The sequence below is a fragment of the Hordeum vulgare genome, chromosome 2H (assembly GCF_904849725.1).
Source record: "Hordeum vulgare subsp. vulgare chromosome 2H, MorexV3_pseudomolecules_assembly, whole genome shotgun sequence".
Taxonomy (NCBI): Eukaryota; Viridiplantae; Streptophyta; class Magnoliopsida; order Poales; family Poaceae; genus Hordeum; species Hordeum vulgare.
Genome location: NC_058519.1, coordinates 434,864,760 through 434,935,798, shown reverse-complemented (window position 1 = coordinate 434,935,798; position 71,039 = coordinate 434,864,760). Strand labels below are relative to the sequence as shown.

At 45.1% G+C, this 71,039-nt stretch overlaps 3 protein-coding genes and 1 pseudogene across 15 annotated transcripts; 3 read left to right on the top strand and 1 right to left on the bottom strand.

The window, feature by feature from the left end:
* Positions 1–18,160: 18,160 nt before the first annotated feature.
* LOC123427970 lies at positions 18,161–20,563 on the top strand (annotated as a pseudogene).
* Positions 20,564–27,740: 7,177 nt separating this feature from the next.
* LOC123426549 (2-oxoglutarate dehydrogenase, mitochondrial-like) lies at positions 27,741–35,954 on the bottom strand. Of its 2 annotated transcripts, none has more exons than XM_045110408.1 (9): positions 35,714–35,954; positions 34,044–35,626; positions 33,474–33,700; positions 33,047–33,379; positions 29,882–30,128; positions 29,075–29,203; positions 28,763–28,978; positions 28,550–28,673; positions 27,741–28,149 (listed from the first exon to the last, which is right to left on the bottom strand). In XM_045110408.1, the coding sequence occupies exons 2-9, from the start codon at positions 35,577–35,579 to the stop codon at positions 27,911–27,913; spliced, it is 3,051 nt and encodes a 1,016-aa protein (XP_044966343.1). In that variant the 5' UTR covers positions 35,580–35,626; positions 35,714–35,954; the 3' UTR covers positions 27,741–27,910. The 2 variants fall into 2 exon arrangements, with proteins under 2 accessions (XP_044966343.1, XP_044966344.1); XM_045110409.1 differs by having other exon boundaries at positions 35,710–35,907.
* LOC123427969 lies at positions 35,675–40,243 on the top strand. The gene is made up of 11 exons (XM_045112115.1): positions 35,675–35,871; positions 36,379–36,940; positions 37,020–37,156; positions 37,650–37,723; positions 37,814–37,924; positions 38,014–38,144; positions 38,237–38,274; positions 38,387–38,524; positions 39,537–39,668; positions 40,014–40,080; positions 40,181–40,243. Exons 1-8 carry the CDS (start codon positions 35,675–35,677, stop codon positions 38,406–38,408), a joined length of 1,272 nt encoding a protein of 423 aa, XP_044968050.1. The 3' UTR covers positions 38,409–38,524; positions 39,537–39,668; positions 40,014–40,080; positions 40,181–40,243.
* A 1,459-nt stretch (positions 40,244–41,702) lies between these two features.
* On the top strand, positions 41,703–46,591 carry LOC123426548 (L10-interacting MYB domain-containing protein-like). 12 transcript variants are annotated; one of them, XM_045110396.1, is made up of 10 exons: positions 41,703–42,280; positions 42,485–42,642; positions 42,882–43,073; positions 43,189–43,341; positions 43,566–43,687; positions 44,271–44,346; positions 44,431–44,581; positions 44,684–45,097; positions 45,477–45,787; positions 45,874–46,591. In XM_045110396.1, the coding sequence occupies exons 9-10, from the start codon at positions 45,482–45,484 to the stop codon at positions 46,435–46,437; spliced, it is 870 nt and encodes a 289-aa protein (XP_044966331.1). In that variant the 5' UTR covers positions 41,703–42,280; positions 42,485–42,642; positions 42,882–43,073; positions 43,189–43,341; positions 43,566–43,687; positions 44,271–44,346; positions 44,431–44,581; positions 44,684–45,097; positions 45,477–45,481; the 3' UTR covers positions 46,438–46,591. The 12 variants fall into 12 exon arrangements, with proteins under 12 accessions (XP_044966331.1, XP_044966336.1, XP_044966341.1 ...); XM_045110401.1 differs by having other exon boundaries at positions 42,753–43,073; XM_045110406.1 differs by having other exon boundaries at positions 42,485–43,073; positions 44,684–44,829; positions 44,963–45,097.
* Positions 46,592–71,039: the final 24,448 nt, after the last annotated feature.

Sequence of the window (71,039 nt, the reverse complement as noted above, 5' to 3'; positions counted from 1 at the left end):
GATATCAGTGCTAAATTGGAAGACACCAGTCTCGGTGACCGAAGTTCGCAGCTTCCTGGGATTGGCAGGCTATTACCGACGATTCATAGAAGGCTTTTCCAAGATAGCCAAACCATTGACGGAATTGCTCTAGAAAAACCAGAGATTCGTATGGACGACAGCATGTGAAAGCAGTTTCCTGGAGTTGAAAACAAGGCTAACGACCGCACCTGTTTTAATCCTCCCAGATATTCACAAGAGTTTTGACATTTATTGTGACGCTTCCCGACGAGGAATTGGTTGTGTGCTGATGCAAGAAGGGAAGGTTGTAGCATACGCATCCTGACAGCTACGACCGCATGAAGAGAACTGTCCCACTCATGACTTGGAGCTAGCAGCCGTGGTTCATGCCCTAAAAATTTGGAGGCATTACCTCATTGGGCAACGGTGTGAGATATATACGGACCACAAAAGTCTTAAGTATATTTTCACCCAACCCGATCTGAACCTTAGGCAATGACGATGGCTTGAACTCGTCAAGGACTATGACCTTGGGATCAACTATCATCCGGGTAAAGCCAATGTGGTTGCAGACGCTCTTAGTCGGAATCCAATCACGGTAAATGCATTACTGGAAAATATGCATCCAAGACTACAAGAAGAGTTCATTAGTCTCAGTATGATATTATGTGGTCCCGTTTCCCCAAAGACCCTGGAAATTACCCCCACCCTCACAGATGAAATCAAGATAGCTCAAGAATCAGACGAGGGAATCGAGAAGATCAAAGGGTCACTGCCAAAAGGGAAGGACAAATCTTTCCAAGTAGATGACCAAGGCATCCAATGGTTCGAAAAACGGATATGCGTCCCCAATCAATACAGACTGAGGCAGCAAATACTCAGAGAGGCGCATGATTCCGCATATTCTATTCATCCAGGAGGTACGAAGATGTACCAAGATCTGAGAAAGACATTTTGGTGGTCAGGGATGCGAAAGGATATAGCATACTATGTCGCTTGCTGTAATATATGCAACAAGGTTAAGGCGGAACACCAAAAGCTCGCGTGGTTACTACGGCCTTTACCGGTTCCCCAATGGAAGTGGGACGACATATCCATGGATTTCATTGTCGGACTACCCAAGTCAATAAGAGGCAATGATGCTATCTGGGTCATGGTGGATATGCTCACGAAAGTAGCTCACTTTATTCCGGTAAAGACTACGTTCAACGCCAATCAACTGGCATAGTTATACATGTCCCGGATAGTAAGCCTACATGGGGTACCCAAGTCAATCACATCAGATAGAGGCTCTCTATTCACCTCGGCATTCTGGCTACGACTTCACCGGGCCTTGGGCACCATGCTAAAGCACAGTACCGCATACCACCTTCGGACGGATGGACAAACAGAAAGAGTAAATCAAATACTAGAGGACATGCTTCGCTCATGTGCCCTCACCTATGGGCCCAAATGGGAAGATAGCCTACCCTATGCAGAATTTTCCTACAACAACAGCTATCACACAAGCCTGAAGATGTCACCCTTTGAAGCATTGTATGGCACGAAGTGCCGAACCCCGTTAAATTGGTCACAAACAGGAGACAGTCGCATATTTGGAACTGACTTGATGCTGGAGGCCGAGAAATAGGTCAAGGATATTCAGGAATGCCTTCAAGCAGCCAAGTCCCGCCAGAAAAGTTACTTTGATCCAAAACACCGAAAAGTGACCTTTGAACCAGGAGAATATGCCTATCTCCGAGTAACCCCTATGAAAGGAGTAAGAAGCTTTCGCACACGGGGAAAGCTCGCACCAAGGTATATCAGTCCCTTTCCAGTGATGGCAAGAAGAGGCAGAGTTGCCTATTAGTTTGTCACGCCCAAGATGTGACCCTATCCTCAATCTGGCACGAAGGCCTCGTCGGGGATAGAAGTGCATCTCGTCGCGTCGCAAGAATGGATATCGTTACAAGTACATGTACTGAAAAGAAGAGATATATAGAGAGAGTTGGCTTACACTTGCCACAAGCTACATCAGAATCACATCAGTACATTACATAATCATCAAGAGTAAGAGCAGGGTCCGACTACGGACGAAAACAAACGAGAAAAGAAGAACGACGTCCATCCTTGCTATCCCAGGCTGCCGGCCTGGAACCCATCCTAGATCGATGAAGAAGAAGAAGAAGAAGCAACTCCAAATGAACAATCAACGCGCTCGCGTCAAGTAATCTTTACCTGTACCTGCAACTGGTGTTGTAGTAATCTGTGAGCCACAGGGGACTCAGCAATCTCATTTCCAAAGGTATCAAGACTAGCAAAGCTTAATGGGTGAGATCAAGTTAAGTGGTGAGGTTGCAGCAGCGGCTAAGCATTTATTTGGTGGCTAACTTACGAGTACAAGAAATAAGAGGGGGAAGATCTACGCATACGGACGTGAACTACTGATGATCAAATGAATGATCTTGAACACCTACCTACGTCAGACATAACCCCACCGTGTCCTCGATCGGAGAAGGAACTCACAAAAGAGACAGTCACGGTTACGCACACAGTTGGCAAGTTTTAATTAAGTTAACTTCAAGTTATCTAGAACCAGTGTTAAACAAAGCTTCCACATTGCCACATAACCGCGGGCACGGCTTTCTGAAAAGATTTAACCCTGCAGGGGTGCTCCAACTAGTCCATCATAAATTACCACAAGCCGCATAGAAATCCTCGATCATGAAGATCGCGATCTCGTCGGACTCCTTAGTGGAAAATCTCAACTCTGAGATTACCCAAAGCATCACCGGAATCCCGATGCACAAGATATCTCGTCGAAGGTAAAACTAATCCAGCAAGGCCGCCCGACGTGTCGACGATCCCGATAGGAGTCGCGTATCTCGTTCTCGGGACACGACGGATGGAACTAGCTACGGGTGCCAAACCTCGAGTTTCCCCGTGGTGGCCCCGCAGGCAGACCGTTTGGGACCAACACCATCAGCACTGCCCCCCCTGTTTATGTAAAATTACTCCTTGGGTTCATGACGCCCTATGCATTTCAGTGTTAACAAAATTATTATGTTGGGCAAATGTAAAACCAATGTTGGGCCTTGCCGGACCAGCTTTAATCTAAAAGGAATTATCAAGGGGGTCCCCATAACAACCCCGATCGTGTTAGGAGCGCTCATTTATGGAACATAACACCGGTAGCCGAAAACTAAGGGGGCAAAGGTGGAACAAAACACCAGGCTAGAAAGGCCGAGCCTTCCACCTTTTACCAAGTATATAGGTGCATTAAATTAAATAGCTTTTAATAGGGTGATATAACAAGGAACCCATGTAATCACATGGAAGCAACTGCACCTACAACTAGCAACGCTAACACAGGGTTAAGCAAGCGGTAACATAGCCAATCGGTGGTTTGCTAGGTTGAACAGTTGAAGGTTATCATGGCATTGTTGAGAGGCTCGTGTATAACAAGTGGTAGGCAACGAGACGTAAACGGTATAAACAATAAAACTAGCATGGCAATGATAGTAATGGTATCTGGGGAAATGGTCATCTTGCCTGAGATCCCGCTTGGAAGAAGAATGACTCCGTGAAGCAGACGAACCGACATGGTCGAACGGATCCTCAGTTCCGACACGCTTGCGGAACTCTATCGAGGCGAAGCAAACAGGAAACACAAATCAACACACGATATTCACCACACGATGCATACACATATGATGCATGAATGGTCTAATGCAAGGCATGACAATCACAACAATCAAACACTACACATTAAGTGAAGCTCGATATGCAACGGGTTGCATATCGACGAAACTCCACATTTAATCGTTTAGTTCACTCCCGTTAATTTACACGGCAATACTTAAAATGTTGTTAACGTGGCAAGGGAGTGAAGCACAAATTAATCTACCTAGCTAGACATTTTAAATGAGGTCGGAAACGACATATAGCATCTCTAAAATGACCCCACGTGTTAAATCTTAATTCTGTCCAGATTTGTCCTAATCACATTTTAGGTTTGTTAAACGGCAAAAAAAAGTGGTTCACGTGATTCTACTCGTCGTTCTGGTCCATTTACATATATGGCACATCTGCAACGGAGCTACGGCAAATAGTTATGACCTAAACCGTTTTCGACACGTTGACATGTAAACCGATGCAAACAGCACACTAAACAGCCTTAAACATGCATGAGAGTTGGAAATTATTAACCTACGCGAAATTCTAGTCAAGTTACATATCTAACTCGTCGAAATCCAACACACGGAATAGAATCTACGGGCGTTGAAAATATACCTATATCCTGATATAGCAAAAATCCTAGCGTAGATAAAAAAAACGAACTGGGCCGAATTCGAAGACACGGCGCAACCCAGCTACAGATCAGGCCCAAACTTGTGACAACAAATAAAAAAATAACATGGGGAAGCTGGGATTTGAACCTAGGACCCCTGGGTCTCAATACAAGGCACATACCAGTGTGCTAGCGGTATGATTGTGGCAAACATAGCAACACGCTCTAGATAACTGAGTCATGGGCGAACATAAATCATCAAAAAAAAAAGGAAAAATAGGGGTGCATGGGATTCGAACCCCAGACCTCTGGGTATGTGCTAGCGCGGCTGACCAGTTGGGCTACGAACTAACTGTGGTATAAACTGAATTTCTACTCAAATGAACATATCCTGTGACGAACCTGACGAAACTGAAACATGAAACGGAGAAAGCACCATTGACAAGTTCGGATGCAGGTCGGGGATGCAGGTCGGGGCATCTAGATCCAGCAGGCACCAGCGGGATGGGCGGATCCCGGAGCACCTACTCCATTTCCGGTGGCTATGGGGCTCGATCCGCAGAGATGGAGCTCGCAGGGCGCATTCATGGCTGCACCTGCAGTTGTTGTTCAGAGAAACAGAGAAAGGGGGAGCATGAGAGAGAGGGAGAGCAGAAGAAGAAATGGGGAAGGAGAGGAAGTAGATGCCCGGGGCGACGGAGAGGAAGGCACAGGCGACCTGCTGGCTGGTGCTAGCTTCCTTCAAGCACGGCCATGGCGTGATGTTCCTGAAGAAAAGGAAAAGAGAGTGGGGTGAGGGAGAGAGAGGGAACCAGTGGGAGGAGAAGGGAGAGGAGGACATGGCCGACCTGGAGGTGGTCGCTGGCGACGGCCGGTCCGGCGAGGCCACTGAGCGGAAGCTGGCAGAGGAGCTTGGGTGCTCCCGCACCACATCACAAGCTGCACGCAGCTACTGGGGTCGAGCGGGCATGGGACTCCGGCGGCTGGAGGCAAAGGGACGGCGGCGACCTGGGAGGCTGGCTGCGGCTTGCTGCTGCTCACGACGCCTGCGGGGAAGCTGCTGCTGCGGGTGAGGCTCTGATTGGATGCAAACGCACAACAAGGAGGAGGGGTTTGGTCGGGAGGAGATCCCGAGGGAGAGGGTGGCGGCGACGCTGGATACGGGAGGATTGATTGATGGGATAGGGGTCTTAGGTTTTAGGGTTTGACTGCTTAAATAGGTAGGTGGGTTTGGATAGGGCTGATCTGGACCCTCCGATTCAATCGGACGGCCGAGAAATAAAGGTTAGGGTATCCAATGGACAAACCGATGATGATTTGCGGTAAAACGGGGTTGATCCGGATCCAACGGTCACGACCAACCGGTTCGGGTTTTCGGGAAGTTTTCCGACTGGGCTGCGCGTAGGGTCGATGCACTGTGCAGAGGGGCTAGGCGGAGATGAGAGGGAAAACGGGCACCCGGCAACGATTTTTTAAACACCGGAAAAACGTCCGACGATAGACCGAATACGGTGCCGCTACGGTCGACCGTTCGGGTACGAGACGGACTCCGATTACGACAAAATTTGACAGGCGGCCTAGCTATATTAAAATAAGACCGCACGTCAAATTCCAACCCAATCAGAGAATGTTTTAAACACACTTTTGAAAAATAGGTTTTGACGATGCCGCAGGCGCATGCGTGTGTGGTCGGGCTCAGAACGGGCAACGACAACCGGTAACTAAAAACGGATGCAAGTTTTGAAAACTGGCGGCATCGGAGTGTTGATGCGATGCAGATGATGCACATGATGCGATGATGATGCGACAAATAAAATAAGTCACACGACGAAAACAGAATAGAAGGGGAATCTTCTGGAACGTCGGCATCGGGCTGTCACAACTCTCCTACACTACAAGAGGATCTCGCCCCGAGATCCAAGAATGAAAGTGGGAGAGGATGAGAACGAACAAGAGGTAAAAATTAATTGCTTCTTTGACAAACGAGTGAAACCAACGATCCTTGAAGGTTGCAAAGCGATGAGGAATGATATGAGAAAGAAGCAAGAATTCACGGAAAATTTCGGCAGCACTTCGGTAGGAAAATGGGACAAAAAATTCGATAAGAAGAGAGAATTAGACAATATGCACAACAAACAACTAAATAGAACAAGGGAACATCATGAACTTGATAGAACAACATAATAGACCCAAAAGATCAACATCACAAAGCCTCCGGAACAAGAGAATATGAACTACCTCAAGCGGAAGAAGAGAATGAAGAAAAGAATGACAACTATCATCACAATAGAATTGAAGAGCCTCCGGACAGAGAATTGACGTAGTGGTTGGAAAACCACCAACGAAGAAGAAGACAGTAGTGGGCTTATGAAGATCATCTCAACATTTATGAGGTGACAACCAACCACTAAAAGAAACAAGGATAGATTGGGAGCAACAAGATATGAACAATTTCTTACACCAAGAGGGTGCATTTAGAACTCGGATTAATGACAAGCACCATGATAGCACAATCCATAGGAAAAGCTTTAGGTGAAATCCAAAGCAAGATAGCTCAATGAAGAAATCATGTGTTGAAATATGTCTCATGATCATAGAATTGGTGGTATTAATTATCTCATACTTGAAAGGGAATCTCTTCGAGGCTCCTACACTAACAAAAATGCTATAATACCACCTCAAAGGATAAAGGAAGAACAAATGCACTCGAGATGCAAGAGAATGAATACTTGAGGTATTCCAACAGCAATCTTGAAGAACACTTCAGAATGAATGAAATCTTGACGAACCACCAAGAAGGACCTCCGTATACAAATGAATGATGCAAAGATATGAAGGTAGAAAAGAATAAGATTATGACCTTGTCAAGATTTAGATGAAGCCTCACAAAGAGATTCTTGAGAAAACTTGGAACTCCGGAAAAGAAAAGATAATAACAGTTGAGAAAAGGAATTGATATCATGAGCCACTCCGGAAGAAGAATTGAAATCATTTAATGAAGCAAGAATAAGAATTATGTTATTCTTATCCTTCATCAAGTTTAATTGATGACCAGCAACGGATTTAGCATACAACTTATTCTTCTATAAATGATTGAGGAGAGAGATAAGCATCACTTGAGGCATGATTGAAGGACGCACCGGCAAGAATTCACAAATAAATGGGAACACCACGAATTAATGGAGATACATGAGAATGAAGAGATCATGAGCCACCGGAGAGAAAACTTGAACAAGGCACTGGATAATCGAGAGACGAACGAAGAGACAACAATGGAGAAGAATTGAGGATGAAAGTTGAAAGCTGAGAACGAAGAATCTTCTAACATGATGGCCTTCGGAGGATCGAGAATAAAAACAACTCAGAAATGCACCGGATAGCCATAAAGGGAATACTCATGATTTGAACAAATAAGATGACGACACCAAGCTGAAATGATGAATCTCGAAGAGAATGGACCAAGATTCGAGACAAACACTCCTTCGGTCTTGAAAGAAGAGAATGATGAGAAGAACACCACCAAGAATTAATGAGACACTCCGGAATAAAGAAGAATGAAATGTTGAGCCAATGTGAGAATTAATTCAAATAGAACTTGAAGAAGTACTATGATTGATGGAAATAATACTTACATCATAGTTGAAATAATTAGAGAACTCCGGGACAAGATTAAAAGAGCGAGGAAAGATCGTGGGAAAACCTGTGGGTTATGGGCCCACTCAAAGAAACCACCGTTAGAAAAGATTGCTTAGAAAGAGAGATATTGCACCGGTACAAATGAAAACTAGATGAGGTAGAGCACCTCGAAATAATTAAAGATCTGAAACAAGAAACTCTGAGATATCTTCAACACTTCGGATAGGATAGATAGAAAAGAAAACAAGATAGGCTGACAAGAAACTCCAACATAGGAAGAATTACAAGGATGAATAGGATATGATGAACACAGACAACTGAATTAAATTCACCGGAAAGATGACAAGAATGAATAAAGAGGAACATGAATCTCCTGAGAATCTTCACAATGAACCACCGGATAGGACACGGAGGAAAAGATAGCGGAAGCACAAGAAAGAAAACTCTTGGATACAGATTGAATCACTGAGAAAAAGCGCGGGAGGGTGGGGAAAAACAAAGACAACTTGGGCTAGATGAGATGAACTCCGGAATAAAATGATAGAATGATCTTGCAAAATTGGATAGGATTGAGTTCACTTGGAGAGGAACACACCGGTTGAAAAAGAATTGATACGATGACTCCGGTTGAAAAGGATTGATAAGACGATCTGATTGAGCAAAGAATTTGCTTCACATAAAAATATGAGAACACGGATTAGGAAAGATCTGAAATCACCACTTGACATCGAAGCAACACAAATTACCATAATCAACAAAACAAAGGGAGAGGCTTATGAAACAAGCCAGAACAAACTCATGAGAGAGATTTCGTCCAATATTTTCGTGGACAGGATCGCACGGGCTCGATTTTACAGTAGCCATCAAGTGCAAGGCAGTGCACCCGACATACGAAGCGTCCCCGAGTCGTAGCAAGCTACAAGGACTCTTTAAGACACAAAGTGTACCGTTGTAAGTCGACCGTGAACAAACAAATCCACTAGATGTCGAACCCCAACCTAACATCATGCATTTGTTGGAAGAATGTCCTATAAGTAACTACTTGAATTCCCACATATGAATTCCCGAAATATCTGGTCATGCAATCTGGTACACGGATACAAGGAGTAATATTCACTCAACTCCTATACTAACCCATCACCTGTATCACATCCGTCAACACACGACCAGAATCTCGGACCTTCATCTACTACAGACCCTCGTGATCACAACGATACAAAGTATGGCAGTACTCCCGAACAACCTGCACCAGTACTGGGGACATCGGGGTTATCTCGCCACTACTAGTATTGAAGCAATTACGAACATCCTTCGTTCTTAGATACTAAGAAATCTGAATGATAACGATGTGCTCAAGAATCCCCTGGAGCTCAACTCCCTGAAACTCAAAGCAGATAGGAGGCACCAAGACAGAACTCCGTCACATCGACATCATATAGATTCCAAAAATATCCGCGTGATCCTAAAATTTTTTTTGAGTGAGAAGAGGAGTAGAATAAATTATTACGTCAAGATTCCTCACCAGAGCATAGAAGAGGAGAAAAAAGAATCCTACTCACCGATATATAACTAGACTCAAAGCAGTTTTTCACTAGACTCACCTCGGCCAAGTTCGATCAATAAAGGGGGCTCCTAGGTCGGTACTGCTCTGATACCAACTTGTCACGCCCAAGATGCAACCCTATCCTCAATCTGGCACGAAGGCCTCGTCGGGGATAGAAGCGCATCTCGTCGTGTCGCAAGAATGGATATCGTTACAAGTACATGTACTGAAAAGAAGAGATATATAGAGAGAGTTGGCTTACACTTGCCACAAGCTACATCAGAGTCACATCAGTACATTACATAACCATCAAGAGTAAGAGCAGGGTCCGACTATGGACGAAAACAAACGAGAAAAGAAGAACGACGTCCATCCTTGCTATCCCAGGCTGCCGGCCTGGAACCCATCCTAGATCAATGAAGAAGAAGAAGAAGAAGAAGCAACTCCAAATGAACAATCAACGCGCTCGCGTCAAGTAATCTTTACCTGTACCTGCAACTGGTGTTGTAATAATCTATGAGCCACAGGGGACTCAGCAATCTCATTTCCAAAGGTATCAAGACTAGCAAAGCTTAATGGGTGAGATCAGGTTAAGTGGTGAGGTTGCAGCAGCGGCTAAGCATTTATTTGGTGGCTAACTTACGAGTACAAGAAATAAGAGGGGGAAGATCTACGCATACGGACGTGAACTACTGATGATCAAATGAATGATCCCAAACACCTACCTACATCAGACATAACCCCACCGTGTCCTCGATTGAAGAAGGAACTCACAAAAGAGACAGTCACGGTTACGCACACAGTTGGCAAGTTTTAATTAAGTTAACTTCAAGTTATCTAGGACCAGTGTTAAACAAACCTTCCACATTGCCACATAACCGCGGGCACGGCTTTTCGAAAAGATTTAACCCTGCAGGGGTGCTCCAACTAGTCCATCATAAATTACCACAAGCCGCATAGAAATCCTCGATCACGAAGCTCGCGATCTTGTCGGACTCCTTAGTGGAAAACCTCAACTCTGAGATTACCCAAAGCATCACCGGAATCCGGATGCACAAGATATCTCGTCGAAGGTAAAACTAATCCAACAAGGCCGCCCGACGTGTCGACGATCCCGATAGGAGCCGCGTATCTCGCTCTCAGGACACGACGGATGGAACTAGCTACGGGTGCCGAATCGAGTTTCCCCGTGGTGGCCCCGTAGGCAGACCGTTTGGGACCAACACCATCAGCACTGCCCCCCCCCCTGTTTATGTAAAATTACTCCTCGGGTTCATGACGCCCTATGCATTTCAGTGTTAACAAAATTATTATGTTGGGCAAATGTTAAACCAATGTTGGGCCTTGCCGGACCAGCTTTAATCTAAAACGAATTATCAAGGGGGTCCCCATAACAACCCCGATCGTGTTAGGAGCGCTCATTTATGCAACATAACACCGGTAGCCGAAAACTAAGGGGGCAAAGGTGGAACAAAACACCAGGCTAGAAAGGCCGAGCCTTCCACCTTTTACCAAGTATATAGGTGCATTAAATTAAATAGCATTTAATAGGGTGATATAACAAGGAACCCATGTAATCACATGGAAGAAACTGCACCTGCAACTAGCAACGCTAACACAGGGTTAAGAAAGCGGTAACATAGCCAATCGGTGGTTTGCTAGGTTGAACCGTTGAAGGTTATCATGGCATTGTTGAGAGGCTCGTGTATAACAAGTGGTGGGCAACGAGACGTAAACGGTATAAACAGTAAAACTAGCATGGCAATGATAGTAATGGTATCTGGGGAAATGGTCATCTTGCCTGAGATCCCGCTTGGAAGAAGAATGACTTCGTGAAGCAGACGAACCGACATGGTCGAACGGATCCTGAGTTCCGACACGCTTGCGGAACTCTATTGAGGCGAAGCAAACAGGAAACACAAATCAACACACGATATTCACCACACGATGCATACACATATGATGCATGAATGTTCTAATGCAAGGCATGACAATCACAACAATCAAACACTACACATTAAGTGAAGCTCGATATGCAACGGATTGCATATCGACGAAACTCCACATTTAATTGTTTAGTTCACTCCCGTTAATTTACACGGCAATATTTGAAATGTTGTTAACGTGGCAAGGGAGTGAAGCACAAATTAATCTACCTAGCTAGACATTTTAAATGAGGTCGGAAATGACATATAGCATCTCCGAAATGACCCCACGTGTTAAATCTTAATTCTGTCCAGCTTTGTCCTAATCACATTTTAGGTTTGTTAAACGGCAAAACAAAGTGGTTCACGTGATTCTACTCGTCGTTCTGGTCCATTTACATATATGGCACATCTCCAACGGAGCTACGGACAAATAGTTACGACCTAAACCATTTTCGACACGTCCACATGTAAACCGATGCAAACAGCACACTAAACAGCCTTAAACATGCATGAGAGTTGGAAATTATTAACCTACGCGAAATTCTAGTCAAATTACATATCTAACTCGTCAAAATCCGACACACGGAATAGAATCTACGGGCATTGAAAATATACCTATATCCTGATATAGCAAAAATCCTAGCGTAGATAAAAAACGAACTGGGCCGAATTCGAAGACACGGCGCAACCCAGCTACAGATCAGGCCCAAACTTGTGACAGCAAATAAAAAAATAACATGGGGAAGCTGGGATTTGAACCCAGGACCCCTGGGTCTCAATACAAGGCACATACCAGTGTGTTAGCGGTATGATTGTGGCAAACATAGCAGCACGCTCTAGATAACTGAGTCATGGGCGAACATAAATCATCAAAAAAAACAAAAAGGAAAAATAGGGGTGCATGGGATTCGAACCCCAGACCTGTGTGTATGTGCTAGCGCGGCTGACCAGTTGGGTACGAACTAACTGTGGTATAAACTGAATTTCTACTCAAATGAACATATCCTCTAACGAACCTGACGAAACTGAAACACGAAACGGAGAAAGCACCATTGACAGGTTTGGATGCAGGTCGGGGCATCCAGATCGAGCGGGCACCAGCGGGATGGGCGGATCCCAGAGCACCTACTCCATTTCCGGTGGCTATGGGGCTCGATCCGCGGAGATGGAGCTCGCAGGGGGCATTCATGGTTGCACCTGCAGTTGTTGTTCAGAGAAACAGAGAAAGGGGGAGCATGAGAGAGAGGGAGAGCAGAAGAAGAAATGGGGAAGGAGAGGAAGTAGATGCCCGGGGCAACGGAGAGGAAGGCACAGGCGACCTGCTGGCTGGTGCTAGCTTCCTTAAAGCACGGCCATGGCGTGATGTCCTGAAGAAAAGGAAAAGAGAGTGGGGTGAGGGAGAGAGAGGGAACCAGTGGGAGGAGAAGGGAGAGGAGGACATGGCCGACCTGGAGGTGGTCGCCGGCGACGGCCGGTCCGGCGAGGCCACTGAGCGGAAGCTGGCACAGGAGCTTGGGTGCTCCCGCACCACATCACAAGCTGCACGCAGCTACTGGGGTCGAGCGGGCATGGGGCTCCGGCGGCTGGAGGCAAAGGGGAGGCGGCGACCTGGGAGGCTGGCTGCGGCTTGCTGCTGCTCGCGATGCCTGCGGGGAAGCTGCTGCTGCGGGCGAGGCTCTGGTTGGATGCAAACGCACAACAAGGAGGAGGGGTTTGGTCGGGAGGAGATCCCGAGGGAGAGGGTGGCGGCGACGCTGGACACGGCAGGATTGATTGATGGGATAGGGGTCTTAGGTTTTAGGGTTTGACTGCTTAAATAGGTAGGTAGGTTTGGATAGGGCTGATCTGGACCCTCCGATTCAATCGGACGGCCGAGAAATAAAGGTTAGGGTATCCAATGGACAGACCGATGATGATTTGCGGTAAAACGGGGTTGATCCGGATCCAACGGTCACGACCAACCGGTTCGGGTTTTCGGGAAGTTTTCCGACTGGGCTGCGCGTAGGGTCGATGCACTGTGCAGAGGGGCTAGGCGGAGATGAGAGGGAAAACGGGCACCCGGCAACGATTTTTTATACACCGAAAAAACGTCCGACGATAGACCGAATACGGTGCCGCTACGGTCGACCGTTCGGGTACGAGACGGACTCCGATTACGAAGAAATTTGACAGGCGGCCTAGCTATATTAAAATAAGACCGCACGTCAAATTCCAACCCAATCAGAGAAAGTTTTAAACACACTTTTTAAAAACAGGTTTTGACGATGCCGCGGGCGCATGCGTGTGTGGTCGGGCTCAGAACGGGCAACGACGAGAACTTGTAACTAATAACGGATGCAAGTTTTGGAAACTGGCGGCATAGGAGTGTCGATGCAATGCAGATGATGCACATGATGCGATGATGATGCGAAAAATAAAATAAGTCACACAACGAAAACAGAATAGAAGGGGAATCTTCTGGAACGTCGGCATCGGGCTGTCACACAGTTAGAGCTATCACCCGAACTGTCACATGTGCACGATGTCTTTCATATCTCACAACTAAGAACGTGTATCGAACCTCCAATTAAGCAGGCATATATGAATGAGCTAGAATTGGCTAAGGATCTGACCTATGAGGAGAAACCTGTCGGAATCCTAGATGAGATGGAAAGAACTACCAGGAGTAAGGTGCTTAAGTTTTATAAAGTACTATGGAACACCATACTGAGGAAGAAGCTACATGGGAGAGAGAAGATTTCTTGAGATCCGCATATCCATACTTGTTCCCTGAGCAACCGAATCTCGAGGACGAGATTCATCCTAAGGGGGTAGGTTTGTAACACCCTGATTTTTCAAAACTTTTCTTTTCAAAATATTTTTGAAAAACACTTGCAATTTGGTGGAATTTCAAGTTCTCAAAGCAAGTTGGATTAAGAAATCTTTGAATTCTTGTCTCAAACAACCCAAAACCATTTGCTTCATACAAAAACCCTTCTGAGATTTATTTGCAACATTTTCTTTCATTGAATAATTCTCTTTTTCTATTTTGGGCATTATGCCATCACTATGGGTTGTGAAGCAACCTATAGCTTGGATGAGCTTTAAGACCCAAAACTTTTGCAACCTCTTCTCAATGCTATATGATTTCAAAATATGCAAAAATATTTCTATGTCCAATGGATAATTATGGCCATAATAATTATTTATTATCTGACCAGAATTACCCCTTTGTGAAGCAACCCTATGATTCCTGTTTTGAAAAAGTCCCAATAAATTCCTGTAGTTACTAGGGATCCTATATGGTTCCAATACGTAAAAACATCCCATGGTCCAGTACAAATTTTGAGCAAAAACACTCTGCTCAGTTTCTGCTAAAACAGGACCTTTGTGAAGGAAGTACCATCTAGGAGTGCACAATGGAGCTACAAATTTTTGGGCATGTGTGCACCACCAAATGACAATTCCCCACCAAAAGACACTGGTAGAAAAGCTTGCAATTGAGTGCTAGGAACTCATTTGTGTTCTGGACCAGAAAGGTTGTTTACAAAGGAACTATATTCATTTGATCTTCAAACCATGCCAAATTTTGCCAATTTAGAGTCTTTTCTATGATGATTCCATTAGACATCTTAGTTTGCTCTTATCCCAACCCTGTTGAGCTCCAGATCAACCCAAAGTCTGCTGCAGAACGTGTTGATGATTTTCCTAGTCACAACAGAACTTGTATGCTCACGCAAGCAGTGGATGGTGACTGATGGAAGGTCGGTCGACGCAATGGACAAGGTGTCAAGGCTTGCGTGGCACCAGGATGGCCGCAACCGTGTTGACCACGGTGCTGGCATGCCACAAAGCGCGCTCTGCGCAGCTCCAGTGACAGCCGACCCGTCAATCGCTGCCCCCCCCCCTTGTCTGAAGCGCAGACGAGGTCCCTGGTAGCCGTGTGGCACCTCCCGAACCCTCTGGTTCGCCGGGGAAGGCCGCCGACGCTCCCGGCCAAGCTTCGCCATGGGCAACACAGTGGGCTTCGGCCACTGTGGTCGTCCGCACGCCATTAATGGCTCCGGACCCGTCCCGTCGCTCCCCTGACCTCCTCCATCACCTCACCACTGCGCCGCGACAGCCAGCTCGTCGTCCTTCCCCCAGTGGCCAGCCCGAGCCTCGCCACTTTGGGAGAGCTCGGCAGCGCTCGTCGCTGGCCTATTTAAGACGCTACCCGAACCCCTCCTAGCTCCCACCCCTCTCCTCCACCTCTGGATTAGCCCTAGAGCCCGCCCCCCCCCCAGCAAGAGCCGGGAGCTCGTCTCCCTCAGCTCCGACGAGTTGCTCTACCGCCAAATCCCCCTCTGTCGCCAGCCTCCTCCGCCCCTCCCCAGTCCAATCCAAGGCCACCAGTGTGTTCCTTGGGTCCCTCTGGTGCTCCTCGAGCCGTCGGTAAGTTGAATCCCTACTGGAATCGTCGCCGTCAACGACCATCGTAGCCTCCACCCGCCGGAGAAAAAGGGGCGACGTCGGCCGTCCACCTCCGGAGGAGCTACGGGTACACGGAGGATAGCCGTCGAGCGTCCGTTCCATTCCCGTCATCTCCGAGCCTCGTCGCCGTCCCTATCGCCGGTGAGCGTCGCCGGTGAGCCGCCCTCCTCTGTTCCCCCTCCTCTCTCTCTGTTTTAAAAAAGCAGGCCCCGCCTGCCAGAGGCTGCGGCCTGCGGCCGAAGCGTTAAGTGGAGGCGCCCCTCCACTTTACGCCTTCGACGTGCCCCCCAGGTTTTCTTTTCTTTTATTTATTTCAGTTTTTAACAGAAACTTTGACCATTTAAATATTTTTATCTACAAGTCCAAATCACTTGATTCTTTTTGCATTGGGTTTGTATTGAAATTCTTTACAATCTGGTAAATTTTGGTATTTTTCCCACACTCGTAGAATTGCTGGTTAAAAAAAGGTATTTAATGCTTTTCCTTTTCTTTTGCTATTTCAAATACATTTTCAGAGGGAAACTTTGAAGACCAGGAGTGTTTGAACAACCCCACTGATCAAGGCAAGCCATCATATCCATGTGATGTAGTTTTGCATAGCATAGCTCACATCCTCATACATTAAAATTGCTTAACTTGGTAAGAAAATAATGATTTAATAAATGATCATATAGAGATATATGCTTATTATTATGAGTTACTATGGTTGCTATGATATGGTGGATGATCATGAGTCACCTGACCGGGCATAACCGTACAACCACCTCTTGCCGGTATGGGAAGGCCGTGACTTGGGTTGTCCGCGTGATCTCTCACCGATATGCCCCAAAGAGGGAGGGTTATCCATGCGTGCCACCTTGTCCCGGTGGGCGGTGATAAGTCTGTGAGCCCAGTTAAGTTGAGTTGGGCCCGTCCCCGTTTGGGACAGTTTTGTTTAACCACGACGGTGGCAGGTGTCATGAGGACATGGGGCCACCCAGGGCAGGACTCTGGAAGGGAGTGGTTGCCGGGGATATGATTAGAGAGTCACGGGTCAGGCAAGTTGCGTTGGAGCAATGCTGGTCCACCCGAATGGGATCACGAGGTCAGTGCTCCAGAGTCTGGGTAAAGTGTGCAACCTGTGCAAACTATAAAACTATTCGAGTAGCCGTGTCCACGGTAATGGACGGCCCGACCAGACCTCAGTAGATGGTCACCCGTGTGGATGTTAATATTGATGGAAGAACTCTCCAGTTGAGTGGAGATGCTTGATGAGCATTCTGGTGGTTGTGAGACAACCCCGGGCATGAGTAAGTGGTTGTTGTAAAGTCAAGTGGTATTATTCTTAATTTTTCGCCATGCTATTGTTTGTTCCATTGCTTGGGTATTATGAGCTTGCGAGTACATTCAAAGTACTCACCTGGCGTATCATGCCAGATGCAGGAGAAGCCAAGGACGGAGGTCCTGATGATGCGTACTAGGAAGTGTCCACAGCAGTGTCCCTGTGTATGGAGTTGCCGCTATATTCCGCTACGCCGTAGAAGTACTTGGGAGTTTCGAGGCCCGGCTATGTCTCATAAATAATGTAGATATTGTGCTGCACCAAGGGTGCCTTTGGCCTCGCTATCATTGTAAGATATGCTCTTGTAACATTATGCTATCAATAAAGTCAGTTATGTTCTGTGCCAAGTTGTTGAGTGTTTCCAGAAGACATGATCTCTGGGTTGGAAGCACTGTTAATCCGATTCATGGAATCGGGGTGCCACACGTGACGCCGTGAACTAGCAACTGTTGTGCCACTGCTACTCCGAGCCGGCGAGCCGGCGAGGCAAACCGCCGGATTATTGTCGGACAGGTCGGCAGGAAGATCGCAAGGCCTTTGCTATGACTCCGACGACGGCAGGCGATGGTCTAGATCGGAAGCGCAAGCGCTCGCTCCAAGGCGGCGGAGCCTCCAGTACCGGTGGAAATTCTACTCCGGCTCGTGCAGACAGTGGCTCGCCATCATCAGCACCAGCCCCACGAGAGCCGCTAGCAAAAAATCAACCTGTTCAAGGCCATGGTGAAGAGGCATCCAATAGCAGTCTACCACCAACAATTAGGGCTAGCGGCAAGTGGCAATTAGGTGAGTGAATCTCTCTATTTTACCAAGAAATTGTGCATTTAAACATTGATTGTGTCGGCTCTAGTTATGCAGTTATGTTTGTTAAAATTTCAGAGTTGAGCAGATTTTTTGTTACCACTAGAAGAAATTCACAAGTGGAACCATCAATACAAGACCCACAACCAAGTGATGTTCACCAACATGATGATGACGAAGTAGATGAAGTTCAGGACTGGATTGAGCAAGCAATGCTCGATGATGATGATGATGAGGATTGTTTTGAGGATGGGGATGATGATGAGTTCAATCCAACTGAAATTTTGTGTGATCCCGCTCAGAGGCAGCAAATTGTTGATTATCATCCAAATATTCAAGACCAGGTTAGAAGAGCATATGTATTGAAGGGTCCAACCCAACCAACCAACAAATTTGATCGCAAAAAGATTGGAAGCAAGAACCGAGCATTTTCTAAGGATGTATAAGAGATATGATTGGTTAGAATATAGTGAGTCTAAGCAAGCCGCATTTTGTTTCTACTGCTTTCTTTTTAAGGAACCAGGAAGTAGTACACATTTTGGTTATGATGTCTTCACAAAAAAAGGGTTCAAGGATTGGAAGCATGCTTATCAAGCATTGCCTGATCATGTTGGTGGGGTAAATAGTGCACACAACAAGGCAATATTGAATTATGATTATTTTTGTAATCAAAGGCAAAGTGTGTCTAGTAAGCTTGCTAGGGCATCTAAGGAGTCTGAAGTACTTTACAAAATCCGTTTGCACTCTTCTCTCGGGTGTGCAAGATATCTCATTACTCAAGGCTTGGCTTTTCGTGGCCATGATGAAAGTTCCACTTCATTGAACAAGGGAAACTTCCGTGAGATGGTAGATTGGCACAAAGCTAGAGATGAGAAAGTGAGGCATGCATTTGACCATGGTGGTAGAAATAGCAAGATGCTTGCTGCTAAAATTCAAAAAGATCTTGCAAAGTGTTGCGCAGAAGAGGTCACCGATGTGATCATGAGAGAAATTGGCGATAAGAAATTCTCTGTTCTTATCGACGCGTCACGTGATATATCCGTCAAAGAGGAAATGGCGGTAATGTTAAGGTTAGTAGTGGTTAATTATTATTTTTGCTGTTATTTTATAGTGGTTTCATACTTTTACTAAACCTTGTTACGAATTTTGTGTAGGTATGTTAATGATAAAGGGAAGGCGGTGGAACGATTTCTCTCTATATACCATGTGAGTGAGACTACATCAGAGGCACTAAAGGTAGCTCTTGTCAACCTTCTAGATCATTACAAGTTATCCATTCATAGGCTCCGAGGGCAGGGATATGATGGAGCTTCAACTATGAGAGGTGAATTCAATGGTTTGCAAAAGAAAATTCTTGATGAGAACCCTTATGCCTTTTATGTGCATTGCTTTGCCCATAGTTTACAGTTGGTGGTAGTCTTAGTTGCTAGTTGCTGCTCATCTATTCATGATTTGTTTAAGTATTTCTCCTTGATTGTGACCACAACTATTGTATCTTGCAAGAGAAGGGATTCACTGAGAGAGGACCGTCATCAAAATACTTAGAACAACTTGAGAGCGGTGAGATATTTAGTGGAATAGGTTTGAACCAAGAAACAAATTTAGCAAGACCCGGGGATACTAGATGGGGTTCACACCATACAACTTTGCTTCGTTTGAGTCAGATGTGGAAGTCAGTCATATATGTGCTTCGTGAGGTCAATGATGAAGGTCGTGGGCCGTCTCAAGCGGCGGGTTTGATAGAAATAATGGAGAGTTTTAAATTTTCTTTTGTGCTACATCTTATGATAAGGTTGCTTGCTATCACAAATGAACTCTCACAAGTCTTGCAAAGAAAAGATGTCAACATTGTGAATGCCATTAAACTAGTTGATGATGTCAAAACTCGATTGGCCTCTATGAGAGAAAGTGGTTGGGACAGCTTGTTAGATGAAGTCCAACACTTTTGTGTCGCCAAAGGTATTCTTGTGCCCGTTATGAATGAACGAATACCGGTTCGAGGTCGTTCAAGGCTTGATCGTGTGACTTACACTAATCTTCATTTCTATCGAGTTGAGATCTTCTATGTTGCCATTGACAAGATATGCACTGAGATGAATCATTGCTTTAATGAAGCATCTTTGAATATAATAGTGGCCTTCTCATGTCTTCATCCAAAAAATCCATTCTCCAAGTTTGATATTGACAAGCTTGCTAGCTTAACTGAAGTTTATCATGGAGATTTTTCTAGTGGTGATCGTGCAATTATAAGAAACCAACTTGAAACTTGCATTCTTCATGTACGAAGGCATGAGGCCTTTTCTTCTTATAAAGCTCTGGAAACTTTGGTGACAAAGATGGTCGAAACTGAGAAGCATTTGGTTTTCCCATTGGTTTACAGACTCATGGAGTTGGCTTTGTTATTGCCGGTCTCAACGGCATCGGTTGAAAGATCTTTCTCGGCAATGGAGATTATCAAGTCTCAATTGCGCAGCAAGATGAATAATACATGGTTTAATCACTTGATGATTTGCTACACCGAGCGGGAGATTTTTAAAGGACTTGATGATGACGCTATCATTAAACGGTTTCAGGCCATGAAGTCCCGGAAAGGGCAATTACCTAGGTCCAATTAGCACACTAGTGGTATGGTTCATTCTATATTTCTATCTAATGTGTTTAATCTCAGTGAAAAATGTATAATTTGGTAATGTGGTGTATCTTGTAGGTTCTCTTGTGTGCACAACGATGAACATTGGAGATTGGACTATTATCGTCAAGACAAAGGTTTGATTGTGTATCTAGTGCTTAGCAAGTTATTTGCTATTGTATCTCTTGTTTTTATTTACTTGTGCCATCTATGAAGCACATACAGTTTATTCAAATATATGATACTAGTGGTGTTTGATACATCAAAATGAATATTTATTTATGGCGTGCCCAGGCTTTGGCAATTCGCTAGCTCCGCCACTATTTCCCAGATTAGTTTTGCTGAGCCCAAAGCACTCACTCTACCATACTGGCCTTTACTCAGATGGCCACAAATGATATTCTTCGCTTGAGAATCAAGTTGCTTGAATTCTTCACATTGGCGGCAGAGACAGTAAAAGTGATGAGGGGAACACCATGTTCCACAATATACCAGAGATCATTTTCAATAGCTTGTAGATGCATCTGCATCTTGGTCTTCCAGAAGGGAAAGTCCTTTCCTTCGAAAGTAGGACATCATGCAGTAACCTTGATCATGCCTGCAGTCGACATAACTAAAACTTCAGGTGGTTAAACCAAAATCACACAGAAAAAGGAAGTACCTCGCTCTGATACCAATTGAAAGTACGTTATATCGACTAGAGGGGGGTGAATAGGAGATTTTTAGAATTTCATCACTCAGGAAATTCCTTTTGAGGAAATACCTCACTGATGAATAACTTGTAGCGGAAACAGCAAAGGATCGGGGGTGCAAAGTATCACTACAGCAGTTTTCAAGATGAGGAATATGAAAAACATTTTGCACAGTACGCACGCACAAAGTAAGAAGGTGAGGATTAACTCGCGTGAAGAATTTGAGGTTGATAAAATTCAGAGAAAGTCTTCAGCAAATTCTTCAAACAGTGACAATGAATATCTTCAACATACAATATTGAGGAATTGAAAGAGTTGAAGAAATAGAACCCGTATCACAGTGAAGACAGTGGTTGATGACCCAGTTCCAACTGATGTGACAGTTGTACGTCTGGTTTGGAGCGGCTTGGTATTGAAACCAAAGGACACACAGCCCCGAAACACACAGTCCCTACCATATTCTCCTTGAGCTAAGGACACACAGTCCTTGCCCAACACTCGTGGTAAGTCTTCAGGGCAGACTTCCAAACCCTCACAAACTTGGTCACCCCGCGATCCACAATTGACTGCTGGATTGCTCTAGACCATGACGCCTAACCGTCTGGAGGATGCACAGTCCTCAAAGGTAAAAGGCTTCAGTTCCACACAGGAATAAATTCTTCAGTGATGCTCAATCACTTGGTTTTTGGTTTGTGGTTTGGTGTTTGGGGTATTTCCTCACTGATGATTTACTCTCGAAGACTCTCAGGAATTTGGGTTGCTCTAAATGACAAGTGTCAGTTTCTTGCGGAGCAGCCAACCAGCTAATGGTTGTGGGGGCGGCTATTTATAGCCTGGGAGCATCCTAACGTGATTTGACATTAATGCCCTTAAATAATATGACCGTTGATGTGGCATGAATTACGGCAACGGTCGGGACCCTCAACTGTGAGAGTCCTCATGTCTCTCATATTCCTCACTTGAGGCTTTTGGTAGGATTAGGCTTGGGTTGAGCATCATGAGGAAATTCATTCTGAAGTGTTACCTCGACCCCCTTTAATAGTAAGGTGTTCCTATGACTAAGAGTGAAGAAAATGAAACAGAAAGAATAAATCTTCACGCTTCAAAGTCTTCGGATCGTTTTTCTTCAGGACACACCGAATTCCTCATCTTCAATATCATCATGAGGAATATCAATTTCATCGCAATTTCTTCGCGATCAAAGTCTTCAGCAGAAAACCAATTTATTCAGCCAAAGATATACATTTTTAGGGGTCGATATTCATCGAATATTTCAAACTCCTCAGCGACTTATAGATCTTGTGTACACTCATGAACACATTAGATACTTAACCTATAAATCTTCAAACCACCAAAATCACAAAGGGGCACTAGATTCACTTACACTACTATCTTCATGAGGTTTTTGATCGCACCTGGGCCACTCTGGCTCATCTGAAGACTCAAGAAGAACTTGATGAATTGGAGTTTACTCAGGACTTCGACTCGTCGTGGCCTCCCAAGAAGAAATTCAAGCCAATTCTAGTTCCAGACCTTGAGGACAGCTCCTTTTCTTCCTTCAGCACTGCAGATTTTGATGAAGAACAAGAAGACACTACCACTGTCCCAAGGAGGAAGCCCGTTACCAAGAATCCTCATGCGTCTTCTTCATCAGCCAAGAAGTGAAAGTCTTCATGGGGCGTTAGTCCTCAGTTTTGTCCCTTTTCGTCACTTGGTGACAAAGGGGGAGAAATCTTAGAGTTAGTATTCACGTGGGATATATTTTGGGGCTTATGAACTTTATTAAGTTACAAACTCTTGGTTCTTCTGAAGTGTTTTTATGTAATGAGTTGTAACTTAAGCCCGATGGTACTCTGACGCTTTTGAACGTTTTTCTTCGCTGCTTATTCCTTAAAATATTAATGCACGCATGCTGAAATTCGTCAGATACCATTTCTCATCATTCATTCTCAAATTCTTCATACTATGTGTCATATGTATTCATGATTTATAAGATACAGGGGAGATCTCCATGATATAAATCATCAATGTGCATTTGCTGTGAAAAGCAAAATCCTCAAAATATGCACATCTTTAGGGGGGGTCTCTTAGTATCTTGATTTCAAATTCCTCAAAATGAGTATTTACACTTCATATTTTTATCCCCGTTGAAGACTTAACCTAATTGTCATCAACCACCAAAAAGGGGGAGATTGTAAGTCCATCTAGTGCCCCTTAGTGATTTTGGTGATTTGAAGACTTATAGGTTAAGTATCTAATGTGTTCATGAGTGTACACAAGATCAATAAGTCGCTGAGGAGTTTGAATTATACGATAAATATCGACCCCTAAAAATGTATATCTTCGGTTGAAGAAATTGGTCTTCTGGTGAAGACTTTGATCGCAAAGAAATTGCGGTGAAATTGATATTCCTCATGAAGATATTGAAGATGAGGAATTCGATGTGTCCTGAAGAAAAACGATCTGAAGACTTTGAAGCGTGAAGATTTATTATTTCTGTTTCATTTTCTTCACTCTTGAGTCATAGGAACACCGTACTGTTAAAGGGGGTCGAGGTAACACTTTAGAATGAATTTCCTCATGATGCTCAACCCAAGCCTAATCCTACAAAAGCCTCAAGTGAGGAATATGAGAGACATGAGGACTCTCACAGTTGAGGGTCCCGACCGTTGCCGCAATTCGCGCCACATCATCGATCTTATCCACACCAATAGTCATATTATTTAAGGAAATTAATATCAAATCATGTCGGGATGCTCCCAGGCTATAAATAGCCCCCCCCCAACCATTAGCTGGTTGGCTGCTCCGCGAGAAACTGACACTTGTCATTTAGAGCAACCCAAATTTCTCAGTCTTCGAGAGTAAATCATCAGTGAGGAAATACCCCAAACACCAAACCACAAACCAAAAACCAAGTGATTGAGCATCATTGAAGAATTTGTTCCTGTGTGGAACTAAAGCCTTTTACCTTTGAGGACTGTGCATCCTCCAGACGGTTAGGCGTCATGGTCTAGAGCAATCCAGCAGTCAATTATGGATCGCCGAGTGACCAAGTTTGTGAGGGTCTGGAAGTCTGTCCTGAAGACTTACCACGAGTGTTGGGCGAGGACTGTGTGTCCTTAGCTCAAGGAGAATACGGTAGGGACTGTGTGTCTCGGGATTGTGTGTCATTTGGTTTCAACACCAAGCCGCTCCAAACCAGATGTACAACTGTCATAGTAGTTGGAACTGGATCATCAACCACTGTCTTCACTCTGATACGGGTTCTATTTCTTCAACTCTTTCAATTCCTCAATATTGTATGTTCGAGATTTTCATTGTCTCTGTTTGAAGAATTTGTTGAAGACTTTCTCTGAATTTCCTCAACCTCAAATTATTCATGTGAGTTAATCATCACCTGTTTACTTTGTGCCTGCGTACTGTGCAAACTGTTTTTCATATTCCTCATATTGAAAACTGTTGTAGTGATACTTTGCACCCCTGATCCTTTGTTGTTTCGCTGTAAGTTATTCATCAGTGAGGAATTTCCTCAAAAGGAATTTCCTCAACGATGAAATTCTAAAAATCTCCTATTCACCCCCCCTCTAGTCGATATAACGCACTTTCATCCAGCCATACGGTGCTAACAGACACACAATTATCATGGAGTTATGTTATATTACTTTTGTTTAGTAAGAAACATCTTCCCAAGAAAATAGTTGCTTTATAAGTTCCTTTCTTAGGGTTCTAGAGTATCCGTTGTGTGTAGATTGAGCGTATGCTTGGGAAATTTAACCATTGGTGATAACACCTAATTATTGTCGCCTTACTTGTGCCGGGCCAATTTTCCATTAAGAACGCTAGCTTTCGGCTTCATCCGTCTGAGGTACGTATCCGGATTACCCAGTCATAACAATCACAGAGGTTCTCCCTTTATCATCTAGCCGAACAATCGGGAACATAGAGGATAAACATAGGAGCAAGGCAACCCAGCTTTGCAAAATCTTAAGTGTAACTTACTGCATATAGAGGCTTAAGTATAGGAATAATAGAGGCATCATGAAAGAGATGCACAAATGTACTATTATCGGCTTTAGAAAGTCCAGGTGTCTACGGAAAGTACATGTTCATGGACACGGTTCAGTTTATCCGAACAGAAAGTGGGATATGTTAAACCACTTGAAAGAGGAAAAAGGATACAAAAGGAACTAAAAAGATAACAAGGGAATAAATTAGCATGACTACACCAGCTTAGCTGTTAAAACGCCGAAGACGAGCCGCGTTCCATGGGTTTGGTTCAAGATGATTATCTCACGCGTTGTGGAGATGATACGCCCCTCATGTAAGTACGTCGTCAATGATTAAGGGTCCCTCCTATTTGAGTGCAAGTTTATTCTTTTTCTTCTCAGGGAGATGCAGCACAAGCTCGCCCAAGTTTTATGTCTTCGCACGAACTTCCCTGCTCTGATAGCGCCAAGCCTGTTGTTGGTAGAAGTTCGAACTCTTCTTCTAGTGCGTCCAAGTCACCCTATCGATCTAACTTGGCTTCTTTTCCCTCGCACATGCACACTCTAGGTGCATCATGGATGATATCACAAGGGAGGACTCCTCCCCCGGCTCGTGAACACTCTTCATGGGGAAGGACGTCGTCGCCGCCAAATCCGCTCGACCTTTGTCCGGCATGAGCTATTGGCGATGACGGGAGGGGGAGAGGGAGTAGCGGGAGGGGGGCTCAGACGGGGGAAAGGGGTCGGCGCTCGAGCCGCCTCCGGATACGGTGTACGATTTGAGGATCAATGTTGGAGCCCTTAGCTAGCATAGATTTGCTCGTAGAAACCTCAAACCGTGTGAAAAATACACCATGCAAAACACACAATTAGGCTGGCCATAGTGGGGTATCTTAGCCGGTATCATGCACTTGAAAATAGCAAACAAGCTGACGTGGCAAAGAATTAAAGAAAAGAGAGTTAGAGTAACATAGATAGATATCGTATCAGGTTAAATGTTATGCTACTTTGTGTCCAATAAATATGATCATACATGATACTACTTTGTGATATTATGTACTATTAAGATAGTATCACACATTATAATATCATATGCATGATACTATTATACGATACTCCCTCCGTATCGGTTTATAAATCATCTTAGGTTGTGCACCGCAACCAAGACGAAGAGAAAAACAAGAAAAATTAATGTTAACTTGCTAATTAATATCATTGCGTGCAATGAATTGACCAATGCATATCGTGCTAGTTAGTCTCAAGTCATTAAAAACAACACGCCCCGCGTCTTTTATTGGTTGGTTCCTTTCTTCAAGTTAAAAAACAAGAAACGAGGTAAAAGTTAATGCATCGTGCCTTAGTGTTTTGGGATTATTTGGTTTTCGTAATATGACTTATAAACCGAGACGGAGGGAGTACTTTTTACTATGAATAGCCTTAAACCACTATATGCAGGCCTTGTGTAATTGAAAGAAGTCGTATTAAACTTGTTTGGGTGATAGATGGTGTCTGAATCTGAAGATGCAGCCACCGAGGCGCCGTTCAATGAATAAGTGCTCTATGCAAGGGACACAAACAAAAGCCGGGAAGAGGACCAAGTGATTATCATTGTCCGGACAGTACTGACAGAGAAATCACGCTTGGATTTGTACAGCTGGTCCTTGCCTTAAGCTGCATTAATGAGTGCACGAATACTGCATTTGCTATCTGTCTTGCTATTCTTAAAGATCAAACGTCTTTTTTTCTTTCTTTTTGTTGAGCCGAAGCGTAGGATCGTCGTCCTTTTGCTCGTTTTTTCTTTGAGGCAAGGGGTGTCCTTTTGCTCTTCTTTTTTTAGTTGAGTATCCTTTTGCTTGTTTTTTCTAAGACCGGTGTCCCCTTTTGCTTGTGTATAAGTGCGCGTTCGTCCGAGGAACTAACAGCCTGGTAGTGCTATGGCCCTCGGCCCGTTGGGACGCCCAGGCGGCCGCTATCCAGTTTCTTGTTGTTGGATGCCAATTCAATTTTTCGTGAGGGTTACTTTCCTTTTCAAAAGAAAAGAAATGGATCTACCGGGCAGTCATGGATCTTGCATCTAAAAAAGAAATGGAACGAAAGGAAACGGCAAGTTCAGACATAATAGTAACACAAGAAGCCTACTTAATGCATGTCTAGCGACGAGACGAAAGCATGTGCCACATACTCCCTCCATCCCATAATTAACGACAAGAATTATGGGAAGGATGGAGTATATAATTGGCCTGGGAGAGAGTAGCGTGCCTGCCACTTCATTGAACTGTCCTTGTGTACAGTTTCTTTCCAAGTATTTCAGAGAGACAGACTGGAATCATATGCAAGGCACAGCAGTATGGATGTACCGTCACGTAGGACATACATACATCAGTACTGGGTACAGTTCTTTATTGGCAAAGGGATGTACCGTCCCGTAGGACAGCTTGTTTTACCTTAGCACCCAGCAAAACAAAAGGATGTAGACAAAAGGCGATGACGGGAACAAAATTATGCACTGAAAAAATGGACCTCAGACCGTTTCTAACGCGCGCGGTACCACACATGCGTAACGATTATTCACCAAATGGCTGTAATTTAGACCTGTTGTTTTTCTGCATGGTAGGAGATCAGAAGCTCTCATGGCTATGCAAAGAACCTACACGTTCAGAACGGGGACTTGATGGGGTCTGGCTGCAGCGCCTTCTTCACGAGCTCGGTTTGCTCCTGCACATGGACAGTGTAGAAACCTGTAGCTGTGGCTGCAGATGGGGCCCTTCCGACGTACTTGATATCATCTATGCTGCCACGACCGAGCGCCCTCATCGCGGTCAGCAGCCGGGGATTGATGTAGGCATACGCCCCCATGTTCATCGGTTCTTCTTGGCACCAAACAATCTCAGCATCTGCACAACAGAAATACGCAGACAGTATATACTTTTAGTGCTGCTAGGCCATCATTTTTACGTGGTTATTTACTACTAGAATTCACAAGAGCAAACAATATGAAACTACTAGAATTCACAAGAGCAAACAATATGAGTATTCTCATACCCACAAGTGTACTGGATCAACAAAAGTGCTTTTTTTCTTCTTAAACTAGAAACAAGTATCCTAGTTAATAAAATCCTGCACTACTTGACCAATCACTCCCTATTGTTCATTTGTTCTATACCCCATTTCAAATAATATTGGCTTGTAAGATTTCTCTCCCTACATGCAAGCCTTGTACGAAAAGAAAAGAAAAACTACTCAAGATAGCGACATGATGGAAATATTTGAGCAAAGGTATTTTCTGCCACATACTTGGATATCTCTTCAGCTCGCGCTGAATGAGGTCGTAGGGGAATGGACAGAGCTGCTCAACTCTACATATCGCAACATCATTGCAATCTGACTTCTTTCTTTCTTCATCCAATTCATAGTAAACCTAGATCGTAGCAAAGTTAGTTGTAAAATCACTAGGTGAAGAAGCAACTTTGTTGACGTACAGCTTCCAGCAAGTATAACATAACATACCTTTCCAGAACAAAGAACTAGACGTCTGATTCCTTCCTCAAGGTCCTTATGGTCATTCCGGTCTTTAATTAGACGCTTGAAGCGTGTCCCTTGCTTATCAAATCCAGGGTGACCAGCAAGATCATCGAATTCAGATAGACTGGATTTGCAGTCCTTGTGACGAAGGAGATTCTTTGGAGACATGACAATTAAAGGCTTTCTGAAATCCCGGTGTATCTGCAAACAGAGGAAAATATAGATTAATGCACCGAAAGATGGTTGCCAAGGCTAGGAGGAAGGGAAGGGGGAGGGAGGTTGCATTATTATATTCACCTGGCGACGCAGCACATGGAAATAGTTTGCAGGAGTTGTGACATTCACGACCTGCCAGTTGCACTCCTGGATTTGCTTCCTCATTGTTGGATCCATCTCAGGTATAACATAGGGGTTATCATCACTCATCTGCAATCATGGACAATCTTAAAAAAGGAATATAATTAAACCAAAAGGCAGCAGCATTTAAGATCTCCATCACCCAGGCCTATGAAAGAAACTTATCTCTGTAAGAGCATAGTTGCAGAATTTTTTGGTTCTGCAAGTTTGTATTTATATTAACAAAATATGAAATTTAACGTAATACTTCAAAATTGTTCACCAATATTCCATGGCTTTCGGCTCTCACCTGTTGTGAAGTACAGTACAACCCATAAATTGCATGATACAGAAGTCCAATTAAGAATCAAGTCTGGTGTAGTTACAACTATCTAGTCAGAACTCAGAAGTAGAGGAAGCACAATACAAGTGTTGTGCAATTAACATGCACTCTCATGAAAGAGGTTTGCCTATGAGGTATTTAGCTTTGTCGTCTTAGGTCATGCGAACAGGCAAAACATAATAAGCAAGGAAGTGGAGGGAAAAAATACATTTTGCCAGTATATGGGAATATTTATATAAATAATGCAAAGTGTGTGGTTATGGCAGTTCCAGCACTGTGCGTGTATGTCATGATAAAATTGTGTAAGAGCTAATTTACAGTAAGAGCTCTCTTCGTATGTTCTTTTTATGTGCATATATCATACAGGTACTATAAACAGGAGAGATACATGTGTCTACATCTTTGCAACCTGAGCAAAATGCTACCTGAAGGAAGCGCTCCATTCTTGCACTAGAATGTTCAGGCCCTTGACCGTCATATCCATGAGGAAGGCAGACGACAAGCCCGGTCTGGCGGAGCCATTTTGCCTCTCCGCTACTAATGAACTGATCAAATATCACTTGAGCCCCATTTGAAAAATCACCAAACTGTGCTTCCCATAAAACCAGTGAGTTTGGGTTCTCCATTGAATAACCCAACTCAAAGCCCAGAACAGCAAATTCTGACAGGGAACTGTTCAAATTATAGCACACATCAAGAGATGACATCAAAAAAAGGAAATGCATCAAAATATGAGATCAGTATATATCTAAATAATTATTTAAGTGACAAGCTTATATTCAGATGACAAGGTTATGACTCCGTAAAGTGCACCCCAAGTAGTTCCTACCTAAAATTACTAATTTAGGCAGTTGAGAGAATATAACAATTTGTTCAGAATATCCTCTTGTTTTTCTCGCTTCAGATTTTCTTAACAGTTATGGAACAATTATAAGCATGTACAAAAATCAATCTTCCAAACCAACTAAATCTCTGAGTTGTTTTGGGTCTAACAATTATTCCAATCAGTACTGATGATGTTTATTTAGATCATCCCAGAACTTATAATCCTCCAAGATTATACAACATGTATTTAGCCATGATTCCATCCCTGAGCAACATGTCTGCTACACATGCCACTTATGCTGCTCAATTCCAACTTGTACAAACCTTGTAGCATATCTCGGCAGCTAAAAAAATCATGACAGCGGATCAGCAAAAAACGCCAATAATTTGGAGCTTTAGCATGACAAATTGCATCTTCAGTAATACTGCCCCAATTTGGTTATGTCTAACCGGTCTCCTTAGAAATGAAAAGAGAATTGTCAATTCTGATGGGCGAATAAGCCACGGCGACGAGCCGGGCACGTCCAGTGCGGGTATGGGCGCGCGCTGGACTTGCTGGGCGCGTCGGGTCCGAGGATCAGGGCGTGCGTGTGTGCGTGTGTTGGGTGCATGGGCGTGTCCGTGCACCAGGGTAGTGTGTGTGTGTTTGTTGGCGAGACGTGCGGGGCGATCGGATCGTCTGGTGCTGCTCAGCGCGAGACACGGGCGCACACGTGTGTGTAGCAGGCGCGGCGAGAGCATGCAGGACGTGGAGTAGATCGCGGGCGAGTAGAGGCGTGGGTGCGTGCCCAGTACGCTGGCTCGGGGATATAAACCCACGGGATGATCGTTGTAACGGAGGACATTGTCGAGTTCGTGCTCGAGGGAAGGAGAAAGCGTATGTGCGCCGGAAAAGTCTCTGTGTCCACCATTGTTTCTGAACTTCTCTGAATCCCTTTCCTCCTCGTCTTGCTGATCGAGCCACGACTGCTAGGAGCGAGCTGGCGAGAGTGAGAGGAGAGCTAGGGCAAGGGAGTGGCGGCTCCAACAATTGGTATCAGAGCCTCGGGTGACAGGAGAGCTCGCCGGACATGGCGCTGGTCCCGTACTCCGGCGGGACGGGGACGACGATGACGACGTCGGTCCCGATGCTGACGGGGGACAACTACACCACCTGGGCCATCAAGGTGGAGGCGGATCTCGACGCTGCAGGGCTCTGGGAGGCGGTGGCTCCGGCGGAGGACTCGGCGGCGGCGGTGATCGCCAAGAAAGATAAGCCGGCGAGGGCTTATCTGCTCCGGGCGCTCGCCGACGACCTTCTGCTGCAGGTGACTACGAAGGAAACGGCGGCGGAGATATGGGCTAGCCTGAAGGCGCGCTTCGTCGGCGCGGACCGTGTGCGCGCGGCACGGCGGGGCACACTGCGCGGGGAGTTCGAGCTCCTGCGCATGGTGAGCGACGAGTCGCTGGATGCGTTCGCGGGGAAGATCAGTGGCATGGCGGAGCGCTACGCCGGGCTGGGAGCGACTCTCGACGATGCGGCTATGGTGAAGAAGCTCCTGGACTACGTCCCGGATCGCCTGTACGCGGCGGTCGCCGGGATGGAGCAGTTCTGTGACATGTCGACATTGCTGTTCGTGGACGCGCTCGGACGCCTGAAGGCGTTCGACGAGCGGCTGCGTCGGCGCGGGCAGACGGACGGCGAACGGCTCATGTTCACCGCGGCACAGTGGCGTGCGCACGAGCGGCGTCGGGACGGTGCGCGCGGAGGGGACGACGACGACGGCACGGCAAGCACAGCATCGGGCGGCAGGGACAACCGTCGTGGGAAATGCTACAAGTGCGGCGTCAGGGGACATTTCAAGAGGGAGTGCCCTCTGCTGCGGAAGGAGCCGGCCGCGGGGCATGCACTGATGATGGACGCCGACGTCGAGGACGCCGGGCTGCTCTGAGCCGCGGCTTAGGGCGTGAATGATGGGCGAATAAGCCACGGCGACGAGCCGGGCACGTCCAGTGCGGGTATGGGCGCACGCTGGACTTGTTGGGCGCGTCGGGTCCGAGGATCAGGGCGTGTGTGTGTGCGTTGGGTGCATGGGCGTGTCCGTGCACCAGGGTAGTGTGTGTGTGTGTCTGTTGGCGAGCCGTGCGGGGTGATCGGATCGTCTGGTGCTGCTCAGCGCGAGACGCGGGCGCACGCGTGTGTGTAGCGGGCGCGGCGAGAGCATGCAGGACGTGGAGTAGATCGCGGGCGAGTAGAGGCGTGGGTGCGTGCCCAGTACGCTGGCTCGGGGATATAAACCCACGGGATGATCGTTGTAACGGAGGACATTGTCGAGTTCGTGCTCGAGGGAAGGAGAAAGCGTATGTCCGCCGGAAAAGTCTCTGTGTCCACCATTGTTTCTGAACTTCTTTGAATCCCTTTCTTCCTCGTCTTGCTGATCGAGCCACGGCTGCTAGGAGCGAGCTGGCGAGAGTGAGAGGAGAGCTAGGGCAAGGGAGTGGCGGCTCCAACAAATTCTCCATTCCAGAGTTGAGAATAATGAGCATAATTGGTCAGTATGTGTCCACTGTCAAAACTACGGTCATTGATGGATCATGCCAATCTGAAGCTTTCCTTATGTGCATGAATATAAAATCACTCACTATGTAAAACATAAAACCAACAATATAACCGAACAAGCTGATGCAGTTTTTGGTCTATCTGTTTAATCATTTTATAAGAAATCTAACTTAAGTAACCTATGTGCACCCCTAACTGGAACAAGTTAGCACAGTACAATCCTTACCTGTTGCTTACAGTAAATAGTTCCTCATTCTGGTTCATGACAAGATTATCAAGTGGGCAGTACTGCTCTCCAGTTTCTTGGTCATGGATGACAGAATGGCGGTGGCTGAATGTACCCCTCTCAACATCCTGGCCACTTAACCTGACATGGTTCCCCTCAATTATAAGAGTTGCAAAAGCAAGTGCTTCACCCACTGCCCAGTCAATGCCTTCCCCAGTCTCAATCATTTGGCGACGCAGATCAAAAATCTTCTTGACAGCCCTATGAGGTTTGAAAGTTTCTGGCAGAGTTGTCATGGCTTCCCCAACACGTTTTAGAATCTCTGGTTTGACACTGCATTGTTGCAAATGCATTACATTAAATATACTTCCACAAAATGTGGAGGGCAACACAGAAACAACCAAACTGGAAGGAAAGAATCATTTACCCGGTGTTTCGGATACGTGAAATCTGTTCTGGGGACTTAAACCCAGTCCAGTAAGCTGAAAGCCAGTCCCTCTTGTTGGGGATATCGTCTTTGCTCTTTTTGAATTCCTCATTCAGTATGGTGCTGACCTTCTTGTGTATCTTGTCAATATCTTCCTTGGAGATCTTCCCTGATTCTAACAGCTGGTTTTGATACATCTCAAGCGCACTTGGGTGGTTCCTAATCACCTGATTCAGATAGAAAGAACTTTTGAAATGTAAAAGGCAACATGTTACACGTATAACATCACTATTTGATTATGTGGAATCAGTTTTATTGCTGATTTATGGCAATCTTTCTACTTCTGTTTACCAACAGATAAGTAAAATACTTATGGCTCACAGTTCTGTCTACTAAATGATAAACTAGCCAGAGTTCCGAAGATGACATTACTCAAAAAGTAAGGAATGACCAGGACTGAAATTAAGAATAAAAAAGCAAAATGCACTTAGAATTGTGTGCCGGATCATAATCATAATGGTGTTTTCCCTTTTTCTTTCCTTTGGAGCATGGTGGGGGTGTGGATAGTACCTTGTACATTTTAGGCTGGGTGAAGGAGGGCTCATCAATCTCGTTATGCCCAAATCGACGGTAACATACAATATCCACCACTACATCAGAATGAAATGTTTGTCTCCACTCCGCAGCAAGTTCACAAGTATAAACCACAGCCTCCAAGTCGTCACCGTTCACATGGAAAATTGGAGCATCCAATGCTTTGGCTACATCTGTACAATACTGTGAAGACCTCCCTGACATCGGATCAGTAGTGAATGCAACCTGATTATTGACCACAAGATGAATTGTACCACCGGTGGTGTAGTTTGGAAGTGCACTCAGATGCAGGGTCTCATACACAACACCCTGCCCTGAGAAGCTTCCATCACCATGCAACAGCACCCCAAGATTCTTGGTCCTGTCAAGATCATTAGAATAGTACTGCTTTGCTCTGGTCTTCCCGGCAACAACAGGATCGACTGCTTCCAAATGACTTGGATTTGCAACCAATGATAGATGGATATGTTTCCCACCTCTGGTAGGCCTATCATATGAAGTTCCTAGATGGTACTTGACATCGCCTGTCCCTGTATACAAACCCTCCCCCTCGTTGACAGGCTTGGTACCACCACTAAACTCACTGAAGATCTGTCGCAAGGGCTTACGTACGACGTTTCCCAAGACATTGAGCCTGCCTCTGTGTGGCATCCCAATGACAATACTCTCTACACCAAGATCAGCTGCCCTGTCAAACATCTCCTTCATACCAGGAATCAGTGTCTCGGCACCTTCGAGGCCGAATCGCTTTGCAGTGGTCCACTTCTGTGCCAAGAAATTCTCAAACTGGGTACTCCAGATGAGCCTATCGAGCATGACCTGCCGACGATCATAGGTGTACTCCCTTGGGTTAACTGTCTCGATCCTATCCCTCAGCCAGTTGCACTTTTCGCGGTCAGGTATGTGCATGTACTCGTAACCAATGGTGCCACAGTAGGCCTGCTCCAGACGCGCCAACACGGAACGAAGTGTCTGCACAGGCCGATTCTCTGACAAGAACCCAGCCATCCTCCACACCCCGAGGAAGAACTCCCGATCCAAATCAGACTCAGAGAAGCCGTAGAACGCCGGGTCCAGGACATCCGGAACCGGCCGCTGCTCCAGCCCAAGAGGGTCGAGCTTGGCCTTCATGTGGCCGCTCACCTGGTACGCGCGCACGAGCAGCAGCAGCCTCATGCTCTCCTGGATCGTCTGCCCGGATATGCCGGGCGACGTGGCGGCCTGCCCGACAAAGTTCCGGAAGAAGTTGTCCCAGGACTCGTCGACGGAGGTCGGGTCCGCCTCCCACGCCCGCTGCAGCTCCTCGAGGTACACGCTGCTGGTCCCATCGAGGAAGCTGTCTGTGAGGCGCGAGAGCGGCACGGCGCGGGGCTCAGGCGCCGCGTACCGCCGGGGGAGCGTCGAGTGGAAGTACCGCGGCGCGGGGCCGGCGAACGGGCTCGCCGGAGCGCGCGACAGGCTCCTCCGCAGCGCCACCCGGGCTAAACCCGACGCGGCCCGGAACAGCCCCATTTTCAGATCGAATTCCCTCTCCCGACGCCAAATCTAGCCGCGGAAAACTGGACGTATCGATCGAAGAGAAACAGAGAATTAGATCAGGAGAAAAGATGGGAGCAAATCCAAACAAGTTAGGGTTCGTCACCTACAAGAGAAATCGTCCCGATCTTCGGTGGAAGAATGCCTGGAGCGGGTTCCACCCACGACGCCGCCGCGAGGGGAAGAGGAGAAAGATGGACGCGGATAAATGGGACGATGGGGATATATTCGATATTTTCTGGGATGTTTTCGCGAACAAGGCGTTGATGTTTAGAGAAAATACTATTTTGGGTCCTTGTTTGCGATTAGGCGGGGTTCCGTGCTAGTTGCTCTTCTGCACTTCAGATTGCATTTCGCACTCCTAGAAACGAGGATTCTCATATTTATGTACTACCACTAGGGCAAATTCAACTATAAATTTAAACTATTTAATTATGTTATCAACAAACTGTTTATGCTGTTAATGAAATTGCTAACGAGCCAAAACTAAATCGCTAATCTCTACTAATAAAAGCACGAAGAGGAAGATCCAACTCATCATCTCAGCCGTCTAATCACTTAATCAAGGGTCTAGATAGGTCATTAACGAAAGTATGCAGTTTTCGTTAGCGCTAAACAATCCCACGTCTCGCGAGAGGAATCAATCCTAGCGGTTTCATCTCTATCTCTACTAATAAAAGCACGAAGAGGAAGATCCAACTCATCATCTCAACCGTCTAATCACTTAATCAAGGGTCTAGATAGGTCATTAACGAAAGTATGCAGTTTTCGTTAGCGCTAAACAATCCCACGTCTCGCGAGAGGAATCAATCCTAGCGGTTTCAAAAGAAAAAAAGAACGAGGATCCTGGCTCGCACTCGACCGCCTCCTCCGCTCCCTCCTCCCCCGCTCGCACTCGGACCATACGCCGCGCCTGCTCCCCCGCTCGCCGCGCCTCCTCCCCCCGCTCGCTGCGCCGCGCCTCCTCCCGCCGCTCGTCTCGAACCCTCCCCCCACCACCGCGCCTCCTCCCGCCGCTCGCCGCGAACCCTCCCCCCGCCACCGCGCCTCCTCCCGCCGCTCGCCGCGAACCCTCCCCCCGCCACCGCGCCTCCTCCCGCCGCCCGCCGCGAACCCTCCCCGCGCCTCCTCCCGCCGCTCGCCGCGAACCCTCCCCCGTCACCGCGCCTCCTCCCGCCGCTCGCCGAAGTCTTGATTGTGACATACAGCCTGCGCCTCATACGAACGTAGCAACTGTATACCGCTGTTTCAGTTCTGGGTTTTTGACAGCCACAAGCGGGCTAAATCTTTCCTCTGCAACCAGTGAGATAATCGTAAGCACGTGCCGGATCCACAAGGTGAGCTGCTTTTGTACAGTTTCAGGCATTATGAATTACATGCATTTTCTATGTAACTTCATTGTCACTTCTGTGCTAGGCGGGGATTGGAGGCCCCCTTGTTGATTTTGATGGCAACTTTGTCGGGATGAACTCCTCTCGTACCAAAATGGAGAAGACCGCCTACGTGCGAAGGGAGGGAATTTTCCGATTCTTGTTGTTTCACAGGAAGGTCAGGTATGTACACTTTCAGTATTGATGAACTGCAATTCCCTCTTTGGTGTTTACTCATGCTTCTCTCTTACTGTATCCTATTCTACATATCCCTTCAATTTTTATTTGAGTTTGTATGCAAGGTATATCATTCTCAAAGCCAAACAGCAGGTTCCAAGGTTTACGAATTTATATCCCCAAAACTGTCCCATTAGCTATTTTTCTACTCATGTGTTTCTTTTCTTAAATTGTTTAGATCTGCACTGTACTAGATTAAGGTTGTTATTTCAATGCCGGCGCTAATACATATTTCTGCTAGACTTGAACATACATTTAACAAGATGACCCATGTGGAAATTATTTAAGATTTTCTTAAATTTCTCTGCTGTGAAATATCTGTAACTATTTGGCTCCCTTGTTCTGTTCCCTTGTTTAATACTTGCTCATTTTGTGTATGTGGTTGTGATATGTTGCCTTTGTGGATTTATCTCTTTGAGTATTCTGCGTTGCGCTGCAGTGTTAGAGTTAAGGAAGGGGCTGATGATGCTTCAAGGGCCAGAATGAACAGTGAGATGAAAGCAATTAGGCCAAGTGAGTCCATTTCTGCTTCCTTTTTCCTGACTATTCATAGTAGAACGTTTTATTAACTGTATCACACATGATTCTGTTTCAATTAACCAGGTTTGAGTGCTAAGTCCGTAGGGACATTGAGTAAATCCAGAAAAGGTGCCTTGAGTAAGCAAGTAATTTCCAGATTAAGCATGAGCGTTGTGGCGCTGACCTCATTCGATGGTTGGTGATTACATTCTTAATAATTTCTCATATTAACTTGTTTTAAGATCAGCTATTCAGTTTGCACGTATGACTCTCTCCCTCTCCAGGTGATACCAAATTACGTGAATGCACAGGCTCATGCATCGAAAGCTCATGTCCTGATGCCACGTGTTTCCTGACATCGAAAAATTTGATTCCGTATACTTACCCTAGAAGGAAGATCGCCGAAAGTTTGGCGGTAAGCTTTTCTGAATTATTAATTATGCAAAATTTATATGCTGCACCTGTAATGATTAATTCAGTACAGCCATTTCCCTGTGCTCATTTCAGATTAAAGTACGCCTTCCTGATGATCAGATTGTCACTGGGTGGGTAGAGAATCCTGAGCTATATGTTCATTTTTTCATCGTCAAAATCAAGAATGTTGATGTTATTAATCCCACCCATCTACATCATCTAAGTCTTGATCGTGCCACGCAGTTTGAGCCTTATAGGAAGGTAGCAGCTGTATGGCGCTATTATGATTCAGGAGAATTAAAGACCACAAGTGGAGTAGATCTTGCCTCTGTATTCGCTCAAACCGATGAGAAGATTTTAAGCACATGCCGAATCCATGAGGTGAGCTAGCTGCTTTAGTTTGTACGGTTCAAATAAATAACTGTTTGATGGTATGAATGGCTATATATTCTATCATTTAATGCGCTGATGCATATCCTTAGTTTCAGGAATTATGAATTGCATTTTTCATGCCTCCATCCTCATGTTTGTGGTAGGTGGGGGTTGGAGGTCCCCTTGTTGATTTTGATGGCAACGTCTTGCTTCAGAAATGTTCTCTGCCCAACCCAAAATATGAATTCGTATGTGCTGATAATTTGGAGGTTCATCAATGGTGAAAAATTGCTGGCATTGGACAGTGTCTCTCCTGTTTGGGCCATTGGGAATGGGTGTCCTGCTTGGTGAAAGTCGTCTACGCAGAGGCTGATTTCATCTTCTGAATGTGATTTTTTGCTTAAATTTGACCCCTACAATTCTCCCTCCCGCAACTCAAGCCTTGTGAACGTTCTAACAGAAACATATTATATTGATGATTTTCTCATAAGAAAATGTTGAATTCTGATACTAAACCAATTCTTTATTTACAATTAATTGTGTATCCAGATATGATTTTTTAAAGTGCAGAAATAAACTAGAGATGGTTAGTCTGAGGTATTCCTGGATGTTTTTTCTTAGTTTCTATCTATTATTTTTTGTCTTTTGAGTTCTGGCGGTAAAATCACACACACGAATCTTCGTGTAAAATCAATGGCGTATGAGTTAGATGTGACTTGGTTAAATCTCATCCAGATAAGAACTACACACTCCCTTAAAAGAACATACAGTTGCCCACTAGACATACTTTGCTAATGGTACGTAAAGAAGAGATGATCAGTTGAGCACCAATCACATGGAGAATTTATTTATTTTTTATTTTGCTTCAGCAGAGAATGCATTTATTTAATCATTTAACATAAGAAATACCTTTAGTAGTATTCCCTATCCAAAATATCTAGCCTGGCTTGTTTTTACTGTTAAATCTGCTGGCCAAATGCTGTAACTGATCTGATCTGGTTTGTCCTTTGCACGAATTCAGGAAGGTCTCGAGTCCAAATACTGTATTCTCCTCGAGATTACCGAGCTGAGGGCACTTCGGGTCATTATGTACAAATACCTCTTCACGTCATTATGTAGAGTTGGAATTGGTCATCGTGGAAATTGTTTACAAGTAAGTATTTAAACACATTCTACTTTACTTCCAAAATTGCTTAGAATAAGTATAATTAGTTTGTTGGATTTGGGAAGTGGAATTGATAGGTTAATCTGTCTTATTTTAAGTGGAGTCATATTCTTCTGACTTCTGTCAAACTCTTCCCATTTTCTGTGTGTGGAATCCCTTCATTAGGTTGTACAGATCGTGTGATACTACTAATCAAAGAGTACAATTTGATATTGAGCCCTGTGGCAAGCATCTTGCCACTGGTGGGCAGGTTTGCTTCTCATGTTTTCTGTTCATTTTCGTTCTTATTCCAAACCATTGAACCTTTCAAACATGATTTTTGTGTTTCGATAGGACGGCATGGTCCATATTTACGACCTTCAAGGTGGCCAGTGGGTGACAGGCTTCCAAGCAACTGCTGGTATGTGTTTCTAAATTTCTGTCTATAGAGCGGTTTACATAATATATATGCAATTCTTTTATGGTACATCCCATGTGATTTTTTATCTCCTTGATCTTAGATACTGTCAACGGTTTTTCCTTTCATCCATACCTTCCTCTTGCTACAACATCATCTGGGCACAGAAGATTTGGTATGCAAGATGAATTCGAAGAGGAATCGAGTTTGGCAGGTGTGTGTGAATGTTCTAGACTTCAAGCATTCAGAATATGTTTATGTTGCTTCAATGGCAGGTGCTACACACTTCTTTATGATTCATCTTTCACATTTAGGCGATGAGAACTGCTGCTCCTTCTGGAAGTTTTCTTGCTCACAAGAAGCTTGAAACAACATCAAGCCCTAAGCTATGGAGGGACATGCGAACATTTTGGACTGCAGATGCTGGAGGTACATGGTGTAATGACATCGGGCTATAGCTGTGGATGAGCAAGAACTGGATGCAGACCGCTAAAACGTGAACTGTACTGATGAGTTACTAGAGAATTTGCCGGCTTATCCTGTTCCAGGCAGACAACTTACCGTGCTGGGTAACAAGCTGGTAAAGCATGATAGTACGATTGTTTTTTGGGGGATATGAGCTGATATTTTTATCATGGCATGTAAAGATGGTATTTGTGTGCATAAACACCTTGTATGTCCGTCGATTAGGCCTCATTCAATTCGAAGTCTTATTCACCAATGTTTCGTCATTTGCAAGTTTTTGCTGGGAACTCGGTTCGCTCTAACTTTCCACATGCCCATGGCCCACCTATGATCTTGTGTATGCATTTTGAATTTGGTTTTTCTTTTAAGTTTCACAGCTGCAATATTTGTACTTTTTTTTAATTCAACGCCCACGACTCAAGCATATCTGCAAAGCATTTGCTTGTCTTTTTTAAAGGTCACTTTCGGATTTTTTTATCAACACCCAGCCATCATGTTCTCAGCCCCAAGTCTATGCTTAATTTGTAGAACGAAGATAACATTAACATTTTTGCTAAAATGGCACACCTTCAAACATCACATTTCAGGCTTAGTTGAGTGCAATTCTAGGGATCAATATTTCAAAATTATCAAGTCTATGCGCGGCATGTGTGCTTAGACTAGGGCTCAGGTAGCGTGCTGGACCGGGTCTCCAGGGCACGATCTGACGCGGGCCTCGCGCGTGCGGGGCGCGTACGCGCGTGTGGTGGCCGTGACGAGAGCGTGCGGGGCTGGATCGTGTGCACTGGAGGGAGGGGGGGGGTTGTTCCCGACGCCAGCCCTGGGTATAAAATCCGAGTGGGGTGCGTTGTAACCTGGTGTGGATGTCGAGTTCGTGCTCGGAATAGAAGCCGTGGTTGCGGCGACGGTGTACGTGCGTCGGGAGAAAATCCCCACCATGTCCTTGTGCTCTCCCTCCTCCTTTCTTCTCCGTTCGCCGTGGAGTAGCGCGGCGAGGCAGTGCGTGAGCGAGCGAGAGGTGCCAGGGCATCAACAATGACACAAACCTATCTGTACTAATGGTACTTGTATTTTTTAAAGATTTTTTGATATATAAAAAATGAATTTTGGATTTTTCAGTCCATTGTTTTCATCCCACGTTAGCCCCCAACCCACATCCGCCAGTTCCTCTCCACACGTCGCCCGCTCGTGCTTGCGAGGCGGCGGCGCCCGCTCCCCTTCGCCTCTCTAGCCGCACCGGCCTCCACCCTTTGAGGCAGCGCGCGATCCAGCGACGCGGCGGTGGCCGCTGACGAATGAGTCCGTGTGATCCAACGGCGCGACGACGTCCGTATCCCTCGCTCTCCGGTCGCACCACCCTCCTCCCTTCCTACAAAGTGGGTGCACACAGGGAGGCCCCGGCGAACGAGCCCGCGGCATGGCCGCACGAAGCCCTCTGCTCCCTACATGTTCGAGATCTGCACTGGTATTCCCTGCTGGGTGCTGGTTGGTCTGCCCTCCAACACTATTATCTCTCATTAGCGTGCAAGAGGTTGGTGTCGTACTCACCATATGGAATATCGTCGATCACTTCGTCTAAATCATCTATAGATGACCACCGTGGTGCGCCAACAAGTGTCGCTGCCTCCTGAATTCGTTAGCCGCCGCGTGGATTCGCCATGGTTGCCTTGTGGAGTCACCTCCATCGCCACCACGAGTAGCCGCCGCCGCCGCCGCCAGGAGTCCCGTCACCGGCAAGGTATCTCCTCTCCTCCTATCCTCTCCCTTCCTGCTTGTTCTGCTCGCGAGCGGGTGTGTTGTGTGGGTGCTTGGTGTTGCGTGCTTGCTAGCTTGTCGTTGATGGCCTGCTGTTGTACTTTGATGTATATATTTGTATAATGTGTGTATCTTGCATGTAGCTATGCTTTGTTGAATACCGATGTTGTTTCTTGCTGCTGACCAGGTGATGTTGTTGCTTACTGCTAGCCTCCTCATGTTGTTGCTTACTGCTGGCCTCCAGGGAGTGAGTCCAGTGACACAGAACGTTCAACTATGAGGATCAAGGAAATTACGATCATTCAGTCATTGAGGATTGAGGGAATTATGAAGGCAACAAAAGGGGTAGTATTACGATCTCATGCCATCTCACACATAGATTATTTGTTCTTATTTTGTTTAATATGCTTCACTGGAACAATGCAAACTATTTATTCTGTTCCATCATTTGGCAGAGCAATGCGAAAGTTGCAAAGTATCAACTGATAGAACAAACTGAAAATGATAACATATGCCAGCTTTGCAAAGTAGAGAAGCTTTATTTTGAGCCTCCACCAATTTATTGTTTTCCTTGGGTTTCTCAGATAAAACGAAATGCATCGTTGCTACTGAGATAGCCAATCCTCCGTCCTCTGTCCCCTGCTCCTCCCCTCCATCCTCCGTCCTCCGTCCTCTGTTCCCTGCTCCTCCCCTCCATCCTCCGTCCTCTGTCCTCCGTCCCCTACTCCAACTTCACACTCGCCGACGAGCCAGTAGCACCGCCGCTCGAAGCCCCGGTGAGTAATGAACGCCCTCTTCCCTGGATTGCGTCCCTTCCGAATATTGTCATGCCGGATCGCGGGCTAGGAGGGTTTGAATGTGGAATTTGATGGTCGTGATTCGATCTCGCAGATGAGATAGCCAATTTTTCTCCAGCCTATATAGCCAGCCATCATCCGAGTCGGTCGCGACGAAGCCGCTAAAGATCGGTGTCGTGCTTCCTGATGGCCGTATGGACAACCCTCTGCCCAGGCTCAAGGGGGCAATTGATCTACGACGTCTTTGGTAAGTGCGAGTGATGTCGAGCTGCACGTTCATTTAGCACTAGCTGAGACCAACTGAGATTGAAAATCAGTGTTTATAATTGAATTAGAGAACTGTTAGTGCACTGTGTCAGTCTTTTTTCTGATGGAAAATCTGAGGATAAATCTTGTTTGATTTTGTTGTTTTGAGGTGTTTCCTGAATAATTCTTGTTTGTTGACTTGTCATGGTTGGTGTTGTGGACCAGATTACCTGCACGAGCATGCCAAAAGCAGCACCATGTGTGGATTCAAGGGAGGTCCGGCCAGTGTCATGAAGGGCAACTACGTCGAGCTGACTACTGATTTTGTGCACCCCTACAAAAACCAGGTATGGCAGCATAACCTTTACTAAGCATGCTTATTGAGATTCCAATGTTAAAAAAAGACTTTGTTTATAACCATTTGCAAAACAAGAAGTGGCTCTTCAGTAGGGATTTTGTTGAGATACTTCCATGAATTAACATATGTTTTTTTCTGAAGTATCCTTGTGTGTAATAGTTTTTTATGACCATAAGCATGACAAATATATGATGGATACATACAATTTTTTGGGTAACCTGAATTACTATTTCACGCAATGGACCGACATTACATGAATGATCATGAAGTATAATGAGAACTGGTAAATTCAAGGATGAATAGTGCTATTCTGATTTATCTCCACTTCTAAATTCAAGGATGAATAGTGCTATTCTGATTTATCCCCACTTCTCCATTAGTCTATTTTAGCCTCTTGACTGTAATCGGATAGGGGGTCTTTTCTTTTGTGGCGTCTCCATTGAGAATCCTTGAACAACACATCTATGTTAGTTTAGTTTATATTATTTCTTAACTCCATTTTGTGTTCCAATCTGCTGCTATTTTTTAATGATGGATTGAACTAAATACTACTAATATTTTCATTATTTTAGTCAGATTCATAATTCTTGATGTATCATGGGTGTACTAGCAGAGATGGTGAATGCTTTAGACCCTCTAAACTGAGAGGTACAAAATTCCATCAGCATGATTTTTAATTTAACCTGCACAAAAACATCATCATACCCGTTGAACTCAGATTTTACGGTCCAGATACCGTGCTAAACGTGTACAACCGACAATCCGAGATCAATACTTCTGCTCAGACAATCTTGATTGGTTATCAAAATTTCTTAGCAGAGCTCCTAGCCTCCTACAGAAGCTTAAGATTATGCCTGCTACATATATTTGGATGTTCAAAGCGGTATCTCTTGTCTCCTTGCCTTGCACAAATTCATTACATTTGTGCGTATATTCCGTGGTTTGTATTCTTTAACTTCTATATATCATGGTATTTGTTATTTAGGGTGTGTTCGGCACGGCTCCTACTCTCAAATTCTGTACGGGAGCCGAGGGAGCAGAGCCGAATGCCAAGAGCTCCAAGAAAATAGGATCCGTGGATCAGCGAGGAGCAGAGCAGAAAATAGACTAGCGCGGAGGAGCGACCCACAGGTTGATTCTATTTTTGTGGAATCAAAAAGGCCCAGAGAAGTTAAGAGATATTACCCACCATTGCCATTACTAACCCCAAATCTCATACCGCTTCGGTCAATCTGTTTCATATCTTCTCTTTCCCTCGTACAAGAAACAGAGATAGACGACCGGTGGCAGCCACGGCCGTCACCGAGGCCGCGACCGGCAGCAGCCACGGCCGTCACCGGAGAGCTACGAAGACGACCTGCTACAGTGCCGAATTTCATTTTCCATTTATCCTGTTAAGGTATGGCACCCATCCCAAACCGTAGGCTGTAGATTGGTTCATGTTCACCTGTCCCAATTGCTTGTATCAAGATTTTTGCATCCCCTCTCAAATTCTAACAGGACATGTGTCAATATTGATTGAGGAAGTCAGTTCCTAGAAAAGCATGTATATTCAAGATAGATTTCAGATTGACTGTCGATAACTATGCACGAAGTGCAGATGTACGGCTAGACGTACTATCAGATTTGTAGGTAGTATTACTAGCTAATTTATTTATTGTGTAGGATATTTTCCTTTCATATATTAGTAGTAATACTAGCATACTTGTTCCGTGCATCTTCAATATATATTTTTTAGCAGCTGGTACTGCTGCTTACGTAATTTATGCCGAACACAGTAGCAATGGAAGCAACTGCTGAGTGGAATGAAGAACACACTCGATTGGTTTGTGAGCTGTTCAAGGAACAAGTTGAGGCTGGAAATCGCCCAAATACACATATGAATAACATTGGGTATGCAACAGTGATTGATAAATTTTATCAGAAGACTGGAATACAGTACAACAAAAGACAGTTTAAGAATAAATGGGATAAACTAAAAAGTGCTTACTACATTTGGAAGAGTTTGAAAAAGGAGACAGATATGGGCTGGGATCCTGTGAAGCAAACAGTTACAGCTTCAGCCGAGCGTTGGAAAAATCTTAAGAAAGTGAGCTACTAATCGTTGTTTATTTTTCTGCACATACAACAACTACTATCCATGGATGTCTAATGTTTAGTACTTGCCGTTGACAGAAATACCAAGGTTGTGGTAGGTTTCAAAAGGCTGGACTTCAAAATGAGGACCTTTTGGCCAAGATCTTTGAAGACTTGCGCAACACTGCTGAAGACCATTGGCCTCCTGCTAATGGTAGCATGCCTCAAAGTCCTCAGAATGTTGATGCTGAAGACCACGGAGATGAGAACGAGGACAAAGAAAGTGAGGAGGAAGATGAGTCTCCAGTTATTAATAATAAAGGAAAAAGTGTTGGTGGTGCTATAGAAGGAAAAGGAAAAAAATCAAAAAGTGATTCTGCGATCATGCAATACCATTTGAAAGAAACTGTTGAGCTGAGCAAGAAGTCGCAAGCAGCCATTGAATCCATTGCTAAACAACGAGAGGATGCCTCAGTTTGTACCATCAAAGATGCGATGACTCTGGTTACAGAATGTGGTGCTGTCATCGGCACTAATGAGCACTTCATTGCTTCTGAGATTTTCGTAAAGAAGGAGCAAAGAGAAATGTTTATGACCATACTTGATGCTAGTGCACGCTTTGACTGGCTTCAAAGGAAATATGATGCCAAGTATGGCAAATAGATTATAATATTTTGGTTGTAATTGTTAAGGCATTCCTATAAGTAGTATGCCTTCAACACTCCTATCTTTCATGTTGCATTTAGTTATTTATTTGGCTCGTAAGACCCTGTCCAGTTTGTTACAAATTATCTATTTATGTACGTCATTATTGTTATTGACTCATTTCTCATTGCAAAGTGGCTCATGTATGTTATATGCATAGATGTCCTCAAGCGAAAGTGACAGTGGAGGGAGCAATTACTCCAATGAAGAGCATGATGAAGATGTACAGTTGATGCACCTACACAAAATGATGATAAGCAATCTTGCTTCAGCTGTAACTATTGTTGAAAAGTATCACACGACGTACTTGGATAAGAATGAACCTAGGACTTCAATTCTCAGTGGAATGGGCTGGGTGAAAGAAACCTTGAGCACCCCAGGGGAGGTTGGATAAGAATGAACCTAGGACTTCAATTCTCAGTGGAATGGGCTGGGTGAAAGAAACCTTGAGCACCCCAGGGGAGAGCCACCGCATGTTCCGTATGAATTCTACAATGTTTCACAATTTGCATGATCTTTTGGTTAGTACATATGGTCTGAAATCAACTACGCATATGAGTACTTTTGAAGCTCTAGCACTCTTTTTTTACATATGTGGTGGATGTCACTCAAATCGGGGAGCGCAAAATCGATTCAAGCATTCTGGTGACACAATCAGTAGAAAGTTTGATCTTGTTCTGCGTAGCTTGGTAAAGATGTCTAAAGATTTTGTGCGACCAAAAGATCCAAACTTCTCTACTGTTCATGGTAGAATCAGAAATGATAAGAGAATGTGGCCACATTTCAAAGATTGCATTGGAGCTATTGATGGAACGCAACATACTTGCAACTGTTAAGCCTAAGGATGTCATTAGATATATTGGCAGATCAGGTAGTACAACTCAAAATGTGATGGTTGTATGTGATTTCGACATGCGTTTCACATATGCGTCTATTGGCCAACCAGGTGCTATGCATGATACCAGTGTGCTTTATCATGCATTAGAAGCAGATAAAGATGTCTTCCCGCATCTTCGAGAAGGTTTTTTTTTCACTTTGCATTCATATTTCTCCGCATCGGCAGGCTTCTTCATCCGGACTCCCAACTTGTGTTGGTTCATCATCTCAACACGGAGCTTGTCATATGCATATGCTTCTCGCCGCTGCGAGTGATGGGCATGTAATCGCCCTGGACCCCTGGATGGTTGTAGCGGTGTAAATCCGAAGACAAAGAAACAGACACATAATTGCAAGCACACCTTGGGAAGATAAAGCTTCCAGCTTGACCTTGTATCTTGAGCCTCTAGACATTAGACTGCATAACCTCTAGTGACATGTTATAGGAGTGGTGGTCCATGAAATTGCCAATGGTCGGAAAAGGCTTCTTTGGGACGCCCACAACTCGGACGCCCACAACCACCATTTACAGTACATAAACATCAGCAAATAATAAAAGATATCTCTATAATTAGCCGGTGTCTCAACATATAATCTCATTTAGCATCTTAACCGAAAGTGTGGAATCTGTCATTCTGTAAACAAAAGTTTTTACATATTATATAGAGGTAGCAAGTTTGGTGTTGTGAATTTCGAAAGACACGTGCAGAAATATTTCATAACTGATATTTCTTTGGCCTTATCATTTACCATGTTCCCACGGGTTAAAAAATACACAAGGATACAATTTAGCTGGTTATATGTTTTGGAGATTCCCCAACAGCGAATACCATAAGCTACCCCGTCCCCCGGAAAGACGGGCCCTGGGTTGCGACCTCTGTCGCCTCGCTTCGAGCTCTGCCCCGTCCCCGCACCCTTCGGCTTCGATATCGCATACCTCGTGGCCATCGGCCTCCAGGACGAGGCGGCCTCGCGCTTGCCGCCGGGGGGGGGGGGGGGGGGGGGGGGGGGCCTGGTCCGATCTGCCAGGGAGCCTCTTTCCGCAGTGGCGTGGCTAGGCTGCGGGGTGTCTGTGCGTCGGTGTGGGGGCAGCGAGGGGCATATGCGGCGACGTGGGGCCCCGCGGCATGGCTGGGCGGCGGGGGGGGGGGGGGGGGGTCTGTGAGTCTGCGTGGGGGCCAGCGGGGACGGGCGGGCGCGGGGCTTGGGCGTGAGAGTGGGCGGGCGTGGCGTAGGAGGCGGCGCGGCGGATGGGGGCCGGCGAAGCCGGCAGCGTGGGGATCAGCAGTGGTGGGCGGATGGGTGCCGGCGGGGCCGACAGCATGGGGGCCGACGGGGTGGGCAGTGGGTGCCGGCGGGGCCGACAGCATGGGGGCCGACGGGGTGGGCAGTGGGTGCCGGCGGGGCCGGCGGTGTGGGAGCCGACGGGAGTGGGCGGGCGCGGGGTGTGGGCGTGGGAGCGGGCGTAGCGGGCGGCAGGGCGGGTGCGGGTGCAGGGGTGGGCGGCGAGGGTGGAGGGCGAAGACGTGTGTGGGCATGGTCGATGGGCGAGACGTGCGCAATATGGTTTGTTATCGTTTCGTTAACGAAAACTTTCGTTAAGGACGTATTTAGGTCCTTGATGACGTAATTAGACGGTTTAGATCTTAAATTGGATATGTCTTCTCGTCCTTTTTTAGTGGTAGTAGTCTAGTAGATTAGAGCAATTCCAACAAAATCGCTTTTCTTTCTTTCACTCGAAGAAAGGAAAGCCATTGTATCATGTTGACGACCTCAGCCATCGATGATGAAGAAGATCGTCAGATTCATGTGTGCGGATCGTTTTTTAGGCATTAATAGTTTAGGTTTTTAAGTTGTTCATCATTTTGGATTCGGCGATAACGATGATGATGGTGAATAAAGAATTTGTAGGCCCTTCCCCGACGAGGGGATTGGTCCTATGGTTGGATGAATTTAAAATCAGTTTGTTCAAGTAAGGATGGAGTTTGATGGACTTGTGTCCTCGCCTCTGCGGGCTCGCTATTGCGATGGTTTGCTCTAGTTCCGGTGCGGAGCTTGGGAGATTATCCATGAGATGATGCGAATTGTGATCTGCATCATCCGCATCTAAAAGATGATGGATCATGTGTTAGGTTCGTTGTTCGTAGATGGCATGTATGGTTTCTCCTCCTCTGACGCCTTAGTCATGAGGGGATGACAAATCTAGAGTTTTATGACGTGTCCATGGTGTTGTTCCAGTCCGATTCGTTCAATGGTAATGGTTTCATTTTTGGTGACACTAGTGGAAAACGGGCCTTTGGCCGGGACCCTTTAGTCCCGGCCCAGGCCTGCCTCTGGGCCGGGACTAAAGGCCCGTCCACGTCGCCCCAATTCTCAATGCCTCCCTCGAGGCTTTAGTCCCGGCCCGTAAGGAGCCTTTAGTCCCGGTTCGTGTCCCAAACCGGGACTAAAGGGCTACGCGGTGGGCAGCCCGCATGTGCGCCACCTTTAGTCCCGGTTTGTGTCTCAAACCGGGACTAAAGTCCTCTGCCTATATATAGCACATCCCCCCTCCCCTCTTCCTTGCATTTTTCTTGGATGGACGATTGTGGGTGTGTGCTAGCTCTTCACTTTTTTTATGCACTAGAGGTGTTTGTTGAAATGTGTGTTAGAGCGATGCCGCTTCAGTTCACCGAACACAACTACGATATGAGATGCCTGAGCCACGCTTAAACCTCTTCCTCTTTATTTCTACTTATTCTAAAAGGTTAGCAACTATATTTCCTCGTTTAGACCGTGCGGTACTAGTTTTTAGGATCGTGATTGTATTTGATATACTGTCATATAACACAGATGAGCCATCCATGGATGTACGGTGATCGACGCACAGCCGCTTACAGAGAAGGCGTGCATTCTTTTCGAGATGCAGTCGATGCGAACAAGCATGGTGGTGGCTATATGTTTTGTCCATGTGTTGAATGTCAGAATGAGAAGGATTACACTTCCTCAAGAGTCATTCAGAGCCACCTGCTTCGGTCCGGTTTTATGTCGGGCTATAATGTTTGGACCAAGCACGGAGAAAGAGGGGTTATGATGGAAGACGACGATGAAGAAGAAGAGAACGATGATGACAACTACCGATCTATGTTCCCTGAGTATGCTGATATCGCAATGGAAGACAATGAAGAAGATCAGGATGAAGAACGGGAACCAGATGAGCCCGCTGATGATCTTGGCCGGGTCATTTCTGATGCACGGCGAGGTTGCGACACAGAAAAGGAGAGGTTGCAATTCGAGCAGATGTTACAGGACCACAACAAATTGTTGTACCCAACTTGTGAAGATGGCCAGAAGAAGCTGGGTAGCACACTGGAATTGCTGAAGTGGAAGGCAGAGACCGGTGTGACTGACTCGTCATTCGAAAAGTTGCTGGTACTAATGAAGAAGATGCTTCCAAGAAAGAACGAATTGCCCGCCAGCACGTACGAAGCAAAGAAGCTTGTCTGCCCTCTAGGATTAGACGTGCACAAGATACATGCATGCCCTAATGACTGCATCCTCTACCGCGGTGAGAAGTACGAGAATATGGATAAATGCCCGGTATGCACTGCATTGCGGTATAAGATCAGAAAAGATGACCCTGGTGATATTGAGGGCGAGCCACCCAGGAAGAGGGTTCCTGCCAAGGTGATGTGGTATGCTCCTATAATACCACGGTTGAAACGTCTATTCAGAAATAAAGATCATGCGAAGTTGTTGCGATGGCACATGGAAGATCGTATGAAAGACGATAAGTTGAGGCACACCGCTGATGGTCGGCAGTGGAGAAAAATCGAGAGAGAGTTCCTAAGATTTGCAGCTGACGCAAGGAACTTATGGTTAGGTCTGAGTACAGATGGCATGAATCCTTTTGGGGAGCAGAGTTGCAGTCACAGCACCTGTCCCGTTACTCTATGTATCTACAACCTTCCTCCTTGGTCGTGCATGAAGCGGAAGTTCATTATGATGCCAGTGCTTATCCAAGGTCCAAAGCAACCCGGCAACGATATTGATGTGTACCTAAGGCCATTAGTTGATGAACTTTTACAGCTGTGGGCCGAACCAGGTGTACGTGTGTGGGACGAGCACAAACAAGAGGAATTTGACCTTCGAGCGTTGCTTTTCGTAACCATTAATGATTGGCCTGCTCTTAGTAACATTTCAGGACAGTCAAACAAGGTATACAATGCATGCACGTACTGTTTGGATCAGACAGAAAGTATATATCTGGACAAATGTAGGAAGAATGTGTACCCGTACAATCATCGTTTTCTTCCGCCCAAGCATCCCTTAAAGAAAAAAGGCAAGCATTTCAATGGCAAGGCAGAACCCCGGGGGAAGCCTGTCATCCGTACTGGTGCTGAAGTATTTGATATGGTCAAAGATTTAAAAGTAATCTTTGGAAAGGGTTCTGGCAGCCAACCTGTTCCTAACGGCCCTGATAAGCACGTACCCATGTGGAAGAAGAAATCTATATTTTGGGAGCTACCCTACTGGGAAGTCCATGAGGTCCGCTCGGCAATCGACGTGATGCACCTGACGAAGAATCTCTGCGTGAATATTCTAGGCTTCCTGGGCTTGTATGGGAAGTCAAAAGATACACCGGAAGCACTTGAGGACCACGAACGTCATAAATGAAGAGATGGCATGCATCCAGGGCAGTTTCAAGGGCGTGCCAGCTACGCTCTTACTAAGGAAGAGAAGGAAATCTTCTTTGAAGTCCTTTTCAGTATCAAGGTCCCGACTGGCTTCTCGTCGAATATAAAGGGAATCGTAAATATGAAAGACAAAAAATTCCAAAACCTAAAGTCTCATGACTGCCACGTTCTTATGACGCAATTGCTTCTGGTTGCATTGAGGGGAATTCTACCGGAAAATGTTCGCCTGGCAATTGTGAAGGTATGTGCATTCCTCAATGCAATTTCTCAGAAGGTAATCGATCGAGAAAGTCTATCAAGGTTACAGATTGATGTGGTCCAATGTCTGGTCAGCTTTGAGTTGTTGTTCCCTCCATCCTTCTTCAATATAATGACACACCTCCTAGTTCACCTAGTCAAAGAGATTAGAATTCTCGGTCTTGTGTTTCTACACAATATGTTCCCCTTCGAGAGGTTCATGGGAGTCTTAAAGAAATATGTTCGTAACCGTGCTAGGCCAGAAGGAAGCATCTCCAAGGGCTATGGAACAAAGGAGGTCATTGAGTTTTGTGTGGATTTTCTTCCTAACCTTAAGCCGATTGGTGTTCCTGAATCTCGGTATGAGGGTAGGCTGACAGGAAAAGGCACACTAGGAAGGAAAGCAAAAGTATGTATGGACGGGCATTCTTTCTCTCAAGCACACTACACAGTTCTACACAATTCCACCGTGGTGGCTCTGTATATCCTGAGACACAAGAATATTCTACGCTCCGAAAACCCGGGGAAGGCTGACTCTTGGATTAGAGGGGAACACGAGAAGACTTTCGGCAGTTGGTTGCAGACACATCTCATGAATGACGACACCGTTGGAGATCAGCTGTACTATTTGGCCAGGCCACCATCTTCGACTATATGTACTTTCCAAGGGTATGAGATAAATGGGAATACATTTTACACGGTTGCCCAAGATAAAAAGAGCACCAACCAAAATAGTGGTGTCCGCTTTGATGCAACATACGAGAATGGGCATTGTTTGGAAACATATTACGAGTACATAGAGGAGATATGGGAACTTGACTATGGACCTACTTTTAAGATCCCTTTGTTTCGGTGCAAATGGGTGAAGCTGACAGGAGGCGGGGTAGTTGTAGACCAAAAGTACGACATGACAACAGTGGATCTCAATAATCTTGCGTACATGGACGAACCATTTGTCCTAGCCCATGATGTCGCTCAGGTTTTCTATGTGAAGGACATGTCTACAAAAACGAGAAAAAGAAATCAGCAAAAGAAGACATCGTCCGATGAGCCAAAACGCCACATAGTTCTTTCAGGGAAAAGAAACATCGTGGGAGTAGATGACAAGACAAACATGTCAGAAGATTATAATAAGTTTCATGAAATTCCGCCCTTCAAAGTGAAAACTGACCCAAGCATCCTACTGAATGATGAAGATTCTCCATGGCTACGACCCATAAGAAAACAGAAATAACAGATAGGAATATTGGTGCAATAATGTAATAATGTATTAAACCTTTTATGTAATGCATGTATGGAATGTACTAAATTTCAAACACTTTTCATTTTCATAGTTTTGTCAAATTCTCAAATATGCAAGAAGAATTTTAATAAACCTTTGTAAGAGATGAGTTCTCGTTCGAAACCCTTATACTTCGAGAGAGATTGTCCGTTTTGTACACGAAGTGCATTCAGTTTTTGTCGTAGCCCTCTCAACTTTTTAACACATGCTATGTGGGTGAAATGATGATAGCATGCCAACTTTCAACATTTTCAGAGTTCATTTGTAGTGCTTTTCAATTTCAGGGTCAACTAGCTCAAAAAAAAATAAGTAAATGCACGAAATATACCAAATGAAGTCAGAAATTGTTGAAATTTTGTGATGTGCCTTTGAATGGTGCATTTTGAACACACAAAAAGTATGGAGTTCAAATAAGTTCAAAAAAATGAAATCCCTTTGTAAGAGACGAGTTCTCGTTCAAAACCCTGATACTTCGAGAGAGATTGTCCGTTTTGTACACGAAGTGCATCCAGTTTTTGTCATAGCCCTCTCAACTTTTTAACACATGCTATGTGGGTGAAATGATGATAGCATGCCAACTTTCAACATTTTCAGAGTTCATTTGTAGTGCTTTTCAATTTCAGGGTCAACTAGCTCAAAAAAAAGTAAATGCACGAAATATACCAAATGAAGTCAGAAATTGTTGAAATTTTGTGATGTGCCTTTGAATGGTGCATTTTGAACACACAAAAAATATGGATTTCAAATAAGTTCAAAAAAATGAAATCCCTTTGTAAGAGATGAGTTCTCGTTCGAAATGCTCATACTTCGAGAGAGATTGTCCGTTTTGTACACGAAGTGCATCCAGTTTTTGTCGTAGCCCTCTCAACTTTTTAACACATGCTATGTGGGTGAAATGATGATAGCATGCCAATTTCAACATTTTCAGAGTTCATTTGTAGTGCTTTTCAATTTCAGGGTCAACTAGCCCAAAAAAAATAAGTTGATGCACGAAATATACCAAATGAAGTCAGAAATTGTTGAAATTTTGTGATGTGCCTTTGAATGGTGCATTTTGAACACACAAAAAGTATGGATTTCAAATAAGTTCAAAAAAATGAAATCCCTTTGTAAGAGATGAGTTCTCGTTCGAAACCCTGATACTTCGAGAGAGATTGTCCGTTTTGTACACGAAGTGCATCCAGTTTTTGTCGTAGCCCTCTCAACTTTTTAACACATGCTATGTGGGTGAAATTATGATAGCATGCCAACTTTCAACATTTTCAGAGTTCATTTGTAGTGCTTTTCAATTTCAGGGTCAACTAGCTCAAAAAAATAAGTTTTTAATTGAAAATAACAAAATAGTTAATAGTTTGGATAGTAAAAATAATTACTTTTGAAAATAGAAAATAGTTTTGAATTATTTATTCAATTTCAAACACTTTTCATTATCATAGTTTTGTCAAATTCTCAAATATGCAAAAATAATTTTAATAAACATAGTTTTTAATTGAAAATAACAAAATAGTTAATAGTTTGGATAGTTAAAATAATTACTTTTGAAAATATAAAATAGTTTTGAATTATTTATTCAATTTCAAAGACTTTTCATTATCATAGTTTTGTCAAATTCTCAAATATGCAAAAAGAATTTTAATAAACATAGTTTTTAATTGAAAATAACAAAATAATTAATAGTTTGGATAGTCAAAATAATTAATTTTGAAAATAGAAAAAAATTGAAAACTTTCACTTTGAATTCAGGTTGAATTTTCTCCATAATTTCGAATATAGTTTCAATTTTCAGTGAGTTTAGGCCCGTAAGCCTGCTTTAGAGAGGAACTCGATGGAGAAGCTGCGACGGGGCTTATAAACAAGTGTTAGTCCCCCTCGTTGGGCGAGGTGGGACTAAACTTATCGTGCCTGCCGAGGAGGGGCTTTAGTCCCGGTGCGTGGCTCCATCCGGGACGAAAAGACCCCCCCTTTAAGAGCTCCGCACCGGGACTAAAGGCCCCTGCTTCCCGCCTTCTGGTGTGCCGAAAAAGGACCTTTAGCCCCGGGTCGTGGCTCCACCCGGGACTAAAGGGTGTCTTTAGTCCCGGATCGAGCTCCGAACCGGGACTACAGATCCACCTATATAAGCGGGAGTTAGAAAATTTCCAACCCAAATCGCATTTCCTTCTCTCCTTCTTCCTCGTTCTCCTGCCCGGCGCAGCACAGCGACGAACTCGACAACGTCGTCAGGCTGCCCGCCGTCCTGCTCGCCGTCGCCTGCCGTCCTCCTCGCCGTCGTCGTCGTCCTCCTCGCCGCCGTCGTCCTCCTCGCCGTCGCCGTCCTCCTCGCCGCGCGCCGTCGACACCTCCGGTCGGTAAGCCCCCCGCCCCCTCCTCCCGAACACTCCGGCCAGTAGAAGATAAGAAGAAAAAGGAGAAGAAAAGAAGAAAAAGGAGAAGAAAGGAAGAAAAAGGAGAAGAAAGGAAGAAAAAGGAGAAGAAAGGAAGAAAAAGGAGAAGAAAGGAAGAAAAAGGAGAAGAAAAGAAGAAAAAGGGAAGGAGAAGAAAAGAAGAAAAAGGAGAAGAAAAGAAGAAAAAGGGAAGAAAGGAAGAAAAAGGAGAAGAAAGGAAGAAAGGAGAAGAAAGGAAGAAAAAGGGAAGAAAAGAAGAAAAAGTTTTTTTGTCATTTAATTCCTATTGTTATTAGGTTTGTGCTAGATTATTAGGGTTAGTATTATTTAGAATTAGGAAAAATGAAAATAAGAAGAGGAGGAGAAGAAAAGAAGAAAAAGGAGAATAAGAAGAGGAGGAGAGGAGAAGAAGAGGAAAAATAGAAGAAGAGGAGAAGTAGAAGAAGAGAAAAAATTAGAAGAGGAGGAGAGAAGTAGAAGAAGAGAAGAGGAGAAGTAGTAGAAGAAGAGGAGAAGTAGAAGTAGAAGAAGAAGTAGAAGAAGAGGAGAAATAGAAGAACAGGAAAAATTAGTTTAGGGTTACAAGAAGAAGAAATATATTTTTTATCATTTAATTTTGCTATTGTATAGTGTATATGCTTAAGTGTTAATAGTGTTTCTTAGATTATTGCTTAATTTTGCTATTGTATATGCTTAAGTGCTAATAGTTTAATTTTGCTATTGTATATGCTTAAGTGTTAATAGTTTATTTTTAGCAAGAAAATTAATAGAACTAGTTTATTTTTTAGTTCATTTTACGATGCCTATCCCGCATCCTTGTCGACTCGGCGGAGGACACCTGCTTGATCAGAGGGGCCCTGTCCAGGACTGGGCTCCGCCCAGCTGGTATTGGGAGGTGCTACCTTCCGGGGGGCGTAGGTTGGTGAGGAGCCAGCCCGTCGTTGACCCGATCCTTGTTTGGTGGCGGTCGCATGGGCCAGTGAGGGTGCCGAGGCTTCCGGACACCGCGGAGGTGGTACGTCACCGTGTCAGCGAGGAGGATGAGCACGTCCGTCGCTACATGGTTGCGTTGGAGGGCAGGTTCGAGCATACCTGGCAGGTTCTTCGGGGATCTCACTGGAGCTATGATCCTGTGATGGTTCCTTCTCTTTGGGTGTCCACCGCCCGCGCCAATACCCGTCGGGCGCTACTGTTCTAGATGTATCAGTGATGCTATATGTATGATAGTATTCGAGGAGTCTTAGTGATAATATTCGACGATGTACGGACAAAAGAGATGATTTATTTCTTATAATTGAATGCATGCTAATTTGAATACTACTTTATTTTACGATTTGGTTTTGCTTATTGAATGCTCAAATTGGAAAAGTACTCCTACTTTGAATACTATGCAGAAATCTATGAGTCCCGGGTGGAGCCACGACCCAGGACTAAAGTTGTTTTGGAACGGAGTTCCTGATAGAATAATTCTTTTTTGGTACAAAGGTTAAGAGAATCCGTTAGACATATTTTAGAGTTTAGGTTCTAGCCAAGACCCGGGACTAAAGGTCCTCCTATATAAAACGACACTTCGAAGTTTCCAACCCCTCTTATATAGTTTGTTAGTTTATTAGTTAATCAAATGTCCGTTTTTTGCAGAACTATGGATCCACATATTAGGAACCTCGAAGAGGGAGAACTTCTCAAAGATATAATCAAAGACGGCCCCGACGATGAACCAACTGAATCTCCGTCGTCATATCTAAACCCATCCGGATATGGAATGGAGGTCGAGCGACACGAAGATGAAGCCGATGGGGCAGGAGATAGGTCCAATGACGGAGAAGGTGATAGCTCCACTGATGGAGAAGCCGGTGGAGAAGCCGCTGAAGAAATAATAAAGTCCGGCGAGGTATACATATGAAGTTCGACAATCACTTGTAATATGTGAAAAATATTGGAGATAGCTCTATATTGTATACATATACATTCATTTGACGAATGTTTCTCCCTCTTAGGCCTCCACATCGAGCAAAGCTACGAAACGAGGCCTGACTAGAAAGTTGGATGCACGGACGCCTTACACCTTTGAGGTGATATTGCCTACGGGCGAACCCAAGCTTCCTAAGAATGCTGCTGACACATTCAAGAAGCAATGCGGAGTTCTCGTTAGGGATCACGTCCCGATCAACGTTCGGGAGTGGAACAAGCGCAAAGGGGCAGCCGATAGTGACTATGTCGCCGAAAGGTACAAAGATAATCTTTGAAATGATCTCATGTCACATTTAAACCTGTCAGAATGTGAGAATGAAGACGCCGCAGACAAACTGAGGGCCAAAGTCAAGCAGTGGACTCTAAAGAAGATGGCCGAACTGTTCCGTAGCTGGAAGAAGAAGCTATGGAAAAACTATCTGAAGACAAAGAAAGTGCCAGTATTCGAGGGGTATCTAGCCAAGCAGGCGAATCATTGGAAGGCATTTCAAGAGTACAAGGAGTCAGAAGATGCCCATGCATTATCAAAAAAGAACAAGATAAATGCCGACAAGAAGAAATATCACCACAAGCTGGGGCCAGGGGGCTATGAGACTGCCATCCCAAAGTGGGATAAGAAAGAGCAAGATCTGCTAGCTAAAGGCATCGTACCTGAACCACTCCGTGATGAGTGGGAATTGAGAGCAAGAAATTGGTTCCTTGCGCATGGTGGTTCGTACGACGAAGAAACAGGGGACCTGATCTGCAGTGACGGTCTTAGGATACCCAGGGAGAATTGGAAAAGGATAGTGAAAGAAATTAAGGAGGGAAAAAGAAAGTTCACTGCAGATAGAGAGAAAGATTTGCTCACACTGGTCCTCGGCAATGACGAACATGGAGGACGAACGCGAGGCTTCGGTCCTTCTTACCCGTGGTGGCTTGGGTTTGCCAGAGACCAAGACACTTACAGAAGCCGAGAGAGAGCAAAGAAGCGGCAACAGGATGAGGAGAATGACAAGTTTAACGAGTTGCTTGCCAGTATTAACGAGCAATAGAAGCAGATTGATGAGCTTAGAGCAGTAGCGCGCCAGGAAGATCCTGCATTTGATATTACCGGCGCCCCATCTAAGCGGAAAAGCAGCGTGGCTGAATCTGAGGCCCCGCCCGACGATGCACAAAGAATGATAGAGGGCGGTCCCGGCTACCCCGTGGATGGAATCAAGGAGTCAACATCATGTGAACTCCATCAGAAATTCAAGAACATATCCATGAAGGTGGCCGTCGGACAAGCTTTACCTTCTGGCCCTGATGCACGCTGGCATGGCCGTGAGATTCCAACTGGCTTTGCTAAAGTCGGGGTGGATGAAATCATGGCGGGGTTTCATGATATGGAGCTCGAAATAGCTGGACCCGAAGATGAGAGGACACTCGGAGAAGTACTGGGTGGAGTCATCCTATGGGACAAGAATTACATCAAGCTTCCAGGCTCGGCCCCAAGGACAACACCGCCTCCGAGTCGTCGCAGGTCACCTACACCTCCATTACCTCCAAGCCCTCCACATGACGTCGGCCGGCACAACACAAGTCCATCTCGATCACCGCCGCCGGACTTGGGTCGTCCGTCTCCGCCGCCGCCCGCTCCGGATACTAAGCGGAAGCGTGCCAGCAAGAACGCTCCGCCGACGACTTCTAAGCGACGGAGCCCCCCAAAGCGCAAACGGTTGCCCCTCCCAAAGGTACCTCATGCTAATCTTCCTATCAGACCTTATGATTGTACCCCCGAGGAAAACGCCAAGATAGCAAAGGAACATCATGATGCGCAGATGAAAAAGAAGGAACCCGAGCCCCGCCTGGAATACACCGAGAAGCAAATAGCATTTGCAAAATACTTCACGACCCTTCCATCACAGTATGACTTACACCGTAAGCCTGATGACTATACACGCACATTGCAGAAGGAAGTGAAAAAGAGCAGATCACGTGCAAGTGCAAGTGGGAGCAAATCAAGTTCAACTACAAGCAAGAAAAAATTAGACGTTCCTCAGCTTGGACAACAGGCCAAACAGTCGATCCCACCCCTCAGGGTGTTCCCCTCAAATGTCCCCCCTCCGGTGAAGGGGCAAGATTTTGAATTAGCAAAGAAGTGGGCGGATGAATGGGGTATCCCGGTTGAAGACATTCTGGCTTCCCAAGACGACAGGTTACCCAAGGCTGTGGTAGCCCCTAATCTACAGTTTGTCATGGGAGCGCCTTTGGTCAGAAAAGATGATCTCCCAACAAATATGCGTTACTTGCATACATGGTACTTAAGTGAATTAAAGAATGGGAGAACGATCATCGTGGTGAGTGTCCCACGGGAGTACTACGGCCGCCCCGAAGAAATTCATATCGACTTTGATGAACTCTTCCAGATGTACAATGGCGACGCCCTAGACAAATCGCTTATGAGTTGCTATTGTCTGTAAGTTTTTCAATTCGTTGTCTACATATAACTTGTTTAGTTATTTCAATTCATTGTCTATATATAACTTGTACTCTATTATGCAGAATGAAGATTCTGGATTGTAAAAGTAGGAAAATCCTAAATATTGGGTTTATTGACCCAGATAAAATACATATAGCGACGCTAACTGATAAACCCAAGGAGACGGAGGAAAACCTTCTAAGGTTTCTAACAGATCAAAATTTCTGTGACCACATACTGTTTCCATACAACTTCAGGTGAGAATCTTTACTCTGTTGTGTCCATTCACTTATAAGTGTAATTGATAAGTTACTGACATATATATATATATATATATATACACATGTGCAGCTTCCATTGGATTCTGTTGGACATTCAAATTGATAAGGGAAGAGTTGATGCCTTCGACCCATTATCGAGACCCTTTGGAACAGTTCCAAAGCCTGCAGGACATGCTCCAATGGTAATTTCAATCATTCTTGCGCTCTATCGGTCTCTTTCGATGATTTTCTGATATATCAATTAATGAAAAACTTAGCAAATCATTATCCTTGTCGGGCAGGGTTTGGAAGCGGTTCAAGTGCGTGACTCCCGGTATCGAGCCTGAGAAGCTGACCTTTAGAGCGGCTCAGGTAAGTAGTAGTATGATATACTTCTATTTTCAATACATTTATGATGCTAGATTATTATTTTGATTATATATATTCTATTCTCGTAAAGTGCGACCAGCAGCCACGGGGGACGCATCTATGCGGATACTATGTTTGCGAGACCATTCACACGTTTACCTCTGAGCACAAGGATCACAGATTCGACGTAAGCAATGAACATTCACACCTCTATTTTTACCCGTCATTCTTTGTTATCATGATTGATATTCATATTCATCTCCTCTTCTTATATAGTACACGGCCATGAGGACGAATGTCCTACCAGAGCAACGCGCGATTGCTGTTGCAGAGGAGCTTGCGACCTTTCTGAGGACGGAAGCTATAGATGACAAAGGACAATTTAGTGTAGCTAGGGGCCATTACTGATGTTCGTCCATGTAATCGAATAGACGGTCTCTAGTCCCGATAATTCAGATCTCCATATAATTGTATATATATGCTCGCTTGTAAGATAAGTTAATCTTATATATATGCATAATTATTTCTATTTAAATTATATGAAAACTAATTTCCGAACACCAAACGAGGCATCACGTTAATCTCCCGAACACCTAAACCCTAAAACCCTAAAACCCAAAAATAATTTCATTAAAAAAAACCCCAAAAATAGACAAAATCTGAAACTCTTTAGTCCCGGTCCGTGTAACGAACCGGGACTAAAGGGCCTGCCCATGGGGCGCTACGATGCGCCCACGTGGAGCACCTTTAGTCCCGGCTTGGAATAGGGCCGGGACTAAAGGTTAGGCCTTTAGTTCCGCCCCTTTAGTCCCGGTTGGTGAACTGGGACTAAAGCCCCTTACGGGCCGGGGCTAAAGGCCCCGTTCCACTAGTGTGAATCACCTTTTATAAGGTTGCATATTAGTGAAGAAGCCACGCCAAACTCGGATGAGGAGATATGTGTTAACAGCGAGTTGGGAATCTCTCGATCTATTACTCTTCTCACGAATTCAGGTAGCAATATCGGTTATAGATAAGGGGATAGGATTGAGGAAGAACAGTAGCCGCCGCCGTCGTGATCCACTGAATGAGTTGTTCGTTGTTTTTGTCTGGATACTTGTAGCTGCAGTGGCTAGAGGATTCCCAGCTGGGTCAGACCCATGTGATGTTCCGATGCAAGCCCATGTACACGGATGGGCTAGGGGAGGGCCGTGACATCACCCCTTCCTTGAAATTCGGTTTGACCTCAAGCCGACGCCATCGATAACTGCCCAGATCCCATTGCACTCGATGGTCCTTGACTAGCTCGAAGTCGTGGTGGTAGCCGGAGTCATGGATGACTTGAACGACGTGGGAGTAGTAGTTGTGGACGATGGTGCCCCAGTCAAAGAAGATGTCAAGGTAGTAGCCGTTGTTGGAGCCATCAACGAAGCCTTGCATGAAGCTGGCAGCAACATCAATGACGCTCCTCCCTCCCTGAGAATGTTCTTCATTAGAGCAGGTAGGGAACACCGTACCACGCATGCCCCGTGCTCCCTCGCCGGTTAGCTGTCCATAAGCATTAGATGTACTATGCATCTGCTCTCTTGGTTTCCATTCGCACCATTTTTAGTTTTTTCATTATGAACCACTGGTACGTTGTTTGTTTCATCTCAAAGAGTCTCAGTAAAATGCTCATCATGTGTTCCAGGCTTGGTATCTTTAAAAAGGGACTCCAAGCCAGCTTGAGATGTTATGTCGTGGATCTACTAGGCATAGATAGATTCGGTACAAACCCGTGACTTTACCTTGTCCTAAGCCGGATGAGCTCGCACTGTTCTCCATCAGTGTGGTAGCGACGACGGTGATGGAGAAGAAGGGTTAGGCGTAGGTGGAGCTTCCCGTGAGCACCGCGCTTAACCTAGATCGGATAGGTATGTCGGTAGGGGTGTGACGGCGACGAATCTCATAGTTCGTGCCCCGGCACCCCACCGTCCTTTATATAGCGCGGGTCACAGGGGCCCACCAACTATAATGGGTTGGGCGCCCCCGATCAGGGCACATAGATCAAGGCCCGGTGGGGCGTTGGGCCCATGCGGTTAGAGATCAATCTAACATTCTCCCCCTTGATCTCGACTTCTACTTTTGAAATTATGCTTTTTTATTTGTTCCATCACATATAAGCATGTAGAGCATGTTTCATCGTCACAACTTAATTGCCGATAGAATCATACAACTACACCACACTTTCGTTTTGAAACAAATTCATTTACTTTTGGGCCTCTTATAATCCAGGAATCATAGGCTTTCCAACAAACCCTTGCCGGCTAAGTGTTCCTTGAACACACTGGGTGGTAAGCCTTTCGTTAGCGGATCTGCAAGCATATACTTTGCACTTATATGCTTGAGACTTATTGTTTGATCCTGGATTTTATCTTTCACAACATAATACTTTATATCTATTGTCTTGGAAGCATTACTAGACTTGTTGTTGTGAGCATAGAATACTGCGAGCTGGTTGTCACAGTATATCTTTAGTGGCTTGTGAATACAATCTACCACTTTCAAGTCGGGTATAAACTTCTTTAACCATATCACCTGCCCGGTGGCTTCAAAGCATGCCATGAACTCTGCTTGCATCGTGGACGATGCAACTATGGTCTGTTTGTGAAAATGCGTTATGTCGACTAGAGGGGGTGAATAGGAGATTTTTAGAATTTCATCACTGAGGAAATTCCTTTTGAGGAAATTCCTCAGTGATGACTAACTTACAGCGGAAACAGTAAAGGATCAGGAGTGCAAAGTTTTACGACAACAGTTTTTCAGTGTGAGGAATGTGAAAACAGATTGCACAGTGAGCAGGCACGCAGAAAACAGATGAGGATTAACTAGCAGAAGAATTTGGGGTTGAGGAATTTCAGATAAAGTCTTCAGCAAATTCTTCAAACAGTGACAGTGAAAGTCATCAACACATAATCTGAGGAATGTAAGGAGATGAGGAATTAGAACCCGTTTCACAGCGAAGACAGTAGTTGATGACCCAGTTCCAACTGCTGTGACAGTTGTACATCTGGTTTGGAGCGGCTTGGTATTGAAACCAAAGGACACACAGTCCCAGGACACACAGTCCCTACCGTATTCTCCTTGGGCTAAGAACACACGGTCCTCGCCCAACACTCGTGGTAAGTCTTCAGGGCAGACTTCCAAACCCTCACAAACTTGGTCATCCAACGATCCACAATTGACTGCTGGATTGCTCTAGACCATGACGCCTAACCGTCTGGAGGATGCACAGTCCTCAAAGGTAAAAGGCTTCAGTCCCACACAGGAAAAACTTCTTCAGTGATGCTCAATCACTTGGTTCTAGGTTTGTGGTTTGGTGTTTGGGGTATTTCCTCACTGATGAATTACTCTCGAAGACTCTGAGGAATTGGGTTGCTCTTATGACAAGTGTCAGTTTCTAACGGAGCAGCCAACCAGCTAATGGTTGGGGGCGGCTATTTATAGCCTGGGAGCATCCCGACATGATTTCACACTAATGCCCTTAAATAATATGACCGTTGGTGTGGATAAGACAATTGATGTGGCGTGGCTATCGAAACGGTCGAAACCCTCAACTGTGAGAGTCCTCATGTCACTCGTATTCCTCACTTGAGGCTTTTGGTAGGATTAGGCTTGGGTTGAGCATCATGAGGAAATTCATTCCAAAGTGTAACTTCGACCCCCTTTAACAGTACGGTGTTCCTATTAGTCAAGTGTAAAGAAAAAAAAACAGAAATAGTAAATCTTCATGCTTCAAAGTTTTCAGAATGATTTTCTTCAGGACACATCGAATTCCTCAATTTCAATATCTTCATGAGGAATATCAATCTCATCGCAGATTCTTCACGATTCAATTCTTCAGCTTCAGACCAATTTCTTCAACCGAAGATATACATTTTTAGGGGTCAATATTCATCAAATATTTCAAACTCCCCAGTGACTTATAGATCCCGTGTACACTCATGAACACATTAGATACTTAACCTATAAGTCTTCAAACCACCAAAATTACTAAGGGGCACTAGATGCACTTACAATCTCACCCTTTTTGGTGGGGTTGATGACAATTAGGTTAAGTCTTCAACAGGGATAAAAATATGAAGTCTAAATACTCATTTGAGGAATTTGAAATCAAGATTCAGAGAGACTCCCCCTGAAGATGTGCATATCTTGAGGATTTTGCTTTTCACAGCAAATGCACATTGATGATTTATATCATGGAGATCTCCCCCTGAGTCTTGTAAATCATGCATACATATAACATATAGTATGAAGAAAGTGAATATGCATGATGACAAATGGTATCTGAAGAATTTCAGCAGGTGTGCATAAAAAACTTGAGGAGTAAGCATGCAAACAAAAACGTTCAAAAGCGTCAGAGTACCATCGGGCTTAAGTTACAACTCATTACATAAAAACTTCAGAAGAGCCAAGAGTTTGTAACTTAAATATAGTTTATAAGCCCCAAAATATCCCGCTTGAAGACTAAATCTCAAGTTTCTCCCCTTTTGTCATCAAGTGACAAAAGGGGACAAACTGAGGACTAACGCTTGTGAAGACTTCACTCCTTGGTGGTTGATGAAGATGCGTGGTGCTTCTTGGGAGTAGTCTTCTTCCTTGGACCGGTGGCAGTGTCGTGTTGTTCTTCATCAGATTCAGCAGTGCGGAATGAAGAAAAGGAACTGTCTTCAAGGTCTGGAACTAGAATTGGCCTGAACTTCTTCTTGGGAGGCCACGACGAGTCAAAGTCTCGCTCAAACTCCAATTCTTGAAGTTCTGTCTGAGTCTTCAAATGAGCAAGTGTGGCCCAGGTGCGATCAAAAACCTCATGCAGATAGTGATGGTTAAGCTTCACAGAGTTCTGTGTTTTAGTGAGGGTTTTCACAATGGCGCCGAACTGGCGTTTGACCCCCTTGTGATTGCGATCCACCTTCTGGTGAAGACTAAGGAGAAGCTCTCTTGTATTCATCACGCGAGGAGCAACACGGCTTGGAGGGTGAGTCTCAGTATCATCCCATGAAGAATATGCTTCCGGCTCTCTGAACTGTCCATCAAGGGGCCTACGGCCTTCATCAATAACTAACTTTCCTTTTCCTTCAACTGGCTCGAAAGTCTTCTTGTTGACCCTAATAGGAGGCATATAACCAACATGGTTGTTGAAATCAGCGTGGAAGTTGATGCCTGTCCTTGTCCTGATGAATCTCATGATCCATGGGGCATATATCTTGTGATCAAATGGACACATGGCATTGTCGGCCAAAGTCCTCAAGAAGAAATCGTGTATGTTGATAGGAATACCATGGATGATGTTGAAGAGTATATTCTTCATGATGCCTACGACATCGTCTTCATCATCATGGCCTTTGATCGGCGCAAGAACACTGCAGAGGATTCTGTAAACAGACATTGGTGTATATTTGAGCTCGTGGACGAGGAAGGTTTTTCTCGGTGGTTGCCCTTTAGCCAGAGGCTTCATGAGGACTTCCATCATCCCGTTGGGCAGCTCACGCTCACCATAAAGCTTCACGGCCCCCTCTGAGGGAATTGATACTGGCAATTCACACAGTAGCTCAGTAGCAGGAGCCTTGTAGTGAGTGTTTTGCGTCATTCAGTCAAACACCCAGGTGTTAATATCTTCAGGATCGCCAGAGATGTGAAGAGTGGCATAAAATTGAAGAATGAGCTCGCTGTTCCAATCAAAGATATCTGAGCACATTGGTAGCAGTCCAGCTTCATGCAGGACGTTGAGGACTGGAGCCAGGCATGGTATTTCTTCAAGTTCAACATGAGGAATATGCATGTGCTGGAATATCTTATTTCTTCCACACAACACTGAGGCATAGTAATTCAGCTGTGTCCTCGTCCAAAACTTCAGATGCCTGATTTGAGGCTTGTCATAGGGATTTTCTCCAATGAAGTACATGCGTTCTTCAAAGAAGTTCTCCTTTTGAAACTTTGGTCGCTTGGAGAATGGCTGACGCTGCATTGGCTGAAGATTTTGCTGAGGAACTGGAGGGGAGACAACAATTGCAGTCTCTGGATTGAGCACGACGAAAGCATTGTCTTGGTCTGGTGCATTTTCCTCGGCATTGTCCTCAGGGTGAGGAATTTCATCAGCTTGGGCGTCAGGCTGAGGAGCATGCTCGTGTTGTGCTTCAGGTTGAGGAACGGGATCTGGCTGTGCCTCAGGCTGAGGAATGTCATCAATTGGAGCATCCTGTTGAGGGTTCTTCTTAGGAGGAGGAGTAGGTTCATTCTGAGCCTCAGTGTAAAGATCTTGCTCAGGAGGAGGAGTTGGGTCAGCCTGATCCTCAACTTGAGGATTTTTCTCAGGACTCTGAATTTCATCAGCTTGAGGATTCTCACTTTGCTCTTCCTCAGCTTGCTTGGTGACCGAGCCAGATTCATCAGCTGGTGCAGCTGATCCTTGTGCAGTTGTTACCTGAGGAATGGAGGGCTGAGCACTGTTGTCAATGCGAATTTCTTCGTCAGTGTGTTCCTCAGATGCAGCATCCTTCATTTCCTCATCTGGCCCTTTCTCCTGGTCTTCAAAGGTGACCATTTCATAAGATGGAGCAACGTTGAGGGGCACAGGGTCCAGTGGAGCATTTTCTTCAAGCGCTTTGAGGCGCTTGGCCTCAGTGTTTTCTTCTGCTGAGGAGGTCTTTCTCTTTTTGGCTTCCTTCTCGGCAGCCCTTGTCTTCTTCACGTCTGATGCAGACGGAGTCATCTTCTTCACCTTTGAAGCTTTTGGTGAAGGTGTTTTCTCAACAGATTCATTAGCTGGCTTTGAGGAACCAGCTGGATCAGCCTCATCAGCTTGCTTTGAAGCAGCAGCTGGATCAGGGGCAGTCTCACCAGCTATAGCAGATTCATCAGCTGGATTTTCCGTGGTGATTTATTCAATTGTCGGTACATCCACACGGCTTTCTTGTGGTATTTCCTCAGCTTGAGGAGTTTCATCAGCTTGAGGAGATTGGTCGGATGGCTCTTCAATCAGAGGCTGAGGAGTTGGTACTGGAGGGGCAGCCTTCTTGTTGTAGTCGTCATCATCTTTAGTGGCAAATTTGATGAAACTGCTTTTGAGACTCCGACGATCAGATAGCTTGGAGTACTTATCTGTCAAAGTCTTCAACTCAGCCTGTGTTGACACCAGTGCATCAGGCGTCAGGTTGAGGAGATTCTGCTTGAGGAATTTCTCCTGTTTGTTTTGTTGCTCCTTCCACTTGGCCTCGTTGATGAATGTGGCCACCATGTGGCTGATGCCAGGGGGAAGTTTCAAATCATCAAGCGGAGTGTTGGGGTCCTCATACCATATGTTTATGTAGTCTAGGAGGACTTTGGGGTCCATGGCTAGAGGAATGGCACTACCAGAAGCTTGAGCTACCCTCTCCTGCTTGTTTCTGATTATAGCTTGCAGGGTTTCATCATCATATTCATCACTGCCCTCTGATGCAGAAGGGACTGTGATAATTTTGCTGGGGCTTGGTTTTGTTCCTCTTCCAGCAGACACCTGAGTCTTCATAGGAGGTGATGAAGACTTTGTCTCCGAGCTGGTTGCAGCTGGGAGTGAGGAGCTGGAGGTAGCGGGCAGTGGCTTCATGACCGACTTCAGTTCTGGTTTTGAAACCTGTGGTGGTGCTGAGGATTTTGGCGCTGAGGGTTTTGTAGCTGATGCCAGAGCTGGTTTCTCTTGAGGCTTTGAAGCCTTTGGTTTTGATGGCACAGACTTCTGTCGAGGAATTGCCGAACCAGAAGTCTCAGCAGCAGAGGAAGTAGCTGAAGTTGAAGCTGCAACAGATGATTCATTGAATTTCCTCACCGTAGCATCTGCCTGCTTCTTAAGCTTAGCCAAGTGCTTGTCCTTTTCATGAGGATATTCATCAAGGGTCTTGAGGCTTGAAGGATGTGCTACTTGATGAGCCTCAAGTGGAGCCCATTTGCCAGGAGGCTTCAGAGCGAATTTCTTCGCATACTTGGCAGTGACAAATCTATATTCCTTCCACTCCTTAGCCCATCGGCGTTCTATCTTCTGAAGCTGAATCTTTCTCTTGGCCATTGTTTCATTTTCATCAGGTGTGCAATAGTCCAAGTAAATATCCTCAGGGATATCCAAAGCTGTATTCTGCTCAAGTTTCTTGCCTCCTTTCTGTTTCCTGTCATCCTCCATTTTCTTCAGCTGAGGATTTTGGTGATGAGATTGAACTCTTGAAGATTCTGATGAGACTTGAAGATTTTCTTCAAGAAATGCTGCAAATGAGTTAATGTGATGAGAACCGAGAGATTCATCAGCTGACATGTGTGTATCTGTGAACAGAGTATAGTTGCGAGGAATTTGGAGAGGTCATATGCGTTCTCAGATTTGAAGAAAATGAAAAAGTTTGACAGTTGAGGAAATTAACAAGTGGTTGAGGAATTTGCCTAAGCATACTGTTCTTGGGTTCCAGAGTTGTACAGATCCGAAAATTCGCACAATTGAGGAATCTCGTGAAAATCTTAGATGCTTAGTGAAGTTCATCAATAGTGTGGTGATAGGCGGTGTTTGAGGAATCAGATGCGTATTGATTCTTGAGGAAAAACAGATTTCACATCTCAGATGTAAAATTGTAGATCTAACTTGCTATAAAAATAGGGTTTTTATTTACCCTAGATGGCGCGCACAAAGAACAGACGAGAGTTGTCGGGAGAAGCTCTTCGGTGCGTGTCCAATGCGCCCTAACCCGGCAGCAGAGGACGTCTACGGCGGCGGCGGACGAAGATCGTCCGACTCCGGCGTGGTTTCGGCGACGGAAAAGTCGAGGCAATGAAGCTCTTCTTCGTCGGCGACGAGACTTCCAGCGATGGCGCTAGGGTTCGGTGTTTTTGCTGTAGCAGGAGAGCGATGGAGCGAAGAAGAGTTTGCTGAGGGGGATAAGGACATATTTATAGCCAGGCAGTTACTGTTGGCGCGAAGAAATCGGACCAAATAGCGCCTGCCTCTCCGTCTCCGCAGGACAGGTGTAGCTCCCGAGCAAAGCGGTGGAGATCGTGGAGATCGTGGTTATCCGAACGAGGGAAGTGGGGTTCAGTTACTGTGCATTGAAGAAACATTTTTGAAGATTTGAGGATTTTGTTACAAAATCATCAGCTGACGAGGATGCAGTGAGGATTTTGAACAAAGTTTCAAGTAGAACGCATATGAAGAATTGAATAGATTGGATGAGAATAACATAGAGGGAAAGTAGGGTCCGATCACATTCACTTAGATGAAATATCAACTTGAAGAAATAACTATAAGTGAATGCTGTTGAGGACTTGAAATCTCGGTCTATCTAGTTAAACGAAAGTCATCAAGTGTTTTTGAAGATTTTACTAACTTTGAGGATTTTGTAATAAATCGTCACAATGAAGAACAACTGTTTTGAAGAAAAACAATTTTGAGGAAATGGAACTTTGAAGAAAATCAACTTGAGGAATTTCATGTTGGGCGGTGGCGTGACCCACCATATAAGAATGTTGATTACAGACGCCGCGTACAATTGTCGTAGGGCCCTGAGAATCAATTTCTTCGTTGATTTCTTCACATTCAGAGTGATATTCTTCATCAGTTGAAGAAAATCGATTCATCATGTGTTGCACATCTAAGTCATCAATTTTGCATAAGTGTTAGGATGTGTGCATGTTTTTACAAAACATTTGAAGATTCTAAGATATTTAGCTCACACTGCAACTTGCAAAACCTTTTCTCATCCAAGGGCTTAGTGAAGATATCTGCCAGTTGATCATTAGTCTTCACATGGTCGATGAGGATATTGCCCTTGAGGACATGGTCCCGAAGAAAATGATGACAAATCTAGATGTGCTTAGTCTTCGAGTGTTGTACTAGGTTGTATGCAATCTTGATTGCACTCTCATTGTCGCAGTAGAGAGGCACATTCTTCATGTTGATGCCGTAGTCCTTGAGGGTTTGCTTCATCCATGGTAATTGAGCACAACATGAACCAGCAGCAATGTACTCAGCTTCGGCAGTGGAGAGTGATATGCAGTTCTGCTTCTTTGAGGACCAGCAAACTAGTGATCTTC

Bases quoted from the DNA above. Each gene is read 5' to 3' on its own strand.
- LOC123426549 (XM_045110408.1), bottom strand. From the start codon at position 35,579: ATGGGGCTGTTCCGGGCCGCGTCGGGTTTAGCCCGGGTGGCGCTGCGG. The intron at 30,129-33,046 runs GTAAGGATTGTA...TAATTTGAACAG, and splicing joins CTATTTACTGTAAGCAACAG to TTCCCTGTCAGAATTTGCTG. The intron at 29,204-29,881 runs GTAGCATTTTGC...CCATGATTGCAG, and splicing joins GAATGGAGCGCTTCCTTCAG to ATGAGTGATGATAACCCCTA.
- LOC123427969 (XM_045112115.1), top strand. From the start codon at position 35,675: ATGGGAGCAAATCCAAACAAGTTAGGGTTCGTCACCTACAAGAGAAAT. The intron at 37,157-37,649 runs GTATGTACACTT...GTTGCGCTGCAG, and splicing joins TTGTTTCACAGGAAGGTCAG to TGTTAGAGTTAAGGAAGGGG. The intron at 37,925-38,013 runs GTTGGTGATTAC...CTCCCTCTCCAG, and splicing joins GGCGCTGACCTCATTCGATG to GTGATACCAAATTACGTGAA.
- LOC123426548 (XM_045110396.1), top strand. From the start codon at position 45,482: ATGGAAGCAACTGCTGAGTGGAATGAAGAACACACTCGATTGGTTTGT. The intron at 45,788-45,873 runs GTGAGCTACTAA...TGCCGTTGACAG, and splicing joins GTTGGAAAAATCTTAAGAAA to AAATACCAAGGTTGTGGTAG.